Source organism: Dasypus novemcinctus, chromosome 15, assembly GCF_030445035.2.
Source record: "Dasypus novemcinctus isolate mDasNov1 chromosome 15, mDasNov1.1.hap2, whole genome shotgun sequence".
In the NCBI taxonomy this organism is placed as follows: Eukaryota; Metazoa; Chordata; class Mammalia; order Cingulata; family Dasypodidae; genus Dasypus; species Dasypus novemcinctus.
The window spans coordinates 77,166,927-77,239,015 of NC_080687.1; positions in this window are offsets into that span (position 1 = coordinate 77,166,927).

A 72,089-nucleotide genomic window follows, 5' to 3' on the forward strand; every position below is an offset into this window, starting at 1 on the left:
AGAAAGTATGTACAAAAATAATTCTGACACAAGATAAAATAATAAACTCCATTTGAAATTAACTAAAGGTTTTGGGATTTAAACAGTGGATCGTTTTGAAATAAAGAATTTTATTTTCATACAATAATTTAGGAACTGGAGTAGGAGTTCGACAGCTATATGGCATTTTTGCTGGTGGAGATTTTATGGTATGGGGAAGTGGCATACACTGGAAAGCTCAAGATGAATATAGTGATGGATTGAAGTTTCACTAGTACAATTAAGGGAGTTGTAAAATGCAGGAATGGGAATGATATTCAGGGCCAACTCAGAGAGACTCTTGAAAATCAGGGCAAGGAATTGTAGCGTTACACAATCAGTGTATATTTTAAAGCAGGAAATCAGAGTTGTTTTGTGCGAGATTCGGTCATTAGGGTAAAGTTAATATAATAAAGGTCTGAAGTGGGTTGTGATAATGAGAGAGAAAAGCATGATATAGAGTCATTGAACAGATGGGATGGAGTAGAGGGGTTCAAGGATAACATTTATATTTCCATATAGGGTAACATGGTGATCTCATAAACAGATGTAGAATTACAATATGGAATTTCCAGTAAGAAACTGAGAATTACAAATTCAGATGCACCCTGAAGTTCAAAAATCAGGATGAAAATAAAGAAATAGATTTGATAATAATTTTTTTGAAAATCAATATTTAGATTTAATGATTATAGCTTTTTAATGCTAAATACTGTTCTACTTAATCAATTAAAGTCCCACCACAGATTTTTGATATTAGAACTATTTTAAAATCAACATTTTTTAACAGATGAAGAAATTGAAATTAAGTAATTGGTTTCATATTACATTGGATTAGGTGGATGTCATGTGAACCATATCAAAACAGCTAGATTCTTGAATCTTTGTTCTTAACCATTATACTATCCAGTCTCCAATAAGAGAAGGTGAAGGAAAGACAAAAAGATACAAAGGAAGAATGTTTAGAGAGTTATAAAAGAAACCATAGCACTGTGGCTTGTAAAAGGCAAAAGTAGAGTGAATTTTAAGAGGAGGTAAATGGCACTGCCATTTACTACAAAGGAGTTCATGAGGATGGCCCCTGAGAATAGCTGTTAAATCTGATCACAAGGAAGTAATCACTGACCTATGACAAAGCAATTTCAAAAAAGAAGTGGAAATGAATGGTGCAAAGGGGTATGCAAAATTACTCCTCTAAAACTAGTCCAGTTAGAATGCTTTTCTCTGAAAGAAAGCAAAGAAGAAAAAAAATATTAAGCTCAAGCAAATAATTGCATCAGAGGAAATTTATTTCAACCATTGATCATGATGGAGTGAAAAAGAAAAATTAAGAGAGATGGAATAAATATAAGTTTGGAAACAGGAGGAAAGATCCTTCTTTCTTAGAAAGGGTATCAAAAAAAGTGAATGAAGAGATAGACTTATTTAAGATAAGGGGCATTGTAATGAAGGAGCTCATATCATTTGTTCCCATTCTTCTCAGAAAAAAAACAGGTTTATCGGAATAAATAGTATTCAAGGAAGGGCAAACTTTGGGCTAGAATTGAAAATGTGCCAAAGTCAGAGTAAGGGCTCTTGCAGTAATAAAAAAGAGACTGAAATTAAGCTTTGACAATTCACTACAGACAGTTCTAAATGGCACATTTATGCCTCTGTCTCAAATGAAAAGAAAAAGATGTGTTTTTTAGAATTAATAACACGCACGTGGTAGGAAATTCAAAGCTATACACTGAAAAATACCTCCTTTTTTCTCATTGACCAAATATCCAGTTTCCTTTTCTGATAGCAAACAGCTAGCTTTTAAGGGAAATGATAGCAAAACTTTTGGTGTGGTAATACTGTTTCTTCTTAATCAGCCCCACTCTTCGAAATAGTAGTACTCAAACTTTATTACACATGAGATTGACCTGGGGATGATGTTAAAATTTCAGATTTCCATGCTCCATTGCAAAAATATGGTTCATTAATTCTTGGGAAGCCCTGTCAGGGTTAAATAAGTACAAATCTAAAAATTAATAAAAAATCTAGAAGTACTTACTCCAACAACCATTTTCTCTCTATGAGAAAAATATACTTAGTGGTAGATTAATTGAAACTTGGAGATACTGTGTTACCTTTTGTGCTTCAAAGGTATAGGGAATGAAAGAGATCTATTTAAGCAACTAGACCCTAGCATGCAATGTATATGACCATTATTCACAATCAGACCTACAAAATTTAAAAAGAGAATAAAAGAAGAAACTTTGCCATTTCTATTTTCAATTGCCATTGAATTTTCAGAGAAAAATTCAAGAGTAACTTTAAGATTTAGTAAAGTGTTCAGTGTCCTTTGTTTTACTGCATTGGTTTGAAAGTTACCATATAAGAGAGGAACTATTGTGTTGAATGAAATTCTTTGCAAGTACATGTCAATTGTTGACCTTTTGTACTGAAAATCACTAAAAACTCCATGGACTTGTCAGAACAAGAGCAACTACATTACTGAATAACTCTAATATGTCTGGCTCAGTTATATCTCTGAATTGCCACGTTTACTTATGACAATATATTTTAAAAGTGAAAAAATAACCTATAAAAGACAATTTTAAGAATGGTGGCTTACAAAATAATATTAATGATATAAATATTTTAGCATCTTTTAATTTGTGCAGCTATAATTTTTTTTTGCAAGATGACAATAATATAGACATTTTTAGAGACATAATCTGCTATGTTTTAAAAATCATAGCTATATTATTCAGAATTAGATCACTTTATGGAATCTCTGTGAAACATTCCATTTGGAAAATTTCACTATTGCAAGTAGAAAAAATTTAGATCAAAACAATTATTCTGAGTTGAACTATAAAAAACAAGTAAATCCGTATCCAGAGATGATTTAAGCTTCCTTCCTATGCATTTTAATATTTTAATAGCAAATGGCCAAACCCCAAAGATGGGTATCTGTATGGTCAAATCTCTTTTGTTTTTAATTAAAAGAAGATCTATAGTTATATTGGACTTAAAGCATTTTCAAACCATTTGGTCAAATCAGAAGAAAGAATGATGATCATTTATTTTTTTAATAAGTGTTTAATTCCTTTTAGTTGCCATGCTGTTTACTCACATACTAGTGAACAGTAAACTTTAGATACATTAAAGCACTGTCTGTGACACTTGTTTTCATCGTAGCACAGACACATTCTGGAGAATCTTATCATAGTTATGAATGGTTTAAAATTATGGAAAACAGCTAAAGTGTGGGAGATAAATAGAGGAAAAGAGAAAAAAATTCTAAACTATTTTGTGAAATTCAAATGACTGCAGAAAAATACAGAGTGTAATTTTTCATTCACAGATAAGTGGAAGGAAACTGATCATTTTGAAGAAATGCAAGGGAGCACTTTAAGTACAATTATGTCCTGTGCTCAGTGTGTGAGATTTGAGTTACAGAGCACTCATTAGAACCGATGAGTCCTGGCCTTTTAAAGCAATCGACATCACAATGAGAACATTGCTGTTCGTTTTCTAAAAAACAGGATGAAATTGTGGAATTACGCTGTTGAAAATACATTTCCCCTTAAGAAATGTGGAACAAAACAATTACTCAGAATGCCTATAAAAGTACTAGCTAGACTGCAGGCAGATTTTTAAATGTCTATCAGTTAAATCTTTTTTTTCCCTCTTAAACTTTAAAATTTTGTTTTTGACTTTTAAATCAGGTAATTTATCTCCCTAATTCTTGACAATACTGGAATTGGCAAGATGTCCTACACCTGAAAAAAGAGATTTCCTTATTTGTGGTACTGCTTTTTTCTAGACAGGCATAAAGGACAATATAGAGTCCTTCAGGTCGAGTGACTGACAGATTTGTTAAGGTGTGTGTTTCAGTGAGTGGAAGAGGGATTATCATTTGTTTCTACCAAGGCAAGCATGTCATTTAACTAGGTCAGTAAACAGACAGCTTTTATGTGAGTTACCCGAACCAGCAGACTTTAATAGGTAAAAAATTCCAGTTCAGAAACAACAGAGCTTGTGGCTCCGTTGTGAAGACAGCTGAAAAGAATGAATTAACCATGTCATGATTCAGTCTGGCAGTTGCATGGAGAAATACACGTTGTTACATTTGTTCTGGGGAGAAAAATGCTCATTTAATTCTTGTACAGAACAAATTTTCGTTGTGTATTTTCACTTCTAAGTGTCATTTAGAACATCAAGACCTTCAGATACAAAAATGAAAGGACACTGAGTCAAAAATTAATGAGCATGAACAATTAAATCTATCATGAGAAGTTATGAACTGCTTTATATGAGATAAGGGAAGTCATACGTGCTTTCAAATGTCTTCATAGTCAGAAATTGTTACTCCAACTCAATTTTGAGTTATTAAAGGCAATAATGCATATCTTTTTGACTTAATGATTGTAGGACTGGATATAATTATGTCTACCCAATTAAATACTGAGAGAATCACATAGAGGAAACAAATAGCTTCTTGGTTTTGCTTTGTTTTGTTTAAGCAGGAAACAGACTAAAATATTTTTTCCAGTTTTTATCTTGTACAAGTATTTGCGAAGGTCAAATAATTGAACAAGCATGATGTGCATTTTAAATCCTGTTATAAAATAAGTCCTTATACAAGGCACATAATTAACAATGGCACTGTAAAATAGCATTGTTCTTAAATTTTATATGGTACATAACATGAAAATATGAACACACTAGAGGAAAAAATGTTTCTCTGACTTTCATGTATATTAATGCAAAAGCTAAAGGGAAATGAAGTTCATTTTATATTGATGCCGTTTACTCTTCTTTTTGACACCGTTGCATTCTGGTCAAACTCTAAGTCTATTATTCTGTGGAGGGATTATTTTTACATCTCTGGGTCAATAGAAAGCTTTCTGGTTCAAATGTTTATTTCACAGTTACTTTATTCAGGACAGGCAATGGATTTTGTTATGCTCATAGGAGTGAAAATGGGAAAGTGCTTGAGAAAAAGTACCCTAGAGGAGAAAATGACCTGTCCCTAAACTAATCATTATGCAATTAATTATACTAAGGTATTGCCACTATTCTAAGTCTTTATAGTACTGTCTTAACTTTAGAAGAAAGGTTTGTGGGGATTTAATTTTATATAATTCTTACCATTAAAATCAGTGAGGGATAATGATAAGCAATAGCATGCTAAAAAAAGTCTTATTTTGGATCCAGTATAATGTATATATTAAGAACCAACTCACTGGGATTATTAGTCCCTAAAGTAATTTATAGTCTTATTCAGCACAATTTCCCCATTGTCTATCATAGTGAAGAACATATAACATATGTTTAATGTGTATTTGCTTAATTAATTAGGATATTAGACAAATGGAAAATAAAACTCATACATTTCATGGATCTCCTTTTATTTTGATGATTATAGAGTTCACAATATTGATACCTGAAAAAGTAGTCAATTTATAATAAGATATGCATGAATACTGAATTTTGTTACTTTTAAAAAATATTACTACTCAGAAGTTAGCACAAGAATATTAAAATAGACAAAATGTTTTAAAAGTTTCCTGTTTTTCACGGTCGGAATCATCTAGTCATTTGTATAGGATTCCTTTACTCCTTTATAGATGTGTTCAGTTCCAGAATGAGAGCCTCACAAAATATGGGCATTTGGCAAAAACATCATTAACTAATCTTCTAATTAACTTTTCTGGATTTTAAATCACTTTCAGCATTTTCCTTGACAAAGCTGATTACATTAATTGATGATTTTTGTAATTAACACAGTCATTATTGTTTTACTCAAGAGTTAATGAAAAGTGCACTATAAACTTTTAGATACATGGCTATGGCAATGTTTCCCATTATTTGTTTTATTCCCTATTTATGATTATTATTTTTTATGTATCTAACCCAATCATGGATGTAACATCTTCCTAACTTAAATACAGTCATATCTATTTACTAACACAAAAAATGATTTGTTTCTTTAAAGTCCTTCCAAACATTGGTAATTGAATATTCAATTACTTTTGTACCAGTTTAACTCATGGATTTCCCTTTTAGCCTTGTCTATAAGATTTAGTTAGGGATGTTCTGATATAAACCTCAATAGTGTGCCAAATCTTATCAAAAAGACCAGATTGCACTTGTTCAATGCAATCAATGTTAAAGTCTAGACAGATTTTGTATAAGTCAAATTACTTTTAATTATAGTAAAAACATTTTGGCAACTTGTTCATAAGAAAATAAAATGCTTTCCTTACAGATTAAATGAGAAATTGAGTTTTCAGTGGTTTTCAAATGCTGGGGCCAGCTGTTTGAGAATTATCTCAGAAGTTTTAAAATATAATACTAGGATTGCACCTCTGATTTAAGTAAACGGAGATGGATAAGAGCTTCTACAAATTACTATTGCTTCCCCAAGTAATTCGGATCTGCAATCACCTTTGTTAACCACTGTGCTATTTTCTCATAATTTCCTTCAAACTAGTACACTATATAACATTGCAATGTTTTATTGTTATACATCTTCAGATTTGTTTTTATGGACATTTTTAATTTTATTGCTGTTGCTAATCTTTACCAAAGAAAGTTAACAGTTTTAAAAGAATGATCAAATATTCCTCCAGAATATGAAGACTGTTTTGTCATGTAGGTGGGGATACTCATGTATTGCTCTGGAAATAGTGTAGATTGAATGACTCAGGTGAGAATCTACTTCCCTGTCAGATATTTAAATGGCAATATTCACTTTTTTCACCAAATGATAGCATGTAATTATTTTAGATTGTAATTTTACATGCTCTAAATATTGACAAAGTTAATCTATTTGAAATAAAAATTTCCATGTTATTTCCAAAAAATGATTTATACTTTTTTAACTCATGATTCAGTTCTACTTTGATCACATATTCCAGAATTAGAAAAAAAGTAGTTTATTTTGTATTGTTTTATCCTCAGTTTTGGATCAAATATGAGGTTTGACTCATTGTTGACCTCCTAACAACAGTTTATTCCTTTTCTGGATCTGAAGGAGATAGTCCACTTTGGGTGTTAGAAATGAAACTCCAAGTCAATTCCTTAGGCTATTGCCATTGAGAAAATATTAAAATATAAAATAAAGGTTATTGCTGTGACAAAAAGGAGCTCTGAACATTGATAGCCATTTGGGTTTAATATCGTTAAATGAAGCCGCATTACTACTGTAACAGTTGGCAGTCTAATAAGCTAGGATATTTCATCAGGAATATTATAACAAGATGTGCTTTGAAGAGTCTGTTGGAAAACAATGGCTTGATATAGTTCATTAAGGTTCATTCTCATTTGCCTCATCTATATTGTCTATTTCTGCAAGGGTAGCAATGAAAACTAAGCATCAAGCCCTTATCAGGCTCTGGCACCCTGACTTTGTCAGGATTTTGATTCGTCCCCAAAGAAAGTACAATTACTGAAAGATATCATGATCATCAATGAAAGAAAGCAGAATGGCAAATGAAATTGGGAAAAACTGCTCAAATACAAAATGAGAATATAAAATCTATTAATTCAGTGACCTTTAAGATCCAATTGTGCATTAGCTGTCAAAGTACTGGGTACTTTTCCTGTCCATTCTCAAGCTTCATGGGAATCTAAACTCTATCATTTGGATTTATAGTTATTTACAAAATTATAAAATTCTTTTATAATAAAATGTATCATTTGGCTCTCTATATATGATTATACATTTTTAGTTCTCATTTTCAATTACAACAAATTAGTAAATAATTTTAGGCATTTTTTCATTTACAATTTTATAGATTTTTCAGAATTTAAAGCATAGATTTTAAGGTATCTTTTTTCAATCAAATTCTGTATGTAGGAATCTAACTCTCTAAGCCATTTTTGGAGAGTTTCAGATTATTACAGATTTCTGTACATCATTAATTAGGAAAATATAAAAATTCCAATAACTGTTATGAGAATACCTAGATTGCAGAAAAATAATCTTTTTATTGGAAAGTTATAGTAATTTCAGTGACTCATAGTATACCTATATTAAGATCTATCAACCTTAACCTATTCTAGGTTATTTTACATACAGTACTGCATGTTACAGTAGTATGCAAATGAAACTTTCCAGAAATCTAATTCATAGTATATTTCTACTTTCAATGATCAGCAAAGCCTTATGCATTAAAAATGCATGCTATTCCACTGAAAATTTAAGAGGTTTTTGTTTTGTTTTGTTTTGTTTTGTTGTTTTACCATTCCCTGATGTGCTGTGAAGATGTTTGGTTTGAGATTAATACCTCCTTATATTTTCAAGACTGCTCTAAACCTTGCAAAGTATTAAAACTTATGTTTTGTTGATTCATCCCTAGAAGAGTTCCAGATCTACATAAATGAACCACATGAATTGTTTCTCACTCATTAAATCTGACTTCAACCTAGTCATCCAGTCATATTGGTTGAGTGTGTACTCTGTGTCAATCATGCCTAACATTGGGGATGGAGTCCAGGTGACTAGAAAGAGAGATAGCCCCTTGTTTCAATGGATCTTACTGCCTAGTAAGAAAGACAGTAATCAAATGAAGGAGAGTTTGAGAGAGGAGGAGAAGAAAATGATCATGACTGATCCTAATGCATAGATTTTAACTAAAATGTATGAATAAATAGCTTTTCTCCATTGAAACAAACAAACAAACAAACAAAAAACAAAATAGATGGGTGATTGCAGACTGAGAAAAAAGTTTAGGGAAAGTAGCAAAAGGAAAAAAGTCCTGAGAAAGTGACTTTTTAAGTTATCAGCTCGAACTGGTAACTAAAGGATGAATAGCATACACCTAGAGAAATTTATCAATGGCCAATGTACAGTGGGAGGCATTACAGACGAAGAAATAAGGGGTACCACAATTCTGTGCTTTGAGGAAACATGGTACACTTGCACTACTGAAAAATTCTTGTTTATCTTGGGAGGAGAGGAAATGGAAGGAGAGCTTATAGATAACCCATGAAGTGTGGTTATCAATCTGAAAAGAGAAATGGGATGATTCACTAGCCGAAGGTGTAATTATGTCTTTGAATGTGTTCAACTTTTACTTTTATTGCAAAACTGAAGAGATATGAGCATATTTGAAAGTCAATGAGACTTAGCATAGGAAAGACAAAGAGAATGGATAGTCTAAGTTATCAAAAAAATGGATAGAGAATAGGACCAACAGAGCAAATGGAGGGTGCGACTTTGGAGAGGGCAAGGATGGATTTTCTTCTTCATCATAGGAGGTATGGGATCCAGGTGAACGCATTCCCTCAATTCCTTTTTTTTTTTTTTGAAAGGAAACTAAAATTTGTTGAGTGCCTATCAATTCCTTTTTGATAGCAGGCACCAAGCCTAATGGCCTGAGGTCCCAGCTCACTGTTTAGGGGTAGCATCAGTCCAGCGTGGGAAATTTCACCTGGACTGAGTGGTCGAAAACAATGAAATGGATATTTATGACCTGTCTTGATATTTTCTATAGAGGTAAACCTGTTGATTTCCATAAATGGTAATGTTGTCTTTCTTTTCCTAAATATGTCTAGCTTTCTATGGAAGGATATTTCTAAGGATTGAAGAGTTAATAAGACACTAGAATAAGATACTCCATATTTCTAAAAGAACGTATCAATCTGTAAAAAAGCCACTCCACCTTGAACTAAAATTGTAGTCATAACTCTTATTTCTTTTGCAATTATTAGATGTATGAGGTAATGGCCAGTGCTCCTTCAGTGGCAGTTTTGCTTTATGTAAGGTACTAAAATATCATGTTCCTTCAGGGAATGTCACTGAAATATAGTGCTGCTTGAAATGCACATGTAAAAATAGACTTAATTAAATATACTTTTGTTAAAATTCAAGGTATATTTGGAGATTAGAATTAAGAATGACACAAACAAAATTAGGAATGAGTTAAATTACAAAACAGAAAACCATTAAATAATATTGTGAAGATGACATTTTTAATATAAACTGAAGATCATCATGATATTGAACATTTTACAGTTAATCCTAATAATAGTAATATAAAATTCCTAAGAAAATTCAAAATTTACATGTTATTCTACTAAGGAAATTGGCTTTAATTATATGCTATTATTATCAGAAAAAGTTAGTTTCCTTTTCTTTTATAAACTTTCTCAGTACAGTAGGAGTTATCTCATTTCTCTAAGAGTGTCATTATACAAGCTGCCAGTTTTTATGCATTTTTGCAATGCATTTAAAAAATCTTGTCACAGAATATAAAATGTTGAGCAACACTAACACAAAGAATTAGAGAAAGAAAAAAAAATAATTAGAGAAAGAATTGTATCAGAATTAGTAATTGGGAAATATAATTAGGACTTATTAAAATATTGTTTTTATTTAAACTGACATTTAAAAATTACATTTAAAATGTTTTATTATTTCTTCTCAAATTAATTGATCCCCTGCAGGTTGGCCTCCCAGAAGAAGCCTGTACTCCTGTAACACTCTATGGCAATAATGTTTTACCTGATGCCTAGACAATCAGTCCTGGCCCACTGCAGTACTGGGACCACAGGTCCTCAATCATGTTATCCCCAGCGATGATTGCTGATGTGGTGAATCCTGGGTGAGCTTACTACATACTGTAGCTACAATCACAGGGCTTGGATGGCAGCCACTAGATCATACTAAATGGAAACTAGGTCCAACCCACAACCACAAATACTGAGATGGCAGAAAGATGACAGAAAGTAGGGACAAGTGTTTCCCTCATCATACAGCTTAAAAGCCTCTGTGTTCAATGTAGGAGTTCCTCCTCTGGAGTTTGTTGCCTAGTTCTACCAGATGGCTGAGTGCCACCCCAGAGTGCACTAGCTAGTGGGTGGTAGAGGGCATCCATCTGCTACCCATCTTATTTCTGCCATTTGTGCTGCTCAGCAGGTCTGTTATAGGTCTGCCTGTGCCCGTGACTGATCTGCTCAGCAGTCTCCATCAACCCCTTCTTGATATACCACCATATTCTAGCCTGCTATATCAAGCAAACTCTGGGTGAGAATATAAAGAGAGGTGAAAAATATCAAACTGCACTGAGAGATGAAAGACATATCTTTTTGAAAGATTAGGAAAGAAAGTTTCCTGAGTAGAGAAACAACGACAACAAACAAACAATGATAGTCAAGCATGAACTTAGTGAAGAACTATATTCTTACCAAGCTTTTATCAATGTTATTTCAGAAATAAGGGCCTGAATCACATCCTCCTATGAAAAGAGGATATACTATGCAAAATCAAGAATTATTTAAATGGGTTTTCTGTCCCCATTCTTGCTTCCACCAACCAGAAGAACCCCCTTTTCTGGAAATGAGATGTTATTAAACAGAACAAAATGATTTACATTTATTTAATGTAATAAATTTACATTAATTTAATTTAATTTAATAAATATTATCCATTTCCTTCCTTCTTATCCCATACCAGCCTTTCCCAAAGAGAATTGGAAATGTAAATACTTATGTTGCAACTAGCTGTGGCCTGAAAAACAATTATGGTCATTGAGACACAACGGGACATTTTCTTTTGAGTATTTCATTTTCTTTGTTAAAGGACCAGATGCCTTGACTCAACCCTTACCACATTCCTCCGGTCCTTAAGAGGAATGCATCTTCTACCACATGACAATATCATGTTATCACCAGGGAAAGGCATAGAAAATCATTGATTCTGACTTTGATGAAAGAGAACTAATGCAAACATTCACCTTCCTTAGAATTTCTTGCGTGTGTGTGGGGGCCGGGGGCCAGGTTTATGCCTACAATGTGTTTGTCACTGTGAGTTGGGTTTTCCTTCTCTTCCAGTTAAATTCTATCCTTACTGATACAGTTGCAAGTATCAAACTTTGAGCTTTTTTTGTGGTTGTTGGCTTTCAACTTGATGAGAGGCTTATTATTTGTTCACAAGAATTTACCTTTTACCCCTTTGTCAGTTTCCTATTGCTATACACTTATTTTACAGTCACATTTCTTGGATTCCTGTAACATCTTTAAAATTAATCTTGATGTGTTCACACACATTGAAAATAGACACAATTTTTATAAATATTATTATATATGTATTATAAGTTTTATTCTGAAAATGGACAAACAGCAAAATGCCAGAGATAAATTTATATATTTTGGCCAAAAGTGTGAATTCAAAACAAAATGATTTGTTATTGAAACAGACCAAGACAGGGAATAGGAAATGCTTTGCAACATCTAACGAGGTTTTAATATGGAGCGTTTATGTAAACCAATTTTTCTGTATTGTGCTTACAGACACTAACTCATTAAAATTGTATACACTATACTATGCCAGGCAATTGTTATTTTCCCAAGCACTCCATTTTCCTTACTTTATGTATGAATTCATAAGGAAGTGATGTATTATCACTTTTATATTTGCATTGGCTTTAAAGTTTGGCTCTGACTCTAGTGATTCACAGAGTGCTAAGTTGAGTTGTCATATGAATGTTAAGTCATTTGATATTTCTTCATGAGATACACATTGAAAAAATGTAAGTTTTAAACCACACTTTCCTCTTTCGTGTAAAAGCAAATGGAAACAGTTTTTATTCAAGCTTTATTTCAAATTCAAAAAATATAATAATAGACAAAAGACAGCGCAACTACTTATGGGAGGATTACTCCAAAAAAGTTCTGTCCAGGTATTTTTATTTTATCCATTCCCAACAACAAGCTCAATTATTCTTCCAGTGTCCAGAAAGATACACAGATTAACACAGATTAGTTAAATGACATATTGAAGTTTTCATTGTTGATGAAGAAAATGAAGAAGAGAAGAAAATGCTTAATGATATTAATATCTCACAAAAAAACCCTCATATTATTTTTTGCCTTTAGATTAGTAAGTACCTTCTTTACTTTTGATAGGAAATATTACAATATTGTTATTAACTATAATCTATAAATTACATCAGTTATATTTTTCCCATGTATGACCTATTCTTTTTTTAAATAAGTAAATACTATTGATGCATATTAATAAAGCATACAATTCATTCAAAGTATACAATCAGTGGTATTTGTTATAATCACATAGTTGTGCATTCATCACTTCAATCATTATTAGAGCATATTCATTATTTCAAAAATGATAATAAATGAAAAACAGACAAAATTCTTCATCTCTCAATCTCTCTATGTTCACCTGCTGTACGTAGCTGCTATTTCTGGCTATTCTTGCACAATTATTTATTTATTAAGGAGCTTTATTGAGATATATTCACAATATATGATCTATCTAAAGTATATAATCAATTGCTTTTAGTATAATCACAATGCTATGCACTCATCATCACAAAAACTTTTAGAACTATTTAATTACTCCAAAAAGTAAAACTCCACACCCTTTGAACATGCCTTCCCTAGCCCTACTTAACCTCTAATCAAATTTCATCTTTATAAATTGATTTTTATTTACATTTTATATAAATGGAGTCATACAATATATTATGCAATATATTTTTTTCCTAGAAATGCAACCATACAGCATTTGTCCTTTTCCATCTGGCTAGCTTCACTCAACATAATGTTATCCAGGTTCATCCATGTTGTCACATGCTTTATGACTTCATTTCCTTACAGTTGCATAATATTCCATTGTGCAAATAAAGCACAGTTTCTTTATCCATTCATTGGTTAATGGACACCTGGGTTGTTTCCAACTTTTGGCAATTGTGAAAAATGCCACTCTGAACATAGGTGTGCAGAAGTTTGTTCATGTCACTGGTCTCAGTTCTTTTGGGTGTATACCCAGTAGTTGTGTTGCAGGGTCATGTCTCAAATCTATATTCACCCTCTTTAGGAACTGCCAAATTGTCCTCCACAGTGGCTGTATCATTCTGCATTCCCACTGACAGTGAATAAGTGTTCCTATCTCTCCACATCCTCTCCGATACTGGTAATTCTCTGTCTTTTTAATAGTGATCATTCTGATTGATATGAAACTATATCTCATTGTAGTTTTGATCTGCATTTCCTAATCATTAGTTGACAATTATTTGTATTTCTTCTTTGGGTAAATGTCTATTCAAGGCTTTTGCCTATTTTTTAATTGGTTCGTTTATCTTTTTATTGTTGAGTTGTAACATCTTTTTTATATATCCAGGATATTAAACCCTTATCAGACATGTGTTTCCAAATATTTTCTCCCATTATGTTAGCTGCATTTTCACACACTATGAAGTGCAAAAGTTTTAATTTTGAGGACGTCTCATTTATCTATTTTTTACTTTTGTTGCAAGGGCTTTGGGTGTAAGGTCTAAGAAACTATCACCTACCACACATTCTTTAAGATGTTTCCCTACATTTTCTTCTTGTAGTTTTATGGTCCAGTTCTCCCAGCACCATTTGCAGAAGAGCCTGATTTGTCCCATTAACATGGACTTGGTAGGTTTGTCAAAAACTGGTTGTCCATAGAATTGAGGGTTCATTTCTGGGCTCTCAATTCTATTCCACTCATCAATGTGTCTGTCTTTATGCCAGTACCATGCTGTTTTGGCCACTATAACTTTGTAATGTTTCAAGGTCAGGCAGTGAAATTCCTCCTGTGTTGCTCTTTTTTTTAGAATACTTTTGGCATTCAGGTGCACTCTCCCTTCCAAATGAATTTGGTAATTGCCTTTTTTATTTCTGCAAAGTAGGCTATTGGAATTTTGATTGGTATTACATTGAATCTATAAATCAGTTTAGGTAGGATTGATATCTTCATGATATTTAGTCTTGCAATCCATGGACACAGTGTCTTTATCTCGCTTTGGTATTGGGGAGATGGTGGCTTCATAAAATGTGTTGGGATATTTTTGATGATGGATTCAGTCTCTTTAAATGTGATTGGTTTGTTAAGTTTTTATATTTCTTGTAGTATCAGTGTCGGTTCTTTGTTCATTTCTAGGAGTTTTTCCATTTCATCTAGGTTTTTTAATTTGTTGGCATAGGATTTCTCATAATATCCTCTTATGATCCTTATTATTTCTGTGGGGTCAGTCATAACTTTCCCCCATTAATATCTGATTGTATTTATTTGCATCTTCTCTTATTTGTTAGTCTAGCTAGGGGGTTTTCAATTTTATTGATTTTCTCACAGAACCAGCTTTTGGCTTTGCTGATTTCTCTATTATTTTGTTGTTGTTCTCTATTTCAATTATTTCTGCTATAATCCCTATTATTTCTTTCCTTCTTCTTGCTTTGGGATTGGTTTGCTGTTCTTTATCTAGTTTCTCTAGTCTTTCAGTTAAATATTTGTGTGTAGCTCTTTCTTCATTTTTAATAAAGGCATTTAGGACTCTAAATTTCCCTCTAGAGACTGCCTTTGCTGTATCCCATACAATTTGATACGTTGTATTCTCATGTTCATTCATCTCAATATATTTACTGACTTCACTTGGAATTTCTTCTTTGACCCACTGATTATTTAGAAATGCGTTTTTCAGCCTCCATATTCTCAAATTTACCACTTTCCTGTCTATTAATGATTTCCAGTTTCATTCCATTATAATCTGAGAAGGTGCTTTGTATAATTTGTCTTTTTATATATTTATTGAGAACTGTGTTGTGCCCTAATATATGGTCTTTCCTGGATAAAGATCCATGAGCACTTGAGAAGAATGTTTAACTTGCTGAGTTCGGATGCTGTGTTCTGTATATATCTCTTAGGTCTAACTCATTTATCGTTATTGTTCAAGTTCTCTGTTTCCTCATTGATTTTCTGTTTAGTTCTTCTATATAATGATGTAAGTGGTGTGTTGAAGTCTCCAATGATTATTATAGAGATATCCATTTTATCCTTCAGTTTTGCTAGAGTATGTCTCATGTATTTTGTGGCACCCTAGTTAGGTATATAGATAATTATGACTTATTTCTTCCTGTTGGATTGTCCCTTTTATTAATAAATAATGTCCTTCTGTATTGCTTAAAGCTTTTTTGCATTTAAAGTCTGTTTTGTTCAATATTAGTATAGCTACCCCTGCTTTTTCTTGATTGCTATATATGTGGAGTATATTTTCCAACTTTTCATTTTCAGCCAGTTTGTATTCCTGGGTCTAAGGTGAGTCTTTTGTAAGCATCATTTAGATGGCTCATGATTTTTTATCCATTCTGTCAGTCTATGTCTTTTGGTTAGGGAGTTTAATCCATTCACAATCATCGATATTACTGTAAATGCATTATTTACTTCCACCATTTCATTCTTTGGTTTACATATGTCATATCATATTTTCATTCATCTTTTTACTCTTGGTTATCCTTTATGCTATTCTTTCTTCTATATTCTCCTCCACGGTTCTCTCTCCTGTCTTTTTCTCTCAGGCTTTAAGGCTTTTCTTTAATATTTGCTGCAAATGTGGATTGTTTTACAAACTCTCTCAGTTTCTGTTTGTTTGTGAAAATTTTATACTTACCTTCATATTTGAAGGACAGTTTTGCTGGATAAAGAACTCTTGGCTAACAGTTTTTTTCTTTCAGTATCCTAATTGCATCATGTTACTGTCTTCTTGCATTCATGGTTTCTGATAAGAAATCTACACTGAGTCTTACAGGGTTTGCCTTGTATATGGTTGTTTCTCCCTTTTGTCTTTCAACTCATTAAGTTGATTTTGGATATTTTGTGCATCTTGTTAATTAATTGTCTCAAATCTTGTGTCTCTTCTGAGGTTTTGATATATTCCTTTTCTTGGACCATGTCATCTATTTTTTTAGCATGGCTCATAATTTTTCATTGCTGTCTAGTCATCTGATTAGAACAATAGTGTACTCAGATGCTCAATTTCTTTCTCTTTCATAGGGAAAGATGCTCTTTGATTCTTGGTTCAACTTGGATGGTTAGGATTGTCCCTATTAGTTGCTCAAAACTGGGCTCTGGACCCAGTAATGGATCACAGACCCACTTCCTAGGCCCTTGAGTAGGGAGGCTATAAAGGCCAGAAAATGCCTCTCTTAATTACTTTTAATTTTTCATGTGCATCTCCTTGGTCTGCCAGCAGACGGCACGCTTTAACAGCCCTCAGTTCAATGTCTGGTCAAAATGTGTTTCTGGCAACACAACAGGATCGATGTGATTAGGTTCCTGTCTGGAAGCTAAAAGCCTTGTAATTCAATCTTTCTCAAAGACAGCTCTCCAGCCTTCTTTGGCAGCCCCCTCTTTTCCCAGGTAGGAAATAATTCCACTCCCCTCTGCATCCTCAACAATCAGTTCCTGTTAGTAGGGAGGGAGATTAGGAGCATCGGAACTCTTTAGTCCCTTGCTGGCTCCCAAGACAAGCAATGGCATTGCCTCATCTGGCCTGGAAGGGCTCATGGGACACAGCAGATCAATTTATGGGTCAAGGCTGAGTCAGTCTTCAGTTGTATCCCTCTATCACTCCTTTCCTGGTGTGGTGGGTCCCTGGGAACCCCCTTTGTTTGTAGCTGGCTGAGAGGCCTGAGGATTCTAAAATATCTTTAGTGCAGGGGAGGGTGCTGGCAGTAGCAGCCATTGGTTTCAACTCACACTTCTGCTGTAGCAGTTCCCCTCCTTTGTCCCTCTCTCTTCTGCGTGGTGTCCAGCCTTCATCTCATGTCCTAAACCCTCGGAAAAAAATTTCCTGGCCATTTCTGCCTGTTGTCTAGCTATCTTTTTGGGAGAGAAGGGAGTTCCATGTCTTTCTAGTCAACTATCATCCCAGAAATTGACCATGTTCTTAATACCTTGCAGTAGAAGATCTTTCCCGCATTTATATTATTAACTACAATCCTCAACGGCAGCCAAAATGAGTGTTATCCATTCCCTGTGTTATCTTCCACCTGTCATTCAATTTACATTAACCTCTCAGACTACTCGATTCAGTCACAACCACATCCATAAATCAACAGTGTTTGTTACACACATTATAATGTGGTACCATCAACTACATCCATTACCACATATTTATGATTGACCTTATTAAACTTTCTACATACATCAATCATCATCTCACCCTTTCCAACCCACATTCCTATACTCCATAGGTCTACTCATCATATTTAGTGCATATCAGTGAGACCACACAATATTTGCCCTTTTGTGTCTGGCTTATTTCACTCAACATAATGTCCTCAAGATTCCTCCATGTTGTCATGACCTTCCTCAATTGATTTCTTCCTACAGTTGAATAGTATTACATCATATGTACATACCACATTTTGTTTATCCATTCAGTGGTTAATGGACATTTATGTTTCTTCCATCTAATTGCTTTAGCTAGAATTTCTAGCACAATATTGAAGAACAGTGGAGAAAGTGGGCATCCTTGTTTGGTCCCCAGTCTCAGAAGAAAATCTTTTAGTCTTCCATCATTGAAAATATTGTGGGGTTTTCACCTATGCACTTTATACTAAGAACGTTTCCCTCTCTTCCTATCTTTCAGAGTGCTTTTATCTTACATTGGTGTGGTATATTTGTTAAAATTGATGAACAAATACTGAAACATTGCTAAGCATGTTCTATAGTTTACATTATGGTTTACACTTTGCACTACACAATTTTGTAGGTTTGACAAAATGTATAATGGCTTGTATCTGTATTTACAACTTCATGCATAACAATTCCAATGCCCTAAAAATGCCCTATGTTCTACCTATTCTTCCTTCTCCCTCTCCTCAGAACTTCTGGTAATCATTATCTTTATATCAGTATTATAAGTTCTTCCATTACTATAATAATAATAAGCCTATTTTGGTCCATTGCTTCATTCCCCCCTTTTGTTTGCTCTTTCCTCAATCTTGAGGATTTTGGGGTCTTCTTCAATTTATTAATGTGTTGTTTTACACTGATTAATTTTCTTATGTTGAGCTATCCTTGCATACATGTTATAAAACCAACTTGATGTATACTTTTTTAAATGTGTTTTTGGATTTAGTTAGCATTTGTTATTTCTGCAAGAGATATTTATTTTATATATATGAAGTATTAAGCCACATTTTTCTCTTTCATGTAAAAGCAAACAGATACCTTTTTAATAAACATATTAAAATGTGATTCTGTACTAGTAGATTTTTCTTAGCGACTGAAAACACAGTAGCTCCCAAGCATAGATTTCTGTCTAAGAAAATATAACTGTAACCCAAACATGATTAATTCAACAAATATTTATCAAGGTCTACATATGTATCACATATTGTGATTGTCTTCAAAACCTCTATTGTCTGTTAGAAGAGAAGGACAAGGAAAAAAATTGTTGCAGTATATTCCATGATCTAGGAGGATAGATGAAGCTGTGGGAATATAAGAAAAGATACTAAATCCTGGTTTGGAAGTCAAGGAATGGGTCATAGAAGGAAAGATGTTGAAATTAAGACCACAAGGAGAAGTACGAATTAGGTAGATGAAATGGACTGAAAAAGGATGTGTAGTCATTGTGGTGAGGAAAAAAAAAAATGTATTCTCACATTTCAGAAACTTTGCATTATTTAGTTTGAACATATTGCATAGATGAAGGGAATGTGGTAATAGATGTCACTTATTACTAAACAATCCAAAAGTGTCCTTGCTTTGTTATGTTTTAAACATGGTAATTTAAAGACCTACCCAGAGTCATGTTTTCAGCCTTCCCTCTATATTTTCTCATTTAACCTTCTTAACAACTCTGTATTTTAAGAGCTAGTTTTCCATTAAGGTAAAGCAGAAGATTGCCAAAATTTGTGTATATGAAAAGAGTCAGAATTTATATAGCTAATTAAAAAAAAATTTTTTTCGTCGCCCCATCCCCTTGAGGCTTGTTTGCTCTCTGCTCTCTGTGTCCATTCACTGTGCATTCTTCTGTGTGTCTGTATTTTATTCTATTTTTTTTTTATTTATTCCCCTTCCCTTGTAGCTTGCTTGTTTTTTGCTCTCTATGTCCATTTACTGCATGCTCTTCTGTGTTTTTCACTTGTCTCCCCTTTCTGTTGCATCACCTTGCTGAGTCAGCTCTCCACAGGGCTTGTGGGCCAGGGGGCTCTCCGCACCGTGCAGGCGAGCCTGCCTTCACAAGGAGGCCCCAGGATGTGAACCCAGGGCCTCCCATGTGGTAGACAGGAGCCCAACTGATTGAGCCACAGCTGCTTCCCTATATAGCCAGTTTTCTGATCCTAATTCCCTTGTGCTTATTTAAAAAAACTATTTGATTATTAAAATAAAAGTTTCCTCTTCATTTTAAATACACACACACACACTGTGATCTCCAACAAGATCACAATAAAGAAATACAGGTTAAATTTATAGCTGATCTGGGAGAACTCTAATTTTCATAGTTATCAATACCTTTTTATTGGATAACGTATCAAAGGATTTTTCATTAAGTGAAACATATGTATGTGGGAACTTATAAAATGCATAAATAAAACAAAAATCTGGAAATCTTTGTGTTCATTTTGACAGCAGCATATGGTTCACAATGTATTAAAATGAATCACAGTGAAGCAGCATTTTTATAACTTTATTTAGCTATCAGTTAGGTACTGTACTTTATTAAGATATCAGGTGCTATACATTTAACTTTCAAAAATGTTACCAAAGGTATCCTTTCTGATTTGTTAGTAACAAGAAAAGGAGTTATTTGCCTATTTTCTTTTCTATTTCTGTGAAGTGATCCAAACTTTACTTTCATTCCTTATTCACCATGTACTGAAAGTGGCAATGTTCATATGTAAGTAAGGACTCCCACTGTCGATTGTACACAGATATAAAAGCCATTTCACACATGCTGAAATGTATTTGTATACTTGATGGTGGTGGTGGGCTCCTTTTTATTCCCCATATTCAGGGACTGGCTGTTTAAAGAGACAAAAAAAACAAGGCCTAGGTCAAAATATGCCTTCTTAATTCGTGCATAATGATCAGACATGTCCATTATACTAATGATGAGCTCCATTAACAGGAATTCAGCATCTGACTAATCCACCAATTTTGAAATATGTCCTATTAGTGTAGGAAAATATTAGAGAGGACAGGTGAAGAGAAACATTCATGGAAGCTGAATCACTGCTCTGAAAAAAAAATCCTGGTTTTATAATCCTATATCTAGGTTAACTGCTCTCATATGACACTTGAAATCTTTTTTTTTTTTCCTTCCTACTACTTGGTTCTATTTGTAGTAGTACTGCATCAAGATTTTAGAGTAGTATCTGCCCTCATACTGGCCAATGTCCTCTATTCTCTCTATTTTAGTTTGGGTTGTAGGTATGAATGACTTACAGCCAGTAGACTGACTTGATGAGGGCTTGTGTTAAATGAACAGAAAGTAAAGGCTATCCGTAATATGGTATGATAGCTTCCAAGAGTACCTGGTATATTTAGAATTCATTAATAAAGCCTCTATGTACTTTACAACCAAATCACTGTTTTGAATAGCCTTCACTTTAGAGGGAATATGGAATTCATATACCATATGCCATTGCAGAGCAGAAACCCATTCATAAAATTCCTGAAATATCTTTACTAGACATCTGAATAGCTCTTAGCCACGGGGACTGTCTTAAGATGATTTTCTTAATTCCCCCAAATGCCTCAAATTTAGAATTGTGGTCTTTGTACAAAGCAAAAATTTCCCTCCCTAGTTTATCCAAAATATATCTTGTATCTTTTTATTACTTACGTTTATCTAAAAAATCTTATCATTTATAGTCATAATTTCCCCTTCTCCATGGAAAAGGGAAAAGGGAAAATTTCAATTTTAGAAATGAAGACTGCACTTGAGGAAGATAAACTATTATACCCATAAGTCTCACATAAGATTTTCAAGGCAATATACTGTAATGAATAAAAACTTGGGTCTAGGAATCAGACAACCCTGCATTCAAATATCAGTTTTATCCTTTAATAGCTATAACCTTGAGAATTACATAAATTTTAGTTTTCCATCTCATTTTAAAGGGAGACACCAATACCAACCTCAGAAGTCAATTGATGTATTAGTTTATGTAGCTCGTTTGTAATTATTTATTTTTTATTGTCTTTTTTTTTAAAGATACATAGATCACAAACACTGCTACATTAAAATATAAGAGGTTCCCATATACCCCACACCCCACCCCACCCTACTCATCCCACATCAACAACCTCTTACATGAGTGTGGCACATTCATTGCATTTGATGAATATATTTTGGAGGACTGCTGCACCACATGGATTATAGTTTACATTGCTGTTTACACTCTCCCATTTGATTAATTTAATTTAAAGATAAAATATCTTAAAATATGAATGAAACTTTTTTATATGTATACACAATAATGATACACACATGTTTATTCTATATAGTATAGCTAAGGATATAAGGTAATTTCTTTATTCAATATTTTGAGGATGCTTAATGCTTTCCAGGTGTATAAAGGACACAAATATTAAATTTTCTTCATAAAAATGATCAATATTCTCCAAAATCATTTTAAGTATTGAGGAAATAATGAATGCTCAAATCTTACTTTCCAAAGTACATAAAACCCTCTCAGTGCAAAGAATTTTATACATCTAATATTTTGGAGATGCTTTTTAAGTGCTATAATTTAGATCACCCTAAGAAAGTTTGATAGCCATTCATTCAAAAATGTTTATTATATATCTTCCTATATTCAGCATTGTATATACCTAGATAAGATAGTTGCTTAATTTTGAAAGTTTCACTTGAGTGTCAAAATTTTAAGAAAAAGAAAATGAACAATTATGAAGATAATGAAAATGATTAAAATCTTATGGCATGTTTAGGATGTGCTAGGCAATCTAAATATTTTACAACTGTTTGCTTAATTATTCATGAAAACAAACTTATGAGATGGATGTTCATTAATTTAATTTAAGATAGATGAAAACTGAATGACAGAATTCAGTAACTTGACAAAATCACTTGGAAGAAAAAAATAGACTGTACATTGTTTTTTTAAAAATTTCTTTGTCTTTATTTTATAATGTTACATTCAAAAAATATGGGGTCCCCATATATCCCCCCACCCCCTTCACTCCACCCATAACAGCAACTTCCTCCAACATCATGGGACATTCATTGCACTTGGTGAATACATCTCTGAGCACTGCTGCACCATATGGTCAATGGTCCACATTATAGTTTACACTCTCCCTTAGTCCACCCAGTGGGCCGTGGGAGGACATACAATGTCCAGTAACTGTCCCTGCAGTACCACCAAGGACAACTCCAAGTCCTGAAAATGCCTTCACATCACATCTCTTCTTCCCACTCTCCACTCTCAGCAGCTACCATGGCCACTTTCTTCATCTCAATGCTACATTTACTTCCATTACTAATCACAATAGTTCCAGAACAGAATATCAGTAAGTCCACTGTAATCCATACTCTATTCCTCCATTCTGTGGACCCTGGGATGGCTATGTCCACTCCACCTCTGTATTGAGAAGGTGCTTAGATCCCACTAGGATGATGGACGCAATTCTCCTGTTCGCAGTTGTAGGCACTCTTGGCTTCCTGGTGTGGTGGTTGACCTTCTTCACCTCCCTGTTAGCTGGCCAGGGTAAGTCCAATAAACCAGAGGGTAGGAGTTGCAAGTCTGCTGAGGCTCCAAGCCTGGCTGTCACATGGACAGTCCAGAGATTCAGGTCTTCTGAGTATACACCAACCCAAATGCCAACCACAAGTCCAGTAAAAGTAACAGAAAAGGCATGTGTAGAAAGGTCATATCTGAGTCCAACTCCATCATACTCAGGAACACAAACTCCAAAGTAGGGCCAACTGACATGTCACTGAAGTACATCTGCCATGACCATAGAATCTGTGGGCCTCTGTAGCCCTCAGAAGAACCAATACCTGGGGTTGTATCTACTTTAGCTGTCTCTAGGACTCTGCTGAGGTGTGTGTAAGGGCTACCACTCTGATGACCTCCCAGCTCTTTTTTGGAGACTCATAGCCATATAAACTCATTTATCCTTTATCCTCATTTATCCTTTCCATTCCCCCTTTTATTCAAGGTCAAAAAGCATTTTTAACTCGTGATATTACATGTAGGCTGAGATATTCTGCTGGTCTGAGTTGACCCTTTTATTCAAAGTCATTCCCCAGCCACATCATCAGCTGGTACTCGGTAGTAATCTCTTGGTGCCAGGGAGGATCATCCCTGGGAGTCATGTCCTATGCTGGGGGGAAGGCAATGCATTTACATGCTGAGTTGGGCTTCAAGACTGGCCACATTTGAGCAACATGGAGGATCCCATGAGGTAACTCTTAAGCACCCTGCAGCTCTAAGCCTAGTTCTTATTTCAGTCACACAGGCTCACAAGCATAGTCATTAGAATCAAGGGCACATTATTGGACCATCCTTCCTTATTGGTCTTAGGCATTGCACTCAGGGGATTGTTACTGTTCCATTAGAGAATGTGACAGAGCTCCCCCAGCTAGGAACTCAGCACTACCCCAGCTGTCATTCCCAACTGTAACATTATGAAAATATCCAAGCATTTTTATGCTCCCCACACATATGCCCTGGAGAACTCCCTTCCAACCATGCGCCCCTCCCCCCACCAATAACACCCACACCAGTATTCCTCCCCCACCACCATCAAACCCCTCTGTGGTCCAAAACTTCCTGAAAATGAAGCCCAATATATTGCCAGGTTCCATTAATAGTAAAATGGAATATAGTGATGGGTTTAAAGGTTAGATATAGAATACATACTAATTTAGAAAAAAAGTAAAAATAAATTGAGGTATCAAAAATTTTAAAAATTAAAAAGCTTTAATTTTGATGTTTTTCCTTCCATCACTGCACTAAGTGTTGCCCTGTATGCACACTGGCCAGGCAAATTCTTCCATCTCTTCCTCAGTGTCTACATACTTTCTTTTTCTTTTTCTTTTCTAGTTATTAAGCTTGTATTCACAAAAGTTTTAGACTACAGTAATTCACATATACAATATATGTTACTCCCACATATTCAACATCAGACACTTTATCCTTTCCCAAGCAATAATCTTTTTACATGTTCATACTATTACTGCAACTGATGTACAGATATTGAGACAATAGTTTTCAAATAAGGTTACACTTGGGTTTACATTGTGGTTTATATTTTAGACTTTACAATTTTCTAAATTTTTAGTTATCTTATGTTTTACATTGTGATTTACATTTTAGCCTATACATTTTAGGCTATACATTTTAGCCTATACATTTTAGCCCCCATACATTTTTGGTGTAATTTGACATGTCCTATATTCATCCTTGCATAATCTTGTGGAACACTTCCATTGCCCCACAGTTACACTGATTCCACCTATTCAATATCTCTTTCTGCCTCCTCTCAGGGCCCAAAGTGACAATCACTCTTCATTGCTTGAAGGGCTATGTTCAGAGATACTTGCAACAATGTTGAGGGCTTGACATGTTCACCTGCCCTAATGCTTTGGGAGCCACCATTTCTTTCAAGAGATACAATTCCCCCTATTTAAGAACATCAGTCCTCCCCAGGATTGTATGGGTCTCCATCCAATGATATAACCCACTATGACAAAATGAGCACTCACACACTCCCTAGAAGCCTGTCCTGTGTCAGATTCTTCCCTTTAAGCATCTTAAACAGGCAGCCTTCCTTATTATATTTTTGAAAAAATTTTCTCAACATTATACTCTCAACCACATACCTGACAATCTTCTATGTTCATATGTTCCCCCACCCTCTCCCCAATTTCTTGGGCCATAATACCCATCCTCCCATCCCTAGACCCCCTCAAGCCCACAAAGCCCCACCCAAACGTATCCCTACGCCCCCATTTTATCCCTTCCCTGTACAAATACTTACCTCCAGCTTATCATAGATTTCACCCAGGTAGGTGTCAGCTCACAACATTCCTCTATCCCCCAAATTCCTTTAAGTCTATCATCAGGTCTCTAGCTCTCTGAGGTGGCTTGGTTTACTTATTTCATATCATTGAGGTCATGTAGTATTTGTCCTTCAATGCCTGGGTTGCTTCACTCAACATAAGGTTCTCAAGATTCACCCATATTATCACGTGTGTTTGTAGTGTATTCATTCTTAAAGCTGAGTAGTATTCCATTGTATGTATATATCACATTTTATTTATCCATTCATCTGTTGATGGGCATTTGGGTTGATTCCAACTTTTGGCAATAGTGAACAATGCTGCTATGAACATTGGTGTGCATATATCGGTTTGTGTCCTTGTTTTCAGTTCTACTGGGTAAATACCCAGCAGTGGAGTTGCTGGGTCATATGGCAAATCTATAGCTAGTTTTTTGAGAAAATGCCAGACTGTTTTCCAGAATGGCTGGATCCTTCTGCATTCCCACAAGCAGTGGATGAGTGTTCCCATTCCTCCACATCCTCTTCAGCACTTGTAGTCTTCTGTTTTTTTCATAGGTGCCAATCTTACGGGAGTAAGATGGTATCTCATTGTAGTTTTCATTGTAGAGATTTGGTGCATTTTTTTCATGTGGTTTTTAGCCATTTGTATTTCTTCTTTGAAAAAGTGTTTGTTTTAAATCTTTTCCCCATTTTTAAAATGGGTTGTTTGTTATTTATTTTCAAGATATAGGAATTCTTTATGCAGGATGTAAGTCTCCTATCAGATATATGGTTACCAAATATTTTCTCCCATTCTGTAGGTTCTATTTTCACTTTTGTGACAAACTCCTTTGAGGTGCAGAAATTTTGACTTCTTCCTTTCCAATTTGGATGCCTTTTATATCTGGTTCTTGCCTCAGTGCTTGAGCAAATACCTCTAAGACAATGTTAAATAGAAGGGTTGATAGTGGGCATCCTTTTCTTGTTCCTGATCTTACAGGGAAAGATTTTAGGATTTCAACATTGTAAATTATGTTGGTTGTGGGTTTTTCATATATACTCTTCATCATGTTCAGAAAATTTCCTTGTATTCCAACGTTTTGCAGTGTTTTTATCAAGAAAGGGTGTTTGTATTTTGTCAAATGCTTTTCCTGCATCTAAAGATATGATCATGTGATTTTTTCCTTCAATATGTTTATATGGTGAATTACATTGATTGATTTTCTTATGTTGAACCATCCTTGCATACGCAGAATGAATCCTACTTGGTCAAGGTGTATAATTCATTTAATGTGTTGCTGAATATGATTAGCAAGTATTTTGTTGATGATTTTTGCATCTAGGTTGATTAGAGAAATTGGTCTGTAATTTTCCTTTCTTGCGGTGTCTTTGTTTGGCTTTGGTACCAGGGTAATGTTGGCATCGTAGAATGAGTTAGGTAATGTTCCTTTTCGATTTTTTGGAAGAGTTTCAGCAAGATTGGTATTAGTTCTTTCTGGAATGTTTCATAAAATTCACCTGCGAAGCCGTCTGGCCCAGGGCTCTTTTTGGTTGCGAGGTTTTTAATGATTGATTCTATTTCGTTACTTGTGATTAGTATGTTGGGATTGTCAATTTCTTCTTCATCAATAGAAGCTGCTTATGTGTTTCTAGGAATTTGTCCATTTCCTCTAAATTGTCTTTCTTGTTGGAATATAGATTTTCAAAGTATCTCTTATGATAGTCTTTATTTCTGTGGGATCAGTGGTGATATCTACTTTCTCATTTCTTATTTTGCGTATTTGCATTTTATCTCCTTTTTTCTTTGTTAGTCTAGCTAAGGTTTTGTCAATTTTATTGATCTCAAAGAACCAGCTCTTGGTTTTGTTTATCTCTTCAAGTGCTTTCTTATTTCCTATTTCATTTAGTTCTGCTCTGATCTTTGTTATTTCTTTCTTTCTTCTTCCTTTGGAGTTACTTTGTTGTTTCTTTTTTACTAATTCCTCCAAGTGTGCAGTTAGTTCTTCAATTTTAGCTCAGTCTTCTTTTTTGATGTATGAATTTATGGCTACAAATTTCCCTCTCAGTACTGCTTTTGCTGCATCCCATAAGTTTTGGTATGTTGTGTTATCATTTTCATTAGTTTCAAGGTAGTTATTAAATTCTTTTGAGATTTCCTCCTTGACCCACTGTTTTTCTAAGAGTGTGCAGTAAGAAAACAGGGCCTCTGGCCCTTGTAGATTTCCAGCTTCACTCCACTGTGTTCAGAGAAATTATTTTGTATGACTTTGATCTTTCTGAATTCATTGAGAATTTCTTTGTGGCCTAGAATATGGTCTATCTTGGAGAATGATCCATGTGCACTTGCAAAAATGTATATCCTGCTGTATTTGGGTGTAATGTTCTGTATATATCTATTAGGTCCAGGTCCTCTAATATACTGTTCAAAGTTTTTGTTTCTTTTTGATTCTCTTTTGAGATGTTCTGTCCAAAGTTGATAGTGTTTTTTTAAAGTCCCCCACTATAATTATAGAGGCATCTAATCCTTCACTTAGTGTTTCCAGTGTTTGCCTCACATATTTGGAGGCACCTTTGTTAGGAGCATATATGTTTATGATTGTTTGTTCTTCTTGAAAGATTATCCCTTTCACTAATATATAGTGTCCATCTTTGTCTCTCACAATGTTTTGAATTTAAAGTCTATTGTCTGATATTAATATAGCTACTCCTGGCCTTTTTTGGTTATTGTTTGCTTATAAGATTGTTTTCCAGCCATTCACTTTCAACTTCCCTGAATCCCTGGGTCTAAGATGAGTTTCTTGTAGACAACATATAGATGGGTCATATTTCCTTGTCCAATCTTCCAATCTGTGTCTCTTAACAGGTGAGTTTAATTAATTGACATTCAGTGTTATTACTTCCAAGGAATTACTTTTATTATCCATATTTTCTTTGGATTTGTGTTTGCCTTATGTTGTTTGATTTTATTTTCTCTTTTTGTAGTTTTAGTTGTTCTTACACTCTCCTCCAACTCTGTCTCTCCTGTTTGTTTCTTTCTTCCTGCAGAACTCCCTTTAGTATTTCTTGAAGGGCAGGTTTCTTGTTGGCATACTCTCTTAGTTTCTGTTTATCTGTGAATATTTTGAACTCACCATAATTTTCTAATGCTATCTTTGCTGGATAGAGTATTATTGGTTGGAAATTCTTTTCTTTTAGTACCTTGACTATGTCATACCACTGCCTTCCTGCCTCCACGGTTTCAGATGAGAGATCAGCACTTAATCTTATGGAGCCTCCCTCGTATATGATGGTTCTCTTTTCTCTTGCTGCTTTTAGTATTTTCTCTTTGTCTTGTGCATTGGATAATTTGATAATAAGTATATGTCTTGAGCAGGCCTATTAGGATTTATGCTGTTCGGGGTGTGTTGTGCTTCCTGGACATGTATATCCATCTCCCTCAATAGGTTTGGGAAGTTTTCAGCCCTTATTTCCTCCAACACCCTTTCTGTCCTCTTTCCCTTCTCTTCTCCTTCTGGGATGCCTATAATGCAAATGTTTGTGTGTTTTGCATTGTCATTCAGGTCCCTAAGTCCCTGCTGGTTTTTTTCTATCGTTTTATGGATTAATTCTACTATATGTTTGATTTCAGATGTACTGTCTTCCATATCACTAATTCTTTCCTCTGCCTCTTCAAATCTGCTATTATTCACTGAGAATGTATTTTTGATTTCTTGGATTGTGCTATTGATCCCTATCATCTCTGTGATCTTTTTGTGCATGATCACAATTTCTTCTGTATGCTCTCCAAGTGTTTTCTTAATATGCTTAATCTCTTCCTTCACTTCATTGAATTGGTCCATGATACATGTTTTGAGAGCTTTAATTACTTGTTCAGTGTTCCACTCCTCTTCCTGGTTTTTAGTTTGTTCATTGTATTGCTCAATGTTTTCCTGAGTATTAGTATGAGCAGACAATAACATTAAGAGTGAATAAATGATAGAAACAGATTGGACATATTAGAGATAAAAAGTCAGGAATATCAGGGGCTGAACAGAGAGAGGTGGAATGTAAGAGAAACAATAAGTGATGGAGGAGAGAATGATGTAAAGGAAAGGGGATAGCATTGGTAGCAAAGTCAGTACACACAGAAAAGAGAAAATTGAGGATGAGGAAGCACAGCAAATAAGAAATGTTGCCTGCAGCACTAATATAAAAACAAAAGAAAAAAAAATAGAAGGAAAGAGAGAAGAAAAAAAAAAGCCGAGAGAGGGGACAAAAAAGAAAAAAAAAAGGGCAGTGGGGCGGGGGATAAAGAGGAAGAAAAAACAAGAAAACAGACCAACAAAAAAGACCAGACAAGGCTCCAAGCAAGGATCCTCTTTGCAATTGAATAAACTGCTTAGGAGTCTGGCCTTCCCCCTTTCTCTCTTCCCTCTCTCCCAAGGCAGCAGGAAGGCTGCATGAGGGCTCCTGTAGGAAATTCAAATGGGTTCCTGGTGAACCAACTCACCTGAGAAAATAATGACTCTTAATTTCTTGAGAGAGCACCCACCCCTTGCCAGGAAACCTAAATATGCTATTGGAAGCCTGTAAAGCACGTCCTACTTTCCCTCTCCCTTAGGTGTGCTACAAGGGGGCTGGTTAATTTTCTGACTCCACCTTCTCCCAGACCAAATTTCATAACCCAGGGCATTTTAGGTAAATTGCTCTCTCACCAGATTTGCCTCTTCTCTATTCCTAGGCTCTCCCCAAGTCAGCTAATATCTCCTCCAAACTCAATAAAAAGGGGGCCCAGAAAATTGAACTTGCACTCCTTGGTCCCTCTGCACCTCCTCCCTAAACTCTCCCACTTCTGGAGTTAGTCCACGTCTGGAGGAGTAGGGCAATGTCGGGTTTCCAGGAGTGCTGGGCTCGGGAAACAGAGGCCTGGGAGAATGTCGACTTGGGTTATTTAGCATGGGCCGCAGGGGGACACAGGCTTGGGGTTCATGCATTTGGGGGTACAGGGCTTAGGAACTCTGCCCATGACCGGCAGTTCTCAGTGAATGCTGTGGCTCTTAGCCCTTGTGGGAGAGGGATTTACCTTCCCAAGATTTCCATGTTCAGTGTTAGAAACCCGCAGTTCTACCTTGAGCACACACCAATTCTGCTGCAGTCACTCCAGATCGATGTCCAGACACCTCCTGCCCTGCAGGTTCCCGAAACAGCCTGCTCCGGTAGGACTCAGTCACCACACAGCCAGTCTTTTCTAAGAGAGATGATAACGGTGAACTTACTCAGACACCATCTTGCCCTGCCTCCCATAGAATGTACTTTGAATAACAGGTAAAGTGTTCGCCATTCCAGAACGTATACTCTTAATTAATTAACACTATACATGAGATAATACAGGTAGGTATCAGATACTTATAATCACGTATAAAAGTACCTGCACCTCAAAGATCTTTTCCTGGGGACTATACTTCAACTGTGGTTGAAAGGGTAACTAAGTAAAATGATTGTTTGGTGAGGTCACAACTTCTGTAATAAAAATATATTAAAAAATCATAATAGTAGGGTGGGTTGGGGGAAAAATACACCAAATATAAGATATGGACTATAATTAAAGTAATATTTGACAATACCCTTTCATAATTTGTAACAAATGTTTCACAGCAATCAACGTATTGTTGGTAGGGTGATGTAGGGGACCCCTGTATGATGTTATGCATGTTTGTTTTGTAAGTTCATAACTTTTACTATACACTTATTGTTTATGTATGTTCATGTATGAATGATATACTTCAAAAATTTTTTTTTAAAGAAAGAAATGGGTATGAAGACATTACAGGTCAAAGGAGAGAATACCAAGTCATTGAGTCTTAAAAAAAAATTAGATCTGAAGGACTATAATATATGTCATTAGTAATAATATGTAACTAAAAGAGAGACAAATAAATGATAGATTTTGGAAATAAATGAGTTTTACACTGCGCTCCTTCTGCTTTGAACTATGGCAGTTATTTATTCATTGTTTAGTATTATCTAGCAAAATATCTAAATAAGTTTTTACATAAACGCTAGTGGAGATCTTTAAAGATTTTGGAAGTTTGGCTATTTAAATATATTAAAAAATGTGCTTGTGAAATTTGATTAAGTATAATAATCATGATATTCAATCTAGTACCTATAGTATTTGTTCACCAAAATAGTATCTTTGAAGACGCAATGCAAAAAGAGGATTTTAAATTTTCCTTTCAGAATTCTTAACTTTATATGCATATATTTGCAAGACTATTTGAAATACTTAGTAAAACATAAAATATTATCAGTAAGTATAATTTCTAAAATTTATATTGGCAATTTATATTATATTGTAGGTATTTGTATTACAAATTTATATTAACAAAAGAAATAAAAGAATTTATGAAATTCAATAATACATCCACAGGTAAAATGTGTACTATTTTATTTCCATTTAAAATGCTATTTGGAATTGTACTGCAATGAATAAAATGTCATGTATGCATAAAAGGTCTTATATAATGAATCAAACCTGTTTTGAAAATGGCATTGCATCTAAAATTGCATGTTCTCTACATAAGCACTCATCTTCTGGCTTTACTCTTATGCATAAAAATAAGCATTTGGAAGTATAGACATTCTGTTTCAGTTAAAAAGAAATTAGAGACAGTAGAAGGGATTAAGTGTGCAATTGTAATCAATAAGATGCAAACATTTAAACCTATAATATCTTCACTGCAAAATAATTAGTAGGCTTGAAAATTATTTTTCTGTAGATTTGACATGCTGTGATGTCATCAACCAATTATAAGCAGGCAATTCATAAAATGTGTTGAATTAGTTAAAAGAGTTTGGGGGCTAATGCTTGATTCTAGCTCATTCAGATACATGCACACACGCAGACAGGCACACCTACACACCCAAATACAGAATGTCAATCAAAAGAGAACTTGGTAGTTTGGACTTTTGTTTTCTCCCGCTCATTCATTGGATTATTGCCACAGCTTCCCTAGCTAAGTGAATGCTCTTTAAGACAACAGCACTGATTATCTGATTTTAAGGCCATTGTTTAATCTTTTCAGCACAAAAGGATTTTTGATTATTTTTTTGTCTTCCACTCTGTATCTTTCATTCCCACTCTTTTTTACTGTTTGTTTTTATCTAAGAAGCTATTTTTCTATTACCAAACTGATGAAATATCTTCAGAATCTTTTTCTTTTCACTTGATAAGAGAATAAATAGTGTGTGTTCCCATATATACCTTAGAAAATCATGTATGTACTGACATTTGGAGCAATATGGGATAGCTTCCTTATAAAAATATATATATATTATGTATAATTTATAATACGATAATATATCATTTCTTTTAATAAAGTCATTTTATGTTATTTATTTATAAACTTTGCAAGATGTTACTTTAAGTAAGATGCTATGATATTTATCTTGCTGACGTAGCAGTGGAGAGGGAAGGGGATCAACATAATGCAAAGACTTGACCTAAAATAGAAAAAATGGTAAAAGACTGAATATTGAAACATAAGGAAGAAGGAATAATTAAAATAGCAGAAATATGAGTACATACAATAGACTTCTGTTTTCCTCAAGTTTATAAAATATATTTGTTTATTGAAACAAAAATTTTAGCACCATCACAAAACAATGATATTTAAAAGCAAGAAAGGTTACTATATATATATATATATGATGTTTTCACACATCACTCAAAGTGGTAAAGTGTATATATGTACATTGTAATACAAAGAGCAACAACTATAAAATCTGTACAAAGAGATACACTCAAAATCACTATAAATAAATCAAGATAAATCTTTTTAAAAGTTCATGCAACCTACAGAAAAATAAGTAAAGAGAAAGAAAGGAGAAAGTAACGGAGGAAACAAATAGAAAAAAATAGAAAATGGTAAAATTAATTGTTAATATGTCAATAATTACCCGCAATGTATATTGTACAAATATACCAATTAAGAGACAGAGATTAACAATTAAGATATGAAAAATATGGCCCAACTATGTGCTACTTACAAGAAACTCACTGAAAATACAAAGGTATACGTAAGCTAATATAAGTAAACAGTGGTTATAAGTTCTTAAATTTCCATTGTAAAATCCAACCCATTTCTGATATATTGTCTTGGCAGCTTTTAGCAAACTAACACAATGGCTAATTAGAATTTATTCTAGTCATGCAAGACTGGTTCAACATGTGAAAACCAATCAACGTATTCCATCATATCAACACACTACAAAGAAAAATCATATGATCATATAAATTTATGCAGGACAGTATTGGGGAAAAAATCCAATACCCATTCATGATAAAATCTCTCAGCAACTTAGGAATAGAGAGGCGTTAACTCAATTCAATAAAGAACATCTACAAAAACCTACAGGTAATATTGTTTAATGGTGAAAGACTGAATTCTTTACCTTAAGTTTGAGAACAAGGCAAGACTCACAACCAGTTTTTATCAACTGTACTGGAAATTCTAGCAACTTCAATCAGAAAAGGGGTTGGAGCAGGGTAGGGAGGAAATATAAGATTTAAAAGGAAGAAATAAAACTTTTTTTTTTTTTTGCATATGGCAAGCTTTTCTACATTATCTCAAACATTCTAAAAAGAAACAAACTCTCCTAGAATCAGTAAGTGATTTCAACAAGTTCACAGGATACAAGGTGACACAAAAAACGAGCATATTTCTATGTATTAACAAAAAGCTTTCCAAACTGAGATGCTTCAGGACTCCATTTCCCTATCAAAGCTCTGACCAACTAGCAAGAATTGGCAGAAAATATTTCTCAAAGCTCCAGAAGGCAGTTAAATAACAGCAGTGGGTGGGCAAGCACCAAATCAAGAAAAAGGCTCCTGAGAGGGAGTGGAATCTCCTGGTGCCCTGACAAGCCCCTTCCCACCCTTCACCACTCAGCTTGGAACAGAGTAGGCCTGTGCATCCGGGGTGGTCCCGGGTCTAGAGGGAGCACGGTAATCCTCGTGCACATACAGGGAGCACGCATGCCTGACCCAGCCTGTCTGCTGGTGGCCTGAGGGACTAGCTGTTCCAGAACTTGCCCGGAATGTAGAAGGCAGATCACTTAGTTCCCCCAAAGAAAGTTGCAGGAATGCAGTAAAGTGGTTTCTGGGGAAAGGAATTCCTGGCTGTAACTGTATACAATACAGTTCCCAGGACCAGAAAATGGTTTCTTAGGGAAGAGGGGACATTGTATAAAGGTTGGAGTTACTAAAGTCACATTCATGGTCAAAGCAAGTTATATTCACAAAAAGGCTTAGTGTGGCTTATGCCTTTCCAGCTAGTTTAACCTCATTGTATGAGTCTGGAAGGAGTGTACTCCCACAGTTCACTCTGGAAAGACTGAGAAAGGTGTTTTCTTTTTCACTTCTTCTGTTTTGTTTTATTTTTTGTTAGCTCCTGGCATTCAAGGAAAGTTCTGTTGCAACACTAGGTGTATACAAGCATGGGGAACAGATGCCTCACAGTCTAAATTTCAATGATAACCCAGTAAAATATGAAACTGTCCAGGTTTGAACAAAAGATTACAAAACATACAAAGAAACAGGGAATAATGGCACAGGCAAAAGAAAAAATTTAAGCATTAGAAACCATCAATGAGGAGGCCCAGATCTGGGACACAGCAGACAAAGACTTAAAAAAATAGTCCTAAATGTGCTCAAAGACATAAAGGAAAACATGAACAAAGAACAAAAGGAAATCAGGAAAACGATTTATCAACACAAAGAGAATATCAATAGAGAGATGGAGATTATTTTAAAGAACCATACAATGCTGAAGACCCCATCAACAGAAATGAAAACTCTCTAGAGTATTTCAACAGCAGACTGGAGTTACCAGAGTTAAGAATCAGTTAGCTTCTCATCCCATCTGAGGAGCAAAAAGAAGAAAGATTGAAGAAAAAAAAAAATGAACAGGGCCTGAGTAACCTATGGGAGACCATCAAGCATGCCAGTAAAAGCACTGTAGGAGTCCCAGAGGAGAAGAGAGAATGAGGCAGAGAATATGCAAAGAAATAATGTCTGGAAGGTTCCCAAATTTAATGAAAGATATTAATATGCACATCTAAGATGCTCAAAGAACTGGGAAGTCACAGACATACTGAGGAAGTCACAGACATACTCAATAGCCATCGCCCAACTCTTCATTCGTGACTCTCTCCCCCCTTGTTTGTTTCCTTGCAGATATTTTGGTGTTTCCATTTTGCAGCCTGGGGGAGACATTAAGTCTAATGGAATGGCCTGACCTTACCTTGAATTCATGGCAAGGACCAGTATTACAATGAACATCATTGGAATGACCTTAATGATAAAGGTGCACCCAGCTTTTTTTTGCCCCTAATAAGGCTGGAGATCCTCCTGGGAGAGAGACAGAGGGTGAGCCCTACTAAGAGGATGGCAGTGACCTTACCCTTGATGAGATCCATGAAATAGCTGAACTATCTATGACTGCTTCCACTGCTGAGTGGATTCACCACCAAACTGGACATGGAAATTATGACACCATAACTATTATGGGCCCAGGAACATAGAGTATCTCTCTTGTTAAGTGAGCCCCAATCTGCTATTTACCTATGTGAGAGATGTCAATTATAGGCCAGAGACCTATATGGGCAATGAGGGGCTATTCCCAGAGGGACTGCAATGGGCTGCTCATGGCAAGTGGACTGCATCAGCCTTCTGCAGTCATCCCAAAGTATGTCTTATACGTGGCTTGTGGTAGCCTTCTATTCAGGCTATGGCATTGCTTTTCTAGTTTCTCATGCAAATGTGATACATATGTGGGATAACTTTGAAAAGCAGTTCAGTTCTGCTACTCCTCCAGGTACTCAGTTTATATCTCTTCTGACTTCATTGCACGGTCCACTCAATGATTGGTTCAGGCTCATGAAATTAGATGGACCTATCATGTCACCCACTATCCAAAGGTAGTTGGCTCTGTAGAGAACTTTAGTGGCCACTGGAAAAAGGGCTTCAGTGTCAATACCATGACAACTCTCTTACAGGATGGATTGCCTGCCTTACTCAGGGCTTCTGGAAGGTGAACTCAGCAATTTCCTGGAAAGGAAGCATGGCCTTATCCTACTTCCTAGCACAGGGAGGAGACAAGGGTGGAAGAGGAATCAGACTTTGCTGCTCATATTCCCTTATACCCATCAAGATAAGGACTGGCCCTGAAAAAGGATACACAACATGGGTCTCTCCTTTTCAGCCACTGTCAGGGAATCATCCTGTTTTGTTGTTTTTTACCCCATTACATCCTCCTCATGATTTCCAGGATGGTAGGAAGTTCACCAGGAAGAAGGGAGGGATTACAGAAGTGGGCATAGAAGTGTTTAACTCCCATGAAGTGACAATCTGGTATATGGGACTGGTAGGGCAAGACACAATCTACTGGAGGCGAGAGGGCTATGCATACCCACGGTTGGAACGCCAGACCCTTGGAATGTTCACAGGATACCTTCAAAGTATCCTGACAGCTTTCCCTTATATCAGGATGATATAAGTCAAAATCTACTTGAGAAGATGGAAAAATTTTAGTTTTGGAAGGTGGGAAGGTTACTCTAATTTGTGAATGTGATTAATTCCATTGAATATTATGTTTGGGAGTAGGTTAGATGGGAGTATGCTTATGTTGCATATATGCTTCCACAATTGAAAAAAAAACAACTAAAGGGACAATGACAATTCGATGCAATATATGATCTTGGACGGGATCTAGCAAAGGAGGATAAGAGGCTCAAATGGACATTGTTGGGAAATGAAAAATGGAATACAAATTGTAAGCTTTATATCAATGCTACATTGCTTGAACTTAACTTCATTTAAGGTGGTTACATAAATGAATATCTTTGTTCTTAGGAAATGTACATGGCAATATTAAGTGTTCAAGGAACATGAAATGTACACTCTTAATCAAGTATTCAGAGAATGGATTGCTAAATAGACAGACCAACAGACAAATGGATAGATTGATTGATGGATTAATAGAATGATAAGACAAATGTGACAAAATATTAAAATTGGTGGATCTGGGTATCTGGGGGGATAGAGGTATGTTGGAGTTCTCTGTGTAGGATCTGTATTATTTTTATAACTGCTCTGTAAGATTGAAACTATTTCAAAATAAAAAGTTTAAAATGAAAATAAGAAATAAATGAATATTATACCTTATACAGTCACTCCCAAGAAAATTAAATACTTAAGTATAGTCTTAACAAAACCTGTTCAGTATCTGTATGCTGAAAATTATAAAATGTTAATGAAAGAAATCAAAGACCTAAATAAATGGACAGATATACTGTGTTCATTGACTGGAAGACTCAACAAGCAAAGATGTCAATTTCCTCCAAAGTGATCTATAGGTTTAATGAAATCATTGTAACATTCTCAGCAGGATTTCTTATAGATATATAAAAGCTTATTCTAAAATTTATATGGAAAGACACAGGCTCTAGAATAATTAAAACAATATTGGTAACAAAGAATAAACTGGGAGAAATCAGTATTTCTGATACTAATAATGGTTATATAGCACAGTAATGAAGACAGCATTGTATAGTGGAGAAATAGACACCTAGAGCAATGGGACAGAATGGAGAACCCAGAAACAGGTCAACACAGATATGCTCAACTGGGTTTTGATAAAGGCAAAGAAAGAAAGAAATGGAAGAAGGACTGCCATTCAACAAATTGTGTGCAAGCAATTGAATATTTATAAGCAAAACATTGAGCCTCAATTTAAACTTCTCATATTAATAAAAATTAATTCAAAATCAATAATAGACTTAAATGTAAAATTATAAAACTTTCATAAAAAACTTCAAGATCTAGGAGCTGTCAGTTCTTATAGTTTACCCCAAAAGCATGATCCATCAAAGAAAAAAAAAATCAATTGGCCTTAATTACCAAAACTAACAATAATTTGCTCTATGAAGGCCAATGTGAAGAGAATGAAAAGAAATCTACAAAGCCAGGAGAAAATCATTTTCAAGCACATATCTGATACACAATTACTATCTATGATATATAAAGAAATCTCAAAAATTCAACAGTAAAACAACAAAAAGTCCATTTAGAAAATGTACAAAAGATAGGGACCCACATGTCAGTGAAGCTGATCTAAAAATAACAAACAGGCACATGGAAAGACTTTTAACTTCTGTAGCCATCAAGAGATGCAAATCAAAATGAAAATGAGATATCACTGCACATCCATCAGAATGGTTTAAAAAATGATAGTACCTACAAAGCATAAACAGCAAAAGAAAAAAAACCAGATAAATGGAAATGCATAAACATTTTTGTGCCTCAAAGGACTTTATCATGAAAGTAAAATGACAACCTACACAATGAGAGGATATATTTGACAACCACATATCTGATAAAGGTTTGATATCCAGAATATATAAATAAACCTTCAATTCAAAACAAAAAGTGAAACAACCTAATTCAAATGACAAAATTCTTGTAAAGACAGTAAAGACATGGCTCCAAAGAAAATATACAAATGGCCAGAAAGCACATGAAAAAGTGCTCAACATCACTAACCACCAGGAAAATGCAAATTGAAATCACAATAAGATACCATTTCATGCCCATTAGAATGGTGGGTATTAAAAAAATGGAAAATTACAAGTGTTGGAAATGATGCAGAGAAATAAGAACACTCATTCAATGCTGGTGGAAATATGCAATGGGGCAACTCCTGTGGACTACAGTTTGTGGAATACTTTCCATACTCAGAAAGCTAAGTACAGAATTTCCATACGACCCAGCGATCCACTACTAGGTATATATACCAAAGGAATTAAAAGCAGGGACTCAAACAAATATTTGCACAACAAAGTTCACAGTGGCATTATTCACAATTACCAACAGATGGAAGCAACCCAAGTGCCAATCAATGAATTGATAAACAAAATGTGGTATACACATACAATGGAATATTAGTCATAAGAGGAATGAAGTTCTGTGACAACATAAATGAGCCTTGAATAAAACATTAAGTGAAATATGCCAGGCACAAAAGGACAAATATTGTATCATCTCACTAATATGAAATAATTAGAGTAAGGAAACTCATAGACTCAAAATCTAGAATATACATTAACAGAGGATGGGATAGAGATAGGGAATGGGAAGTTAAAATTTTAAAATGTTCAATGTTCTTATTTGTAAAAATGGAAAGATTTTAGTAATTGATGGTAGTGATGGTAGCAGAATATTGTGAACATAATTAATAGCACTGAGATATATATCTTAATGTGGTACTATACTTAATAGTGTAATTATAAAAAACAAACTTTCATCAATTGTAACATACGTTCCATACCAATGCAAAGTGTTAATAATAGGGTGGTATATCGGAAGCCCATATTTTATGCATATTGTTCTCTAAACCACAACTTTTCTAATAAAGGAAAAAAAGTGTCAACACTAATGCTTGTGAGGATGCAAAGAAACTATATCATTCATTAATTGTTGATGGTAATATAAAATAGTACAATCAATATGGAAAACAGTATGTCAGTTTCTTATAAAACTAAGCACACAATTTCCATATAACCTAGTAATTGAATACTTTGGTTTTAATCTCAAATGTGTTATAATATATTTTCATGTGAAACCTATGCATGAATGTTCATAGCAACTTTATTCATCATAAACTAAAACTGGAAGAAACCCAGATGTCCATGAATGGATGAATGGTTAAACAAACTGAGCCATACCATGGAATAGTACACAGCAGGAAAAAAGGAATGGCTTATTGACATACACAACTCAGATGACTCTCCAGGGAATTATGCTGACTGAAAAAGCCAGTCCCAGAAGGTTGCATACTATATTATTCCAGTTATGCAACATTCTTGAAATGAAAAAAATATAGAAATTGGAAACAGTTTTATGATTGCCCTGAATTAGGGACAGAGGTGGAAGTGGTGGTGGGGAGGTAAGTGTGGATACACCAGGGCAACACCAGGCTCATTTGTGGTGTTGGAACTGTACAGTAATTTGAATTTGATGGTGTGTCCCTCAAACTACACAATGAAAAATTGTGTAGAGCTTTACAGACACATACACACACAAACACACACACACATACACATACACATACACATACAGGGGTTCAAGTAAAACTAGAGTAATACGGTTAACATCAGTGCCATTATTCTGGTTGTGATATTATACCAAAATTCTATAAATGTTCCATTTCAGAAACTGGGCAAAGTGTACAAGGGATCTCTTGCTATTATTTCTTGCAACTGCATGTGAACCTATAAGGATCTCAATTAAAATGGTTTTAAAAAGTAGATAAGATCAATTTTTAGATTAAGAATCTCATGTAGGCAAAGAAATTAGTAATCTGGCAAAATAAATATGCAAGATAATACAAAACAAGATAAGACAATATATTTCAGGCAAATTCCAAATGTTCAAATAAAAAATAACCATAATTTTACAAAATAACATTGATTCAGACCAAATTCATATTTCTTTTTAACTATAGGCAATTTTTTCTTATATACAATTTGTTTTCATAAAATGAAAATGCAATGAATGTAATCATTCCTATCACCTGAAAATGGAACTATGTAGATTATGGGTTCAATAAATCTTAAAGTATGAATTAATATATGACAAATTTTTTTATAGAAGCCATCAATTTAGTGAGTAACTTCTTTAACTAAAAGAGATCATTCTTTTTTTCTGTGTAAAATGAAAATGACAGTGTGTGCCTACATTTTATTAATCCTATATATCCTAAATATTCTTCATCGAAGGAGGAAAATAGATTGGGGAAATACTTCTCTTTAAAATATTTGAACGAAGAATACTAAAAAATTATGGTAAAGGAAACACTTGTACATCATTCTGAATTTATTTGAAAATAGATAATGATAAAACCTAATTAATTTTTAAAAATATTCTTATGATTAAAAAGTTCTATCAAAATGAAACTATTTTCAAAATACTTTGTGGAAACAAAAAGAAAAGATAATGTTTATCATGTGCGCTATTTTTAAGATAGAATGGGAAATAAAAAATATACAAATATATCATCTCATCTTTCCAGAAAGAAACACAGGAACAAGAAGAAGAAGCCAGAAAACAATGAAATTACTTAATAAAATGAATTGGGGAACAGAGTGGAAAGGATACAGGAAAGAATGACAAATCCCTCACTATAGCTTTTCTGTTGGTTTGACTTTTGGAAACATGCTAAAACTTTATAAGAGAAAGAATGAAAGAAAAAAAATTTATTAAAACAAAGCAAACCAAAACAAATGAAACCAACTGTGTTACAAATGAATAATGAAATTACCCTAAGAGGCTGGGGTAGGGGAAGCAATCCAAATAGTTTAGGAACACATTATTTTACTGTTAGCCTCAGGGTTCTTTCAAAAGGCAAGGAGGGGAGAGGGAGAAGTGTGATTGCCAACAAATCCTGAAATCTTTCTCATAGATTTGTGGGGTTTATTGGTAGTCATTTTGGTAAGAAAATTATGAAATGATTTTATATGAGTTACATAAGCTTGAACAAATGAGTAAATTTGTTGATGTTGTTGGAAGGCTGGGGTTCTCAAATTAGAAGAAAGGAAATAAAATATGGAATGGGAGAGAAGCAGAAACTCTCTAGGATGATGCATGTGCGTATAAATGTATATTTGTACATTTATATGCATAAAAGCACATGTATATATGTAAACAGTATAAACACATAAATGTACACATGCAAATATCTATATAGATTTACATATAGTATATACACATATTTCATAACTCTTTATATGGAAAAGATCCTAGGTACAAATAAATTTCAGTAGCAATGAGAAAAACTAAATTACATATCATAGTTTCTAAAATCCTTCTCTCCTAAAATAACCTGGTGCTCCCTAGAGAAATGCCTGATTCCAACACAGGACAGGAAAGGCATAGGATGAACCTAGAACATAATTTTATGCTAAACATTACGGGAGTTCTTTAAAAAAATGTTTGGGGAATGTCAAAAAGACAAAAGAACCAGCTAGAAGAGCCTCTCACCAGGCAAATCTGGGGAATTTTTGAGCATCACAACAATTTTGGACAGTAATATATTATAAACTGTGAAAATTAAGAATTCATGAGCCCATATTGACATATAGAAGATAAAGATAGATGACAGATAAAGAAATAGAGCGAATATATAGACAGATGGATGAATGGATGGATAGATAAATAGATAGACATAAATAACAAATAGATGATGAGGTAGGAGCTTAGCTTACAGAATGGTGATGGTTGACTAGTAAATTTGGTAGGAATGCAGGAATTGGAAAATTATATTTTGCAGACATAGTAATGGTTGGTACAGACAAAAATTATCAGTGATTGCCAAATACAGGGTGGGATGTTGATGAGAAGCAGGATATTTATATGACTTCAGAAGTTGCCACACAGTTTATAAGTAAGGGAAAATAATAGCTATAAAATACATTCCTGGGAAAGCACCAAGACTTGGTCAAAATAAACATCACCAGTGAGGGTCATATCATATCAAGTGCCTTCCTTCAATTCTCTCACTTCCTTCAATTTTTCAAACCTCAGCAGGCAGGATCATTAGAAACATAATTTGAAGATACCACATCCCTTCTGAAAACCCTTTCATGGTATTCAGAACATTAACAATTATGTTCAAATTCCTTACTATAGTTTACATGACATTTCAGGTCCTAGACTATTTCTGGAATGTTTCAGGTCAATTTTTACCCTTGTTCATCTTTCAATCAATATTGAACTTCATTGAGTTTCTAGAATGTGTCCTGTTTTCTCTCTTTTGCATTATTTTCATTGTCGTACTCCCTCTGCCAACAAAAAAATCTTGCTCATACTGCCTTGGTGCTCATTCTTCCTCCAGAAATGCTTTTCATTCCATTTCCCTTTTCATTGTTTCTCATTCAGGAAAACATGTACACTTCCCCCATCATAGCACTTACCATGGTACTTTATCATGAGTGTTTGTCTACACATCTTTCTTCCCTGATATACAGTAAAATCCATGATGGCAAGGCTATGTGTGCTGTGCTCATTGCTATATGCCCAGAGCCTCACACAGTCCCCAGCACACAGTAAATTATCTAACTCAAATATGTGTTGAATGAAGAAATAACTGTTGACATCAGGGAACTTATTAATCACTCTTAACCTTCTAAATGCTATATTCAAAATGTTACTCACTTAATGTATATCTGAAAACTTTAATTTACTTTTTGCCTAGGTGAAAATACCACTCCTAATTACCCCAACTATTCTCTGGACTACAAAAGCACTTTGTGGTCCCTATTTTATAAAAACGGTATTTTGCAACTTTTTTATTTTAGGAAATACACAAAGTCAAACTTAGTATTGAATTCATTAACAGCTTCAAAAGTCATATAATTCATTTACCACATGTTTTCTGACACATATTTCTGGTCAATGTATATCCAATACATTATTTAACTTGTGTTTATGTTTGCGATGTATGTAAGATGCAGTAATACTATACCCATCCAAGGTTACATTTGCTTTAGCTTCCTGATGATACTAACTTCTCTAGAAAGTAAAAAAAAAGGACACATAAGGTACCTAAATCTTTCAAAACATTAATCTTGGATTCGTGATTGGAGAAATAGCCAATCCCAGCATCCACCTATACAACCAACCAAAATAAATCCAGTTTGGTAGTTTAAGGAATAAAATGCCTGAGGGAAAAATCCTTTAAGCATATGGCAAAAACAAACTCAGATTTAAGTTTTAGCATATACATAAACACTTCCTATTGACCTTAGGAACAGAGTGTTCTCAATTCAATAAGCTATATTTAGTCAAGTGTTGTGTTTTAGTCAGCTAAAAGGTTGCTGATGCAAAGTACCAGAAATCTGCTGAATTTCCAAAGGGTATTTATTTGGGGTAGAAGCTTACAATCACAAAGCCATAATGCAAAATTACTTCCCTCACCTAAGTCTGTTGCCAGCAAGTGTTGGTGCAAGATGGCTGCCAGTCTCCGTGAGGGTTCAGTTTTCCTCTTCCTTTTAAGGCTCCATAGTTCTAGCTCCTTCCAATCTCAGCTGTAGGCTGGCAAAATGCTTTGTCTCTCTCCCCAGGACTTGATTCTTTCCAGACTCTGCTGCTCTGTTCTGTCCACAAGGTCAGCTGTTCGTCTAGGCTTGTCTCTCTCCCCAGGGCTTCTGCTGTATCTATGGAGGCATCTCTAGTCCTCTGTGTCTTCTCCTGGGTATTTACTTTCTGGGGCTCCAGCATCAAAACTCAAACTCTCCCCTCTGCTAGGTCATTTTCTTTGTGAGTCCCCACCTAACAAGGGAGTGGAGACTCAGCATCCTACTGATGTGCCCAATCAAAGCCCTCATCATAATTTAATCAAATGAAAGTGAGACCTCTGAATTTAATACAAACTAATATGCTCAGAGGAACAGACCTGTTTACAAACACAATCCAATATCTATTTTTGGAATTCATAAACAATGACAAACTGCCACAGATTCCTAAGAAAGAAAAAAAATATTTCTGTGTTACTGATGTAGTTTTTCAGGCTGCTATGACAAATACCACATAATCTGGTTTAAAAATAGGAATTTATTGGTTTGCAGTTTGGCAGGTTAGAAATCTGAAATCAAGGTGTCAGAAAGGCCTTGCTTTCCCCCGAGTCTGTAGCTTTCTGCTCCTTGGATTACAACTATGCCTCCTATCACCTGACCATCTCTCACTTCCAATAACTTCTCTTCTGGTTTTGTCTGATTTCCAGTTTCTGTCTCCACCCTGTGGCCTTCTCTGACCCGCTGCTTTGGAATTTCTTCAGTTTATAAAGGACTCCAGTAGGGACTAAGGCTCACCTTGATTCAGTTAGGACACATCTTAACTAAAATTAACATCCTCAAAAGGTGTTATTTACAAGGGGTTCACACCCACAGGAATGCAGATTAAGATTAAGAGCATGTCCTCTTCAGGGGAACATAATTCAATCTACCATAGTTATAACCAATATTTTTGCTCTCCATTGGATGTAAATTATTTAGTTAATTGCGTTTTTATTCCTTTTATTATATCATTTTATAATTCTTTTGAAATGTTATAACTTATAACAATGTATCATTGAAACAAGTATGTAATTCATATACAAAAGTTTACTGCAGCACTTTCTGCTTTCAATTTTAATTGATGATGAGCACATTACTGTTTTCTTTTTTCAGGGAAGTGCCAAATGGAATATGATTTACCATCACTTGACACATTCAATTCAACCATATAATCATGTAGAAGTTCTGAGCGTGTGTCAAAACTAGTTGCAATGCTATGTTTGCTCTGTGTATTATTTATGGTCTTTGAAACTGCTGAAGTGAAATGCACAGCTTCTCTTACTGTGATGACTTTTTAATAAAGACTTGAAACACTTTAGATTTGTGCTTTGAGGAAAAACAATTTAAATATATTTTTGGAAATGAATTTACTGACATTTCAATGATGACATCTTAGAAAAACTTTTCTTTCAAGTAAACGCCTTTTGTAAAAATGTCATATTCATAGCTTCCACTTGAATATGTCTCTGAAATGATTACAAAATGTGTGTCATTAGACCAAGGAAGTTATGATAGGTTGACCAATTGGCTCAAAAAATATCTGAAGTACTTGCTTTCACTTATTCACTAATGTTTCATTAAAAATTATTTAAAAGTGTCTAATCTATGAGCTGTTTGCCAACAAACTAAAACCACGCAAAATATTTATTTAAAGAGAAATTTCTTAAGAAGCTATCAATCTGCTTTTGTTTTTGTTTTAACACAAAGAAGCTACAATAGTAAGTGAAAAAGGGCAAATTGTCTACAGGAATTCTATATCAGATTCCTTGGAAGGTGAACTTGATGTATTTGAACATTCATAGCATAGGGATACAGTGACTCCACATATATATCCAATTCTATTCCTCCCTCTATTAGTATTAATTTATGTCTTTTTAAGTCACCAACAAAATAAAGTAATTTAATTTTAGGATAGGTTATTTTTTGTAATTAGTGTTGTGGTATTTTACTAGACCATTTTAATAATGAGTAGAACCCGCCAAATTTTCAACGAATATTTTCCTTTCCTCATATAGGCATTATGATGGTGATTATATCCTGAACTTTTGCATAGTGTTTCCAATATTAAGCTGAGATTATAACTGCTGTGATACTCAGCACTATATAAGGAATTTCAAGGAATATGCAGTATTTTAAATTTCCCTAGTGAGGTCAGTCAGCAGAAAACACACTAAACAAAAGAAAGAAAAAAAAATCAACAATAACCAATAAAAACAAAGATGCATTAACAGATTTCTTAAAAAGCTAATGATTAGATAGTGAAATGGCCTATTTTCAGAACTTCCATCTAGTTTTGCTTATATAGTTCTTTTAACAATTGTGGAAATTAGTCTGAAAATGGCAGGGCTAATCCTACTGGGATAATAGGGGAAACTGAATAGCTGGTAGATCAAAGAGAAAAGATCCAATCATGTAGGTAACTTCAGGGACTACTAAAAGGTGATTGCCCGAATGGATTATAGCATTTCTATGCAATTATACAAGAGTATTTTAGTTTGGTTTAAACTTTCCTTTCTCGTGTTGTTTTACCGTGTCCTAATTCACTAAAAAAAATATCAGAAGACAATGTAATTGAAAAGTGTAAATGTAATTCACAGGGCCACAATAATATTTTGACAGGTTAAATTTCACTCCCACAGTGATTTGAATGAGAAGCTCCAAGAGAAATTGTCTGGGTGCAAAGAAACCCCAAACAAATTTTGTGAATGTTATTAGTCAAGCAATGTGCATGCAAAATGAAATTGGCAAATTCAATATGGACCTATTCCCCAAGTATATTGGAAAGTAGATTCCATAGGTAAGTTTTAAATGACTTATGAGATAGGGGTGCCATCTATTTCGCTATATTTTTCATTCTATGAAATATTTTAAGGCAATGCCACAAATGTCTCAAATCTATATTATCGTTTTCTTAAAATGTTAATCTTAATCTCATTTTATCTACTCAAATATGGTAATGATATAATTACTCTTTAGAGTCTTATAACAGTTCTTATGCAAAATAGTATTTAAATATGTTCTAAAAGAAACAAAGTATAAGATGGTTTCACCCTTAAGGTTATTTATAAGATTTATAATATATGAAATACAGACCAGGTATAGGTGAAAGTGTGGGCACCAGAATTAGCTAGTGTTTTGCAAGGCACACTTGATGCTCTATTTTCAACCTCTTTCTGTATCTGGCTCCTCTTTCTGTATTGGAGGTGAACAAACACCTCCTGTATGCCACATATACCTCCTTTCACTTCTCTAATAATTCACTGCTGGTGAAAAGAAATACTTTTCCTAATGCAACATGGCAGGGGAAAATTTTTAGAACAAATGGTGTAGATCTTTTAAGATTATATTTAAAGAAATTATAAAGATCAAATCACTGGGTTGTATTTTCAAATTCCTGCCCACAGAAATTACACATTTAATGAGAACTTTATAGATAGTAACATTACTGCATTTGAAGGGATTGGCAGATCAAACATTAGGAATAGTACTTTTAGTCAGCGCACCCAACTTCTTGCTTTTTCACTAATGTATTTCCCTTCAAGTGTTCGTGTCTTTGTTCATGAACTTCTTTTGGCTTATAGCCTGAATTCAAATACTCTCTTCATAACATAACAGCTGAGCGAATCCAAGTGAATTATCTAAACCTTGAGAACCTCTTTTTCTCCTTTACTCCTTTATTAAAATTAATGAAAGAATAATAATGTTTTTGAAGCACTGTGGTGCAGATTAAATGACATTAAAATATATGAAAAGAACTATTATCTATTATAGTTCATTTAGGATATTCATTATGAACAATGTCCTTACTTTGATTTTTTTTCCCATCTAATAATGATATTAAAAGATTCTGTTGAATGTCACATCTTCCTATTCTGACTTACTCTCTCCTCTATACTGTCAAATATTGTCTTTATAAATGTAATCTTATCACAATGCATTGCCATTATTTTTTGTGCTTCTCTCTCCAACAAGACTACAAGGTCCTTAAGGGACAAGAGATGACTTATTTATCTTTGCATCTCCGGTTCCTGGCAGGGTATTCAGCAAAATTTTAGAGTTTATTTAAGATTTGAAAATGGAAGGAATGAGAGAATTAACTTGATTCAGAGTTTCCATGTGTACTTAAATTTTGGAATTATTTTAATCAAGATGAAACACACAAAACTGCTAATGAGATCAAAAGCCAGAAAGCTTAGACTTTAAAGATGTAGATAACTGAAAACCTTCTGGAGACTTACACAGAGACCCAAACACAGCACTGAAACTCCAGTAGGACCATCAGCATGAATAGAGAAAGAATCATATTGGAAAACATTAACCATTATCAATACTCATAACCTCTAGAAACTTAGAAGTTATTTATGCCCAAACAGAATGCATTTTATAACACTGAGTAAACTTTCATGTTATCTTTATAATGCCTTTTTAAAAAGTTTAATCTAGAAGGTTTATGAGTTTGTTTTCCACTTAGCAAAGATCTATTCCTATAAAATTTGAGAAAATCAGGATTACATGAATAAAATATAAATTTACCAAATATTACATGAATGTTATTTTATGGTAACTAAGGTTGAATAAGAAAGTTCCTGCTTTCAAGGAATCATTTAATATTAGTAATCCAGACCTGTAGAAGTAACCCATTTTACAGCTCAGAAAAATATACTGAGATATCCCATCTGAGTCAGGTCCACATTTCTATCTCCTCCTTTTCTATCATGGGAGACCCCAATGAGTTGTTAGGTATGATGGCATAGAGGTAGGTGGTGTGGGACCTTGGACCATCTAGTTTGTCTCCTGGAACTTCTCTGGCCCAATCCTGTGTGTACTATTTTTTATTACAGAGAACATTGCTATTGTGCCTGGATGACTTTATGACTTGATGGGCCTGACTATACACAGCCCAGGATGTGCAGTTCTGCTCTCAATGGTAGGCTATGTCTCAAGGTGAGGCACTCAGCCTCTACTAGAGTCCAGTTGTATACAAGAGTTGCTGTTTAAAGAGTAGATAATTTTCTACTGCAGAAAGTGTGGCCTTGCTCAGCAAACTCTAGGGTTCTTCTCTGCACTTGTCCTATATTGGTTTGCATATCATTCCTGTTAATGAATATCACTGGATTTGCAGGGTAATAAGGTCCAAGTTCCAGAGTAGCTTAGATTGCATTTGGAGTCTCCCTCATGACTGGCATTCTTCTAAATAACCCAATAAATGGACCAGAAAAGTATTCCCAAGTTCAGGATATGATACCTCCAAAATCCTAAAAGGCCCACAAATGTTCTGCCTTTGTTTTCTAAGGGGTTTTTTGGTTGGTTGATATTGAATAGTTATATAATTCTTCCTTTACATATAATGATGTTCTGATTCACCCAAAGCAATTTAATCCAAGCCCCTATTTTTAAATCTTTGGGTTTTTATCTGTGAGCCCACAAGTTTATTACTTTACACTTCCTAATCATTATGTCTTATTCATATAATATAATTTAGTGGAATAAAGAGATGTTCTACAAAATGTCAAAATCATCAAGGTCTCTAGGATTAAAATGTGAAAAAGAGGAAGAATTATTCTAGCCCTGGGTCAAAATAATAAATGCATGCTATTTGCTATTTCACATAGTTTCAAATTTCTTTTAATATTCATTATTGGTAGGTGTAGTGAAAAGGACACAATCGCCAGTACCTGTGTTAATCTGTTCCAATAAAGATGCCATGTTGTACCTAACAGCTGGCCCACAAGAAGGGCTCTATTGACCACATATTCATAAATCATGTATAATACATAAAGGAACTGTACAAATACATACAATAATTTCAAGAGGGCACTGCAAGGGTGGAAGGTATTGAACTTCAGCAAAATCATTCAATAGGATAATATAGAAAAAAATAAAATAGCAAAAGACCTCAGAAGTAGGCTAAACATTCCCATATTTTAAACAAGGAAATTAAGGTCTAGTGTGATTAAATGTTTTTGGACAATCATACCCTGAGGAATATAGTCACCCCTAGAAACAGTAACTGTTTGCTTGTACAGAGGTCCCTAACCTAGTTGGTTAATATCCATAACTACAATCAATTTGCTGCCATGTATGGAATTTGCTCTCACCCATTATCTAGTTTCTGTTTCAGGATATGCATCATCTAAAAATGTAAGTAAAGGTATTAATATTAAAACAGCTAGTATTACATTAATAGTAATATAATTAGTATTGTACTAGTCAGTCAAAAGGATCCTAATGCAAAGTACCAGAAATCTGTTGGCTTTTATAAAGGATAATTATTTGGGGTAGAAATTTACATTTACAAGGCCCTAAAGAGTCCAACTCAAGTTTGCTCCCTTACCAAACTCTGTTGCCATGTGATGAAGCAAGATGGCAGGTGATATCTGCAGGGGTTCATCCTTCTTCATCCCTCTTAACTCTATGGGTTTAGCTTCTTCCAATCTCAGCTGTAGGCTAACACAGGGTTCATCTCTCTTTCCAAGGCTCATTTCTTTCTGGGCTCAGCTGCTCTGTTCATTTCACAAAGTCAGCTGTAAACTATCAGGCAAATGGCTGATTTCCTTCCCGGGGTCTCTGGATCCTCTTCTGTGTCTATGGAGTGCTTCCTCTTTTCTCATGGATCCGCTTCTGGCCCTGATCTTGATTTAATCAAGTAAACATAAAGCCCTTGATTTTAAATCAGTCAAAGGGTATCATACCCAGAGACACAGACAAATTTAAAAACATAATTAATATCTCTTTTAGGAATTATTAAATAATATTAAACTGACACTTATTTTCTCATAGTTTTTGCTTATTTTATAACTCTACTATACTTCTACTAACAAAATCATATTCTTCCACAAAATAAACTCATGAAGAGCATAAGCAGCCTGCAGCAATATCTAAGTTGCATCATTTTAAGAATATATATCACAAGTTACATCCATATGTGAGCTAGGTAGCAGCAAAACTATAAATTCTTTTATCTTTCATTACTGATATCTATCCGTGGCACTGAATCACTTTTGAGTCAACCTATAGCAATAAGTCGTTAAGACAGTTTAAATGATGATATCAGTCATTCAGTGAAATGCACTAACTTCTAACATGTGGCCAGAGCTTTAGACTGAATCTAAATATTTAATTGTACATATTTAATATTTATTGTACATAAATATTTATAATACATATTTGTCCTTACATGACTTTTTCTTGTCCTACCTAAAACTGTTGTTTAACTAGAGGAAGATCAAAGATTAAGATATTTTTATAAAAATCCTTTTTTAGCAATCTTTGCCTGGGCAGGATACGTTCAGATCCCTTTCCTAATAATCACACTGGTGCTCTCCAGTGCATTTTGTCACCCAACTTGTACTATGTCTCTCCATTATAATGACACTTATTTTAACCTTGTCTTTGGAAAACAGTTTATTTTGTTTAGCTGAGCTGTGATATTTCCTTTATCTAGGAGTCTATTAATGCTCCAAAATTGAGGCTAACTTATTTGACCATGATAATGATTAAACACTTAGGTAAATATTATTTTTTTAGTGAATCTGAGAAGCACCTATGAAAAAAGCAGATAGATGGAGATTACAGTGTATAAAGAAGCAATAAAAGATACAATCTAAGATGACTATGTGAAGGTGAATAGAATATTTAGAATTTTTATTACAAGAAAGCTTACATTTCTAGAGTTGATGGCTTATTGGGTGAAATGAAAAAAGGAGATAGAGAAGGCTTAAATTATGTGATTATATTAAGATGTGATTTAGCTGCTGACATAACAGATAATTAGGGGGTGGTCTAGGAAGGCTTATAATTGCATGAAGCTACTGGTGATTAATCTGACCTGAAGTCAGCACCCAAAATTTACTGCTAGGGAGGTGAGAAGGAGAGAAGCAGAAAAGCTTGGTGGATGGGGAGCTCCTGAGTGATCCCAGGGTTATGTGTCTCAGCTACCCGTTGAGGCAAAGAGAGATAAACAAACTGTAGGAACCATGGGAATAAGATTGGGAGAAAGTGTCCTGACTACAAGCAGAATTTGGGGGCAAAATATGGAAAAAGAGAGGGAGTTAGGGAATGTGATTCTCTGGCACATGAACTCTTTGATAACTTTGAACATAGAAATATAGAATGGCAAGGCAAGCTTCTCCAAAGACCTTAGTTTCATAGAGTATATAATTATTAATGACTGGTCATTAGGAGAACACTTTCATACAGTACATTTAGATAAATGTATTGTTCTTAACAGAGAAACTGAAATGTAATGAAACTACACTTTAGGTGGAAATGCTATTTTTAATCAATATGCTCTATCTTTGCAAAGGACATGTCTTTCTGTGGCTCCTTGGCAGACTTGGCTTTTCTTGGCTTTTACTGTTTCTTCTTTCCATTGAGAAAAGAAAATTATGTCTAAAAATATGCTGAGTTTTGAAAGAATTGAAGTAGAAAATATATCAGAAAAAATTAATGGGCACTTAAAGAACATGAGTATGTCTTCAAAATGAGAAAAAAAACACAAAACCCAGTTCAAGAAGTATTTGGAAAGATCCTAGCTTGTCAGAAAGTCCATATTTTCTCTATGAGAATCCCTTCTTCCCTGAGTGATTTTGGAATCTTAGGTCTTATTCAGGCAAAAGAAGTAAGTCTTTCTTGTGAATCCAGGAAGATGGGAAATGATAGGCTCAATGCTATAGATATTTGCATCATTGCCATTCAGCACTGATATTAAAATTAGTCCCACCATTCATTGGAAGCTTATCTAATGTTCTGTTGAGCCTTCACTGGGCCCAATTATTAGCTTTCATAGTAGTGTTTTCTGATTTGAATTTGATTATACTGGGAAGCAGACTTGGCCCAGTGGATAGGGTGTCCATCTACCACATGGGAGGTCTGCGGTTTAAACCCCCGGCCTCTTTGACCCGTGTGGAGCTGGCCCATATGCAATGCTGATGCACCCAAGGAGTGCCGTGCCATGCAGGGGTGTCATAGCGTAGGGGAGCCCCACGTGCGAGGAGTGCACCCCATAAGGAGAGCTGCCCAGCACGAAAGAAAGTTCAGCCTGCCCAGGAATGGTGCCACACACAGGGAGAGCTGACACAACAAGATGACGCAACAAAAAGAAACACAGATTCCTGTGCCGCTGATAATAGAAGTGGACAAAGGAGAACACGCAGCAAATGGACAGAGAGAACAGACAACTGGGGTGGGAGGTGCGGGGAAGGGGAGTGAAATAAATAAAAATTTTAAAAATAATAAATGATTTTACCTACTTAAATTCTCCTATGGTTAGCTATTTTTAATAAGATACAACCACAGGAACTTTCAGCTTCAGAAACACTGTACCTTTCTTCCTTCCAAACAACAAACAAACAACACAAGATTTAGGGAAGCGGACTTGGCCCAGTGGTTAGGGCATCCTTCTACCACATGCGAGGTCCCTGCTTCAAACCCCGGGCCTCCTTGACCTGTGTGGAGCTGGCGCATGCGCAGCACTGATGCACAGCAAGGAGTGCCATCGCACGCTGGGGTGTACCCAACGTAGGGGAGCCCCATGTGCAAGGAGTGTGCCCGGTAAGGAGAGCTGCCCAGCATGAAAGAAAGTGCAGTCTGCCCAAGAATGGTGCCGCACACACGGAGAGCTCACACAACAAGATGACACAACAAAAAGAAACAGATTCCCATGCCTCTGACAACAACAGAAGCGGACAAAGAAGAACACACAGCCAATAGACATAAAGAACCAGACAACTGGGGCAGGGGGGCGGGAAGGGGAGAGAAATAAAAAGAAAAATAAAACAATAAAAAGATTGTGTGCTGAGCCTGACTCAGTAATCCAGGTTACTACTTTCCTTATGTTGAGTTACCCTATGGATCCCATCATAAAAATGTTTCTCAGTTGGAACTGTTATAATTCATCTAATGATTATTGACCATCAAAAGGAAAATTATGGTATTGGTTTATTTTCTGTAGGAGAATTCTTGACACTTTATTTCATTTTTCCCACCTGTTCACTAGAGGAGAGATTTTGCCAAATCACATATTCCCTGTGTTCCTTTTCCCTTGTTTATTATAAGTGAATAAAAATGGAACATCCAATATGGAAGGCTAATGGGGTATAATAAAAAAGGACATTCAATTTTTGTCCCTAGAGTGTTTTTATAAACTCACAGAATGAAAACTGAAAATAATTCTTCTCCATCTTCTGGATGAATCTATAAAGGGTTCCATTGCTTTTCTCATCTCTTTAAGTTAACTGACATTCTTATGGTCACTATAAATTAAAAATTAGAGTCAATTCAGTAATTAAAACTCTGGTTCACTTTTTTTAAACAACATTCAATCTCTATTCAATAAGTTCTTTACCTCCACTTCCTAGCTGGGCTTTTTGTATGTGGGTGCCAGTTTTTGTGGAAGGTGTGGGGTTGCTTCTCGTTTTTTCACTCACACCTTCCTTAATCTGCTGAATGTTGCATCTCATATTCCCTGGTGAAATGGAGCACTGATAAAAAGAAGACAGGTAAGATAGCTGGGGAAGTTTGTAGCTGATTGATTGTCTGAATCGGAGATTCTTAATGTTCACTCTTTCTCTTGGATGCTGTTGTGAGTCTACTGAGACATCCACCTTTGTAATCTGAGCGTTTATCTCTTGCTACTGGTCTGCCTCTGCTTTGGACAGCTAGTCCCCTTCAGCCTCTAGTTTTCCAGTGTTATTCCCCACACAGACCTTCCTGCTGTGGTGGCTATTATTGCATGGTATTTCCATACCTTGACCCTTGCAAAGCTTTCAATTTTACCACTTCATAATATCAGCACATTTCATCACCATGCACACAACATGTAATTAATAAAGACCTATGGGTGATTTTTCTCATAATATGAAATCAGTATTTAATTGTGCTGAGGTAGGGCCTGAGCAAACATATTTTTAGAAACTATCTCTGTGCATACAACTGTGGTGGTCAGTCCCCTGATTCTTAATTGAATTCTGACTCAGCATTTATAATCCTGCTCCACAGTGAGCATCACATGCTTTTTGAAAAACAAATTTACCCAAAAGTTGTAGGTCTCAAAATTTTCTGAGTGGGGATGTTATATATTATATATTGCCTTTTTTTCTTTGCTATTTATTTTCCTCCATCAACTTGGCTAGGTTTTGGTGTCTGATTGTTTGGTCAAGCAGGCACTGGCCTGATTGATACTGTGAGGGAATTTTGTGGATGCAAATCATTAGTTAGTTGATTGCAACTATGGTTGAATACATCTGCAATCAACAAGGGAGATTGCCTTCAGCAATGAGAGAAGTCTTATTTAATCAGATGAAGGCCTTAAAGCAGGGGTTCTTAACCTTTTTTGTTTCACAGACCCCTTTGCCAGTCAGGTGACAACCACGGACCCCTTTCTAAGTCCACACTGTGCAGTGCAGTGTATTATTAATAAATATATCACACCTGTATTAACATATCCCCACAAGAATAATTTTTTTTTTTTTGAATTTCAATTCAAGTTCATAGAACCATGGTTAAGAACCTCTGCCTTTAAGGGAGAAATGAAGATTTCATAAGACAAAATGAAGAATTCTGGCTCTATTTCAGCCAGCTAGCTTCTCCTAGGGAATTGATCAAAACCATCACCAGATTTCCCAACATGTGTCCTGCCCTCTGTAATTCAGACTTGCCAATCCCCAGGGTCAATTTCTATAATAAACCTTATCGTATTTATCCTGCAGTTTCTGCTTCCTTGGAGAATCCTGACTTATATACTATTATCTTTATCTATCATGTACCTATCATTTATCTATCTAGAAAGCTGTGAGGAAGGAAAATGACTTTGAAAAATGTCCAGATTCAAATCAGTACTCCATATTCCCCTTCGTTCTTTTAAATATTTATTAGATTAATTCCTTTCCATGTATCTCAAAAACCATTGACCTAATTCAGGCCTTTAGTAATTCAAACCAAGGCTATTACACTAACTTCCTAATTATACCCATTACCCCAAGTATGCTTCACACCCATCCACTAAAATACAATTTCATCTATGCGATTCCTACTTAAACTTCTTAATGACTTCCCATTATCTATAGGATAAGGCTAAAACCAGTTAACAGGGAAATAATAACCTGGCTTATCTCCCAGTCTATATATTGCTGTCTTGACTTTGAAATGTAGCCCTTAAAGTCAAAATATTTGTAGATCTATACACATGGCCTTTCTTTATTTCCCTAAACTCAAATATTTGCCCTGGACCCTCTATCTATAATGCTACCTAAAATATAATTAAATATTTTATTTAAATTTATTTAAGATTCATCTCAAAGCTTGTTCCCATTTTAGCAACCTTCATAGAACAGCTCCAGTTCCTCTCCACATTGATTCTATTGAGTCAATATATTCAGTGGTAATAAAATGTCCTTTGTATAAATCGATTATTATATGTGTTATATTATATTAAAATTATAGATTTATATGTCAGTCTTGACTTATGGATTATAAAATCCTTAAGGGCTCAACTAATTCTTATCTTTTTGTAGTCCTCAGGCTTAATACCATGTTTGACAGTAAAAACAGTTGATATTTGTTGAAGAAATGTTTCACTCATTTGTATGGGTCTGTGTTCAATAAATAGTAGCAGAGAATACCTATATCCCTGACCTCTGACAGATATGCAACCTGAAGCTGATTGCTTAAAAACTTATTCAATTTTTATTTGAAAATATATGCCACACTTTTCATCCAGCGTTCAGTTTTCACGATTCTTAAATTTTAAGAACTGCTGATTAGATAAGTTTAGGTTTTATATTTGTATAAAGCCAGGAAAACAGAAATCAGTTATATGAACCACATTACCTTGAACCTTCCTGGAGTATTTTGGCTTTGAATCCTCTGCTGTCTATTAATATTTCTACCTTAAAAGCAAGCAAAAAAATTCCAAATATAGCAAGCAAACAAAACAAAACAACAATGGCAAATCCTTTTAAAAGCTATTTTTCTGAGGCAGGCCTTTTTTGTATGTGTGTGATTAGCGCTCCAATACATCACCAGTGCTTGCACATTAATTCCCACGTGGAAAATGTCCTGTTTGCACTCATTTATTCAGAAAATTATTGTTTCCTATAGGCGAGGCCCTTTGTTTTATAAGAGGTATTTTTGTAAATAAAACAGACAGCCTGCCCTTTTGAAGTTGCAATTCCCAAGAAAGGGAGATGCAAATAAAGTGAAAGTGGATTTATGTGCAAACATTTAAAGTAAACAAGAGATAGTGACTGGGTGATAGTTGTTAGTGGATAACAAAGACAGTATCTCTAAGTAGACTACATTTAACCTGAGACCTTATTCACATGAAGGAAGGTGACATGTAAAGGCTAGAAAATGAGAATTACTGGCAAATGGAGCAGCTGGTGCAAGGTCACTAAAATGGGAATGAGCTTGGCATATCCCAGAACAAGATTTTTAACGAGAATATCTGGAGCTTAGTGGTATCAGAAAACAATGGCAAAAGATAGAGTCTTGGAAATCCACAGAAAATGGATTTGTTTGGATATTGCAGATGTTAGCAAAGAGTTTGGAAGTTTTTTCTAAATGGGATGAGAAACTAACAGAGGATTTGAGCAACAGACATGGCAAGATCTGATTTCCACTTTTAATTGAACTTACTGGTTTTTCTGTGAATAATCAATTTTATGCAAGCAAGAATAGGAGAGAGAACCTGAGGACAATATTACCATATTTCAGGTTAAAAGTGAAGATGACTTGAAATTGGATGGTAGCAGTAGAAATAAGAAGTGGTTTGATTCAGGGTATATTTTATAGGTAGAGCTGATTGAATTTGCTTATGAAGAAGGCGTGTGATATGAGATGAAGGAAAGAATCATGGAAGACTCCTGGGTTTTTGCCTGGGCATCTAGGTGATTGATGATGACAACTAATAAGATGTGGAAGACTGGACAAGGAACAAGTCTAAGTGGAGTTGTAAACATCCAAGTGACAATGATAAGCAGATATTTAGATCTTGAACTTACCGGAGATATCTAGAATTAGAAATCTTTGGGAAATAGGTTGCATACAAGCCAAGAAACCTGACCTTCTTACTTAAATAAACATGTGCACAGAGAAGAAGGTAGTGTATGACTGAATCATAAAAAAGTCCAAAACACCAAAATGTACAGGTCAAGAAAAAGAGAAGGAGCTAGCAAAGTCACTATGGGGAGTGGAGAGTTAGAGCATTGGGTAGGAATGAGTGCTGTCACAAAAACCGGAGGAAGCACTACTTGAAGACAGAAGAAGTAATCACCCATGTAAAGGACAATAAATAGAAATCACCATGGGATTTAGTGACATAGAAGAACTAGTGTCTTTTCATTAAGAAAAACAGACAACTGTGGGTTCTATAAATATTTTTCTTTATACCCAGGTTTGATTAAAAGATTAGCCAAATATTATTGCACTGAGAGAAGTAATTATCTTATATCTAAAATTACTCATGCATACAGATCATGTGCTGGAAAATATTTCTCAAAGTTCTAATAAGAAAAATGTAGTTAGAGCTAGAGACCAAGATGCAACCTGGCAAACTGATGAGTCAGAATAAACAACCTGCTGTCTTTCTTAAATGATGGATTTCCTCTGTTGTCATGTTCCCATTTAATGCAAAAGATAAGAACTTTCCTGTGTTTACTAGTGAGTATATCTGTAAGCATTGGATGTGCTACTTTTAAGTTCTAGGCTTATATTTATTTAAGAAAATATTATTATTTGAGAAAAACCTACAACATCAGTTTAATTTGTTTGAACCACCCAGGAAAAAAGGTATGTTTCTGAAAAATGTAAGTTTTCATTTAAGCTGTTAATGACATTACTGATATATTTATTTTTATTTCCTTTATTCTCCAAAGTGCTATAAAAATGCTGAAGTTGCTTTTCTTTTTCCTATGGCTATTATCATGCACTATATTCATTTAGAAGAAATTTAAAATGCTATGGAGTAAAAATAAAGATGCTATTGATATTGTCAAAACATAAAACCAAAAGGGCCTTATGAAATCATTGACTATGACATTTTCAAAAGCACTTGTACCAAAATGGAAAGGATAGAAGCCTAATTGGAGTGGGAGAAAGGAATCTGAGCAAGCATTATTCATAGACAACCCCAGTAAATTTGTTTTGAAAGGGAAAAAAAATGGAAGATAAGGAATGTTTCTTCATTCTTCTTTTGCCTTTCTTCCCTCCTTCCCTCCCTACCTATCTCCTCTTTCTTTCTTTCTTTCTTTCTTTCTTTCTTTCTTTCTTTCTTTCTTTCTTTCTTTCTTTCTTTCTTTCTTTCTTTCTTTCTTTCTTTCTTTCTTTCTTTCTTTCATACTAGAAAACAACTCTTATATAACTAGGTGACAGGATAAATTTGCTTTTTTCCTAACAAAATTCTTCTTTATTAACAATGAGAACTATGTAAAAAGACTGTTTTTTGTTTGTTTGTTTTTCATTTTGGTCATCACAAAATCACAGCCTAACTTGAGAGTCACACTTAGCAATTTTACATAACACTATTTCCCCTATAATTTTGACAAATATTCTTCCTAAGCCAATAAATTATTTAGTTCATGCTCTTTTCCTGATTCTCATTCATTTTAATTTACTTGTTATTTTGCCTTACGTGTTTCCCATATATACCATTTCACGTATTTTGAGAATGAAGACATTGAATAAATAAATAAATCTTGAAATGTGATCCTTTCTAACATCTAATGAATTAGTAAACTAGAAGACATCCTGAGGTCACTTGAGTGCTGCTCATCTTGAGGTCCCATCCTCTAGATTCTACTTTGTTATTGCATCACACACCAGCCCCTTTTCAGCTCTATCCTTTGAAATACAATTGGGAACTGAAAGAGTTCTCATTTCTTTTTCTCATGCTCTTTGTCCTATCAGTCTTCTCCAGACTAAGCACACATCAGACTAAAATGAAGTTTGTTTGTTTGTTTTTGATTGAGATTTCATCTATATCTCCACAGAGAATGGAATAAATGGAAAACAAAGGTAAAAATTTTTAAGCTGGGTAGTTCCTTTTATTAGCCATGTGATCAACTCTAAGCCTTTGAACATGCACTCATCTTACACTACTAACTTCCTGCCCTTGCTGTCTCAGCCAGGTAATCTCCTTATATGAGAAGTCATCTCTTAACGTATGCCTCCCATGATTCCTCACCCTACTGTGATTTAGGCGTTCAAACTTTAAGCACATCCCCATTATAGCACTTAATGTAATTTATTTTAAATTTTCCTTTTACTTGAAAATATTTACATTTCCATTGTAGTTCAATGGACAAAGCTGTATTTGGTTTATGGTTGTATCTCACAACATCCAATACCCAGTAGAATATAACTATTAATAGAAAAACCTGATGAAAAAAATGACGTCAGGAAAATGTACTGAGCTCAGCATTTGCTGAGCAAAATTCATGATATATCAAAGTTGAGTAAGTTCAGTGGTCCATTCCAGACACATTGGTAAGCAGAACAGGTGCATGACTTGGGAAAATAGCTCTTACTATTCAATGCTACCTTGTCTCCCATAGGATAATGTTATTCTTCTTTCCTATATTACCTAAAATTTCCATAAATCTAAAAATCTATGGTTAATTCATTTAGGTTAAAGTAGTATATTCTTTCAACATCCAAATGCCCATAGAATGATTAGGTTGAGTACTTAGGCAATACTTGTGTTTATGTGCTTAACTCCTGTTGCTTTGCTCATAATAAAGGCATTAACAAGCCTAAGCCTGCTCAGTATTATGACACAATCTGAAATCTATAGTAATTTCAAAAGAAAATACTAGAATGCTGTATTTGGGTTTCTGAGATTATGAATTTTTTTGAAGTAAGCTTTTTAAAAACTTTTTAAATTTTATTTTTAGAGAAGCTTTAGATTACTTAAACGATACATCAAAAATATGGGGGGATTCCCATATACACCACCTCTTCCCTCTCCCACACTTTCCCACATTAACAACATCTTTCATTAGTGTGGTACATTTGTTACAATTGGTGTACTCATATTGAAGCATTGCTACTCTCCATGGTCTATAGTTTACATTACGGTTTACACTTTGCACTATACATTTTTATAGTTTGACAATGTGTATAATGGCCTGTATCATTGCAATGCCATTCTGAACATTTCCATTGTCTCCAAAATGCCCCATGTTACACTTATTCTTCCCCTTCCCTCCCTTCAGAACCTCTGGTGAACATTGCCTTTATATTAATGATACAAGTTCTTCCACTGCTAGAATAATAATGTCTATTTTAGTTCATAGTTGCAGGCCTTCTTATGTTTGTTCATTCCTCAATCTTGAAGATTTTAGATGTTGACACCCACTTTGTTTCTGACTGAAAGGGGGCTTAGATACCATGGAGCAGATGGAGCCTGAGGCTGTAGATACTCTATTTTTTGGGATGGGTGTTGTCCATCTTCATCATTTCATTGGTTTTCCTGAGCAAGTCTGTGCATTGGAGTATAGGTGTTACAACTCTGCTGAGATTTAGGGCTCATCCAGCACATGAAGAGATTGAAGATGTAAGTCTCTGGTACACATATCTGAGTATAGTGCAAAAGAACAAGGAAGACATACTGACCAATGGAACTGAGTTACAATATAGATCCTCACTAATATGGTCAACTGATATTTGACAAGACAACCAAGCCCACTCAACTGGAACAGAATGGTTTCTTCAATAAATGGTGCTTGGAAAACTGGGTATTTATATCTAAAAGAATGAGAGAGGATCACTATCTCATGCCCTATACAAACATTAATTCAAGGTGGATCAAAGACCTAAATATAACAGCCAAGACCTTATAGATCCTAAGAGATAATATAAGAAAGCATCTACGAGACCTTGTAACAGGAAATGTTTTCATGAATTTTATACCCAAAGCGTGAGCAATGAAAGAAAATCTAGATAAATGGGACCTCTTCAAAATTAAAAACTTTTGTGCTTCAAATGAGTTTGTCAAGAAAGTGAAAAGACAGCCTACTCAATGGGAGAAAATATCTGGTAACCATTTATCCAATAAGGGTCTGGTATCCAGGATATATAAAAAAATCCTGCATCTCAGAAATGAAAAGATGAACATCCCATTTAAAAAAATGGGCAAGAGGTATGAATAGACTCTTTTCCAAAGAAGAAATACAAATGGCTAAAAAGCACATGAAAAGATGCTCAACATCACTACCTATTAGGGAAATGCAATTCAAAACTACAGTGAAATATCATCTTATATCTATTAGACTGGTGGTTACTAAAAAGACAGAGGAATACAAAAGCATGTGGAGGAATGGGAACCCTCATCCACTGCCGGTGGGAATGTAGAATGATGCAGTCATTGTGAAGGACAGTTTGGTATTTCCTCAGAAAATTAATTATAGAATTATCATATGAACCAGCAATCCCTCTTCTAGGTATATACCCAGAAAAATTGAAAGCAGGGACACAAACAGATGAATGCAAACCAATGTTCATAGCAGCATTATTCACTACTGCCAAAAGTTGGAAGCAACCCAAGTGTCCATCAACAAATAAATGGATAAACAAATTGTGGTATATACATATAATGAAATATTACTCAGCTTTATGGAGGAATGCAGTGTTAACACATGGAACATATGGATGAATCTTGAAGATCTTATATTGAGTGAAGTAAGCTAGTCACTGAAGGAAAAATATTATATGACCTCATTGATACGACTTAAGTAAACTGAGCAGATTCACAGAGCTAGAGACTGGAAGATAGGTTATCAAGAGACAGACTCACAGCAGTGGAGTTTGGAGGATAGGTTATCAGGAGACAGAAAGGGAGTAGAGTGTGGTGAGCTGATGATCAGTGCCGGCAAAACCTAAAATAAGGTGGAAGAGGGTTGATGGGCAGCAGATGGGAGTGATGTTGGTGTAGGGATGTGAGGGGGGCTGAAGGTGCTGGAATCTGAGGGAGAGAAATGCAAAGAGGTTGGGCTGGTCTATCCATGGAACTGGGGGAAGGGGTGGAGGATGGAACAGGTGAACTCTGGATATTTGTAGGTCTGTGGTTAATACTACAATGATGGAAATCTTCTTTTGGTAAATATGGTAGGGGAGGCTTACAGGACTTTGGAGGTGGGGGGATATGTGGTATAGGGCACACCTGAGGCATACTGCTATGTGCTATAAAAGTGTTCATCTTGTCATAGTGTATTATCTCAGTGGGTAGGGACTCACACAATAAACAAGAAAATATCAAACTCCCATCCTAGGGAGTCCTTTTATGGTTTCAGTTAGAGGGGCAAGAATGTCTAGAATACAAAGGCAGTGCCTAGTAAAGGAAAACAGACCAATATATCAACTCCTCAATATTATTGCATGTAACTCTGAACCTTATCCTTTAAAAATTTAAACTTAGTCGTTATCATAGGTTCTGAGCAAGGGGAGGAAAGAGTAGAATATGTGGAACATAAGGCATTTTTAAGGCATTGAAATCATTCTACATGATCTTGCAATGATGGTTACAGGCCATTATAAACTTTGTCAAAACCTATAAAAGTGTATGTTGCAAAATATAATCCATAATGTAAATCATTGACCATGGTTAGTAGCAATGCTTCAATATTTATTCATCAATTATAAAAAATGTATCATAATCATGTAAGATGTTATGAGTAAAAGAAAATTGAGAAGGGGAGGGGGTAGAGTTTAGTGGAATCCCTATATTTTCTATGTGACTTTTCTATAATGTAAACCTTCTTTGAAAATAGAGCCAAAAACTATAAGACACTGGGGAACATAAAGATGAAATTGTCATTGTACCTAAAAGATAACATATCTTATGGTGATGAAAGACACAATGAAAAAAATAACCTTTCCTTTTTTAAAAGTTTTTAATTTTTTATTCTTTATTTTTGTGTATTATTTGTTTTTAAATTATTTTTATTTAATTTTTAATTATTTTTATTCATTTATTTCTTCAACTTCATTTTTGAGGAGGTTTTGGATTGCAGAAAAGTCACAACTGTGGCCAGGGAAGATCATTGGTATGGGGTGATGGTGACCAAGGAATGTGTGGGGAGAGGTACACCTGGGACATGCCTTTATGGAATTTGAATATTTTCAAGTGTTCATGGGGTGTTGTCTCAGTGGGTTGAGACCCACACAATAACTGAAAGAATATTGAATTCCCATCCTGGGAAGTCCTGCTATACTCTCTCATAGAGTAGTAAGAATCCCTAGAGTACATGGGTAGTGCCTAGAGAGGGAGGACTGACAAACAGACTAATATGCTAGGCCCTTGACATTGATCATTGTATTTATGAACTTTGTTCTTGTAAAATTGAAACATGGATTAGTAATTTACATTCCCTAAGGGTTGCCTCCTGAAAGATTCCTTGTTGCTCAGATGTGGGCTCTCTCTAAGCCAAATTCAGCATACAAATTCACTACCCCTACCCCAGCATGGGACATGACTCCTGGGGATGAGCTTCCCTGGTACCAAGGGATTATTACCAAGAGCCAACCAGCAATGCATTTGGAAAAAGACCTTGACCAAAAGGGCAACTATTAAATACAAATCAGTTTTTATGGTTAAGAGATTTCAAAGTGAATTGGGAGGTCATTCCAGAGGTTACACTTATGCACATCTCAGGAGACTCTCTTTAACGCTACAGTAAATATCCCTCAAACAGGGGTACTCCCAAAAGTTCTAGAGACATCTAAACACTATAGGCAGGGTACCCTGTCAATGAGCCTTACCTTGGAATATGTGAGTGTCCTAATGTAACAGAGATTCAGAATTTTTAAAGTATTAAATACTTAGCATTAAATAAAGCCCTTCCAATTTTCTTGTTTGCATATTTTTCTACTTAATAAAATATGCCCATATATAGATTTCCCCTTGGAAGAAAATAAAGCTAATTTATCCCAAAATTGACCTTTGTAAAAAATTGACCAAATTTTTAACATGTTTATTTTTCCTGAATTAACATGTTAAAAAATATATATATTGCCACCACATTTCTAAAAAATAATTGAAATCAGCCATAATGCAATTTTGATGAGTGAGAATGAGTCTAGGTAAGAAAAAAAGTGATCAAAGAACATCTGAGACATACAATACTGTAGTAAGAGGATGACTTAGTGAATCTTCCAGTTGGAAATTTTGCAAACCTAGAGGAGTACAATATATTGTCAGGCTCCTAATACCTATTTCGTTTATTTCAAAAGCGTGTATAATGTCAGTACTGACAGGAAATTCTCAAACCCTATTATTATTTGATAACCATTAAAAGTAGAACATGAATTTCCCAGATTAAAAAAAAAACAGTTTTAAAAAAAATTGTCCATTTCTGGACCTAAACTCAATCATTTACAACATTGTAGAATCATCCTTTCCAGCTTAAGTGACATTTAACATATATCCAGTGTGTCCATTCACATAATGGAAAGATCAGTTAAAAAATAATTCTATTTATGTCACAGGAAATGTAGAACAGAAATAAACTTTTCATTTTTTGAGATTTTGATTCATAAATCTTTTTTTTTCCTTCTTCCAGATTTGTGAACTATACTTGACTAGTGAGAATTTGAAAGAAAAGTCCTGTAATAGATCTGGCCCTTTGACCTTCAATCAGGCAGCTTTATTTTCACATAACTCTTTTTAAAATATCAGAATTGCTCTGAAACAAGCATTTTGATTGAACATTGGATAATGTTCACCCATTCCTATATTAGGATATAATTCTAAGTCCTTTTTGAACTTGTTTAGTTTCCCCACATGTGGGTAGGATCAATTCTAAATGTCCTGTGATGAATGAGACAATGGGCCAAATTTCTTTGTGATGGCATGCTATTAAAAATTGCAAATCTGCTTCAGGGGAAGTGCAAGACTTTCCCTTGATGTAACAGTTAGAAGAGTTGTCTACAGACAGTATTTCCAAATTTTCACCTCCCATTCATTCCTGAATAAACCCCAGGAAGGCTTTTATCCCCGCCACTACAACAAAATAGCTCTGTGAATGTGGCAGGTGATTTCTGCCTTGCTATAGCCAATGGTCAAACCATAATCCTCATCTTATTTGAGTAGTCTCCACATTTGAAAGAATTCTGGTCTCAAATTTCCAAATGCTTACTCTTGTTGAAAATCTCCTTTGGAAGAGTAAACAATGTAAAATTTTGATCTTTCTCCCCAAGCCTATTCTGCAGTTTTCTCCTCATATCAATTAATGGTGACTCGGTTCTTTCAGTTCCTCTAGCAAAAATATTTGGGGTCACTTTTTATTGATCTCTTTCTTCCCTACCCCCATGCCATCTGTCACCATATCTCAATATTGAGTATCTTATCACCTCTTTCTCCTCAAAAGAATTTTCCTCTGGTCCATACCATCAATTGTTTTTAACTAGATTATTGCAAAAGTCCTAAACTGGTCTCCTACTTCTGCCCTTGGCAATTTCTGCAAGATTTGCTCTTTCACTTGCTTCAGTTCTTTAACAAATTATCATGATGGTAATGTCTTTCTTGGTTACTCTATTTAATATTTTGCCAAGCTATCCCATATCCCATATACATACATCACTTTCTATCATTTATATCTGCATTAATTGTTATCTGTAGGACTAATTTGTTTCAACAAATAGAGAATATCTATTGAATATCTGCCAGCAAAGAATGAAGGGAAAGGCTCTTGACTTCAAATTAATAGTAATAACGAATGCCTTCTGCTAATAAATTTAGTGTTTGGGGGCAAATAATATATCACTTTGGTTCATAGATCGCTATACCCATGGATGGGCCCAAAAGAGTCTCGCCTGTACCTATTCTCTATTTGAATTACAAAATCTGGATATTGAGACTGAACTTCATATTGTAATGGAAAAACACTATTAGGATATCAGAATGATAGAGTATATTTTACATGTGGGAAGAATATACATAAATTTTGGCCTGAGAGTGATTCATGCTGGGTTAAAAATGACTAGAAATTCATCATCATTTTCCCATTGAAATGTAGAGTCTGTTTTCCCTCCTCTTGAATCTGCCCTGCTCAGTGACTTATTATCACTAATAGAATGAGATGGCTAATCAGAAATGTCAAGGATTAAATTATGAGGCAGGACCTTAAGAGTCCTGAAGCTTCTGCCTTTGCCACTAGAAATGCTCTTTTTTGGAACCCAACCACCCACGTTCTGATTAAGTCCAGGTACACACATGCAAAGGATCATGTGGTAGAGAACTAAGGCCTCCAGCCTACAGCCCCAGGTCCACTTGAGGTTCTAGCACCAACTGTCAGTCATGAGAATGAGGCCATTTTGGAGATTTCTGCCATCCCAGTCTTTCAACTAATGCTGCATGAATCAGAAAAGGACTCCTAGTCAACACACAGAAACATGAGATAAAATAAATAGAATACCACTTTTTGGGAATGTTTTATGACATGGCAATACATAATTGTAATAACAAACTTGTTCATTCAGGATCCCAGGACCCTTTCATTTTGTTATTCTCCCATCTTCTAGAAACTTGGTGTCTTTTGGTGGATTTGCTACATCTGGATAGAAGGAATAAAGGAATGGGAAATCACAAGGGAGATATTTGTGGAGCCATATCTAGTTCTGGAATTTATCTCTTCTGCCCATATTCTGTCCACCAGAAATACATCTACAAAGTCACATACGACTACCAAGAAACAAAGAAATTTAGTCTAGGTGAGCAAAGAAAAAGAGAAGAACAAGCATCTCCACAAGAAGATAGAAACAGAAAGGTCTATACTGAATTCTTTTCCATACAATCAAGACATGAGTACCTGTCCAAGTGTGAGGGTGGAGATGTTGAAGCAGGAAGGTTAGGAACAGGATTATTAATTTGAAATAACTCATTGGTAAACTCTGTGGGGACTAACTTTTGAAGTCCATTCTGGAATCAGTTGTGATTTTAATTCATAATTTTGTAATGGCACCCTTATAAACAGTTCACTCCTCACAAATTATATGCTTAAATTATCGGTGATCTGAGAACAAAGGATTCCAGCAATGATTTAGAGTTTCAGTTTTGGAGAAAGTTGTGAGGCTATTCACGGAACAAGTGAGAGTGTTGTATTGGCTACAGTTTAGACTAGATCTGAATCCTGACTTTGCAATTGAAGCAGTGCCAACATTTAGATGGAATAATTCACACCTAGGTCTTACTTAAAAGTGCTTGAATTGGGCTGTACTTCAAGGGAAACCCTAGTCAGATCATATTGTACTTGGAGATAATAAAGTTCATGTTCAAGACTGGATGATCAAAATTTTGGTATCATGAAAAAGGGTGGGGGCAGTGACTCAAGAGAGAACTATGGACAAAAAAAAAGGCAAGTGCAGTATAGCGTTTTTATAAGAATTAGGGATCCAACTGTGCTGATTCACAGCAGCGTTTTATAGGGTTTGTTGAATGACTATATTAAGAAGCTTTTTATATCTTATTTAAAACCTCAAAGAGGTTTTGTTTTTATGTTTAGTTCATATTCTTTGATCTTGAGAAGGAAGTACTTCTCAAGTTTCAGTTTATTATCCTGTGTTTTCTAAGAGCATGTTGTGGGTGTCTGTATGTGTACGCAGTTTTTTAAAAAGTTTTATTATACTTTTCCAAATGAACTAAATGTCAATACTATTTAAAATAATAAATTGAAGAATATTTTCACATTTCTTTGATTCTCACTTGAATTCAATGGTCACAAACCAATTAACATCTGTGAAAAGTTGTATATACAACCACTTCACATTACCTGGAATTCTATATTGATATTATGCTGTACCTATTTGAGTGTCATATTCAAATATATTTTAAAATTTAAATGTCACAGACATACTAATAATTCTAAAGAAACAAATGTAACCTGCTGAGAATGTTTGAGATATTTTGGTTTAAATTAAGTTCAAGGCATCACAATTTGAAGTAACTTTAGTATTTCCTTAGATAATAGAGGTTAAAACCAATTTCATTAATTTTAGTAAATATTAGAATCTATAAAAAGAAGCAAAAACATAAAGCATAAGCACCCCAGAGTCAATTTCCAGTGTAGTGCACTGTGGTTTAGCTCCATAATTCTCATTATGGCTAATTGGCTTCAGGCAGTTAAACTTGCTAAAGTACACTGAAAATGAAACAAGTACAATAGCAAGCTGTGCATATCCTTCAAATATGTTTACTATCATAGTGCTGTACTTAAGTTCTACTCACCAGGACAAGCTTCACTGAGGGTGCCGTCTTCTATATAGCCAGAAATAAGCGAAACACTTGGAACGTTCTAAATGGACAGTTACTGCCAGCAGAGGCAAGTAGTCAGGGATTGTGGACCAATGTCTTATTGTCCTTACATACTAGCCTAAATGGAGTATTAGTTTTCTACTGCTGTGTAGGAAATGACTACAAACTCAATATTTTAACAAGAACGTTTATTTCTCTATCTGTGGGTCAGAAGTCCAAGCATAGTTTCACTAGGTCCTCTGCTCAGGGTCTCACAAGGCTGAAATCTGGGTTTTAGCTGCCCTAGGTTTTCATCTGGAGACATGGCTGCTCACTCCTTCAGCATGTGGGCAAAGTTCATTTTCTTGTGGTTTTGGGACTTAGTGCCTCAGCTTCTTGCTGGCTTTTGACTGGAAGCCACCCTGAGCTCCTAGAAGCTGCCTGTTATTGCCTGCCAGGTGGGCCTCTCACAGACCCACCACTCAGACTATGGCAGCTTACTTCTCCTGGTCTTCTAAAACGAAGGACTCTATAGGTAGTATAACCTAGTCATGGGAGTGACTATCTTATCACCTTTGCCATATTCTATTGGCTAGAAGCAAGTTTCATGTACTGCCCACACTCAGAGTGGAGACCCCACAAGGGTGTGACTCCTTAAAATGCATCCTATGAAGTTTCCACTACAGATGCCATCATCTGCTTAGTCAATCCCACTGATAACTTTCTTTACTCCATATCAAAATATCAAATGTAGATTCATCATTTTTTGGTAACATTTCCAGATTAAAAAAAAAAAAAATTTTCCTTGAATTTCCTATTTTACTTCCTCTCTCATAACTTTCCATCTATTTTTTTCTTACAGGGCTTTTTGTCTTCCTTAGTTGGTATAAGCAGGCCCATGAGTTCTAGCTCACTAAAGGCTTATCAGAGATCATATTTCTTCCTCATCTAGCAGTCTTTGTTCAAATTATTCCTGTAAATCACAAAGAAACTATTAGGAACTGCCTCTCTCTCAAACATGGTTGTGTTTCTGCAAGTAGCCAAGACTATTCTCATCAAATTTTTTGCAAAATATGTTAGTCTAATGTGATTAAACCTGGCCACTTCTTCACTCATTATCCACTGGATTATATTTCAATTTCAAATACCCATCTGAACACCTCTAGGCAAATGCTTGGCTGGGTAAAAAAATTTTTGAACAAATATGAAATCACTAATTGTTCTAACTTGATGAGTAAACACAAAAAAACAATGTATAATCATAATTAATAGATTGGTATGAAGAGATGACTTCCATATAAATGCTATTTTGGTTGATCAATATTAGGTCACAGAATTCAATAAATACAATTTGTCATACTATTCTATAAAAATAATTTCTCATATAAAATTACATCACATTGCATCTTTCACTTCTACTCTATAGGAATGCTATGATAACTAAATGAGATAAAGGATGTAATAGGAGCATTGTTCAAGAAAAAATTTTGTTGGAGTTATTATTATCATCATTATTATTTCTAACTTTCCAACTTCTCTCTGTTCACATTGTTACCTTTGAATACTAGTTTCTTTGCATATTGCCCTAAATTTTTATTAAATCTTGTATTTCTCCAATATACTAAACAAATCTATGATGGGAAAGATCGTCCCCTCCATCTTTGATTTAGGATATTTAACATGTACCTGGGCATAGTAGATTATCGATAACCATCTTCTTAATGTCTTAGGAATGATTTATGTCTTGTTTCTTTTCTCTTTCATGTGCCTTAAAACCTCACAAATTGCAAAAATTATTATTGTGGACAGTGATGCTATTATAAAGAAACAAAGAAGATACCATCTGGGATACCAGGGCCATCTTGCATCAGAATAACACAGAAAGTTATAATGGTTTTCAATCATTATCATAAGATAGTTCAG